Genomic DNA, 72,089 nt, shown 5'->3' with positions numbered 1-72,089 from the left:
GCTATTACATTATCATCATTTTATTGAGAAACTGGCTTCTAACTATGAATTGATCTGGGTAAATTGTGTAACAACTTAATACATTGATTATGCTTCAACTTCTATGTAAATTTAAAATACATTTTAGCATTCTACTTCAGTGACATATAACTACATAGAATAATACTATCATATGTTGTAATTATACAACTTTTAAGCAATAGTCTTTATAAGTGATCAACAGATTAAATTACATTACAGATTTCCTTCTAATATCTAGTTTAATATTCTGATACATAAGATTATTATCTATGATTCTATTTTATAATATATCAACATAATTATTTGATGGGAATCACTCTCTTGGATAGAGATAGTGGGACCTCTCCCACAAAACCCGAGACAACATTTCCTACAACACTCCTCTTCTAGGGTGTCGGGTATCAGGAAAAAGCGATGGCTGAGTTGGTGGATATCCTTAACCAGATGCATTTGGCACCATAGAAATAGGATTGTCTTCTCAAATGAGAAGTTCAATGCCAACAAACTGATGGAGGAAGCTATATTCCTTTGCTGGGCATTGTTTAGAAATCTGGAAAAAAGGATTTGAATTACCTTTCCATTACTGGTCCAGCAATATAAGGGCTGCCTTTTGTATGTAGGGGGGAAATATGCTATAGGTATAGGGTAACTACATACCAAGATTACTGTCAGTTGTTTGGTAGATTAATTCTTGATAACTACTTGTATTAGGCTACCACACTTCTGCATTTCTTGGTGCTGATGTGTATTTTGTACAGTACCTCTTGTACTGATGTTTATATCTAATATATTAGTATTTTTGCTGATAAAAAAAACATAATTATTTGATACAAAATTCCTGTACATGTGCATTTTATTAATAGAATATTACAGAGAGGCCATAGCCATTCATCACATGGCTGCAAGCAGATTGGATAATTTAAAATCAATTTTCATGTTTACCAGTTAGTTACCATTAAATAGAAGTTATGCAGTAATGAACTTCATGCAGGTTGCTCTTCTGAATGGCATTACCATGGGTGGTGGGGCTGGAATTTCAATCCCTGGGACATTTCGAGTTGCAACAGACAAAACTGTATGTATCTATAATATTTCATAAATATGTTATGTACATGATAAACAAACCTCTTTCTGAATCCAGCATTGTTCTCATTTTTTGACAATTTTGATGGTGTGAGATAAGATTTTTATTCTTGTATTTTTAGTTTACAGAAATCAAAGCTATATATAACCTTCATACCCTAGAGATGGATTTTAGACATAGGTTTTGTTTCAAGGATTAGGATTTAGACCTAATCTAGAGGAAACCCAATATAAGCCAAAAATATGTTTCCTCTCTTTTCTTACCTTTAAGTTAGATATAATTAAAACTAATATGGATTAGGCTAGACATAATATTCAGGGTGTCACATGAACAATTAGTAAATTTGAGTTTGGAATGATAAATAGGCAACGAGTTGTATGTCTGTTAAAATGCTACCCTCCTACTTAAACATGTGCTTTCTTTGTGCCATCCCTACAATGTAAAAGTCTTTATCAACATATTTCTTCTTTTTTGGAACTTGGATATATGGCATATTTGTTCTTGTATTCTCCTAATTTGTGTGCTAATCACCATGCTTATCTATTTTCCTACAGCTGCAGACATAGAATGTTTTTGCTATGTCATTTGTACCCTGTATAAATCATGTGATAATTTTAAATTTATAGAAGTTTGTCTTCATTTTGGCTCATGTGTGCGTAGAAACACTTGGTTGCATATGCTTATTTTCATTATAACTTATCCCCATTTTGCAGATTTTTGCTACCCCTGAAGTTCTTATTGGATTCCACCCTGATGCTGCAGCATCTTTTTACCTTTCACATTTACCTGGTCAATTAGGTATGATCATGTGTAGATGTCTCATCTACTTTTAGTTACTTAAAACCTCTCTACTTGGATTGGTAGGTTCTAAATAATTCCATTTATCAGATATAATCCTGAAGATAATTTAATGTTGTACTTGTGCACTGGTATTTTGAACTCAGTGGGGGAGGGATAGTAGAAAGTTCTGACAATTAGATAAGCCCTGTTTGTTAGAATGTGTTTTTTTGAAACAATGTGGTTCTCTTGGTCAAATTTAAGCTCCTCTTTAATAAACTTTGTTTATATGACAGTCTTCTAGGTACAATTTAGTAGAATAAGAATTGTTGAGAAATATAATTCCAATGATTGTAGAGATATTTTCTCTTTGTAACTGTTACTTCATCCCAGATTTGATGGTTTTCAGCATTGCAAAGGGTAACTAGGTCCACTGTTGGTGATTCATGATAGTCAATGGCTCATCTAAACCAGGATAATTATTTTAGTTCTTAATAAAAATTTCAGTGGTATTGAGCTTAAGTTAAAGTTCTCATGCCTATCAATTCTCTGCAAGTCTTGACAGAAGATTTTGGAATCTAGATTCTTCTGGCTTGCTCTATTGTAACTCCCTCTGTGAAATCTTTCACTCATTCCCTTAACCATCAAAGATTCCTTCTGGACAAACTTATCTAGCAATGTGTGTTGCATGCAATTTAAGTTCAGAAATGGTGCAGATCTTTTCTATGTTGCTAGTAGGCACCTTTTTGTGGAGCTATATATTTGGGATTTTTTACTTGAGAAGTTTTTTAGTTCAGCTTGATGGTTTGTCAAGATTGGAAGAGGCCAAATTTACTCAGCAACATGCTTTCTTTGTCATTCTTTGGTGCATTTGTCTGGAGCTGATGCATGCTTATTTAAAGGCGTCTCATTGGTCCATCCATCAACATTGAGATTCTACTTTTTGATATTTGAATTTGGAATCCTAAGCGATACAAAATCAAATAAGAACGCTAGTTTTCTGAGGGCTAATTGTTATTTTTACTCCTATTGACATCAAATGTTATACACCAACGCTTTTGTGTACCCTTATCTATTTCATCAAGTATATACAATAAAAATAATTGATTGATGAAGAAATTGTTAAATAGGTACATCATCCTATTTTTTCAACAAAAATGGTTGAAGGAAATTCATGGGTTCAAATCTAATCATCAACTGGAAATATGATTGATGAACTTCCTCTATCTAGTCTTTCTTTGTTTCATAGGTCATTATTCTATGCAGGAGAATACTTGGCTCTGACTGGGGAAAAGCTCAACGGAGTAGAGATGGTTGCTTGTGGGCTTGCTACACACTATTCATCAAGTGCAGTTTAGTTCCGCTAAACACTGCTTGCTTGTTTTATTTTAATTTTAATAGACTTTTCAGACTATAACATTCAAAATCACTGCTTGTCTTGTCCTGTTCCTATAGAGGCTTCCTTTAATCGAAGAACAACTGGGGAAATTGGTTACTGATGACCCGTCTGTCATTGAAACTACTTTAGAACAGTATGGTGAGATTGTACATCTAGACAGCAGTAGCGTACTACAAAGGTTTGACCTATCTTACATTCTGTCTAAGGGTAGTCTATTTATTTTTTGGATAAAGAAAAAATAGTTCAAAAAACAGAGAGAGACTGAGAGAGAAGGGCAAGGAACTACTGTTTTTGTAAACAAAGAAAAGAGAAACTGAAAAATACATCTCAGAATAGCCTTCATTCCCTCTACAAATTAAACCAACAAAGTTTCTCCTAAAAATGACCATTAGCTGAAGGCCTACAAGAAGATAAGAAAATAGTCTGATGAAAAATAAGTTGTTGGGATGCTTAATATTTATTTTCCTTGTCTCTCATATTTTGGCTTATAATATAAGATAACCTTTATTTCTACTTTTTCATTTTCTTCAGGATTGAAGTTCTAGATAAATGCTTTTGCCATGACACAGTTGAAGAGATTGTTGATGCGATGGTGAGATACATATTTTTCTTTATATTTCAGAGTCTTTTATTCAACACAATTCTGTATTATGAATTTCAATTGTTCTTCACATGGGTAAATTGTAATTTATTCAAAATTTAACCAAGAGGAAAGCATTCCCTGTTAAGTGTTCTTATTGATGTGGGGGAAACCTTTATATCCTATCGAGACAGTTGTTTTCTGCTCTTTATTAGAGTCCAATAAGTAGAGGTTTTGAGGTTAGATCCAAGTAGAAGATCCTTAAGGCTGCTCTTCTGTTCACAGGTAAGTCTGACGCAGCTAGATAGCTGATGTCTTCACTACAGCTCTTAGTTGTAATCTGATTAACTATATTTGTGCTAGTTGGACATAGGTAACATCTATGTCCCAAATTGAGAATTGTCAGAAAGCGACAAAAATTAAGTATTAGTGGGATGACATGTATGGGATGGGTTGGTGTTTAACTTGTGTGATTTCGAATTTAAGTTGACAAGCAGGGCCTTCCAATATGACCTGTTTACCAGATGCCTAAATGGATAAGTGCCCCCTAATTGTGCATTTGTTATGTTAGAGAAAATTAAGAATGGGAATAGCCAACTCAACATTGTTAATCTCCATGTGTCTATTTATTTAGTCTGAAATAGAGACCAATACATGAAAGATAGGCACAGCGTAATGACCCACAATTACATAGTAACTTTTTTCTAACATGTTAGTTGAGTACTACAAGAAAATAAAAATAAAAAAATTCTTTGCAATACCAAGCTTGTTGAGGGATTTGACAAGTTAACAAAAATCTATTTTCATTTTTTTGTAGGGGGAAGCAAATTTCTTCTTCTCTTCCCAAGGCTCCACCCTTCCTTTTTCTGGTTCCTTTCCCAGATTTGTTTCGAAAGGAGAGGCATTGAAATAAAATATTGCTTAGGATGTTTATTTGTACCTATTTACTGTTTTCTTATCTATATATCAATGGCATTTTGAAAATATATTTTGGCATCTCTTGCATGCCCTTTTTGCTTTTTGTGTTGTTGCTTGGCATTTTGGTGAATACTTTAGTTCTTCTATTATTCTTATTATTCTCAAATTCCATTAGGAAAATGCGGCAAGTGAAACAAATGATGCATGGTGCATTTCTACCCTAAATAAACTCAAAGAAGCTTCTCCATTGAGCTTGAAGGTTGCTTTGAGATCTGTGAGTTCCTTTTGCATGTCTAAAGTCCAAACAATTCCTAATTTCTTTGCTCTTATAAGAAATCACATTTATAATGTAATTCATCTAATTGGTGCAGATACGGGAAGGTAGATTTCAGACACTTGATCAATGCTTGTTGCGTGAGTACCGTATGACTTTACAAGCAATTCATAGGCAGATATCTGGGGACTTTTGTGAGGTATAAGTATTGTGAATCTCTCCAAACTGAAACAAACTTATTATGTCTAAACACAAGTTGATTTGAATTCATTTTAGGGAGTGAGGGCACGCGTGGTGGACAAGGACTTTGCACCAAAGGTACTGATTGTTTGCATTATCTTCTTATTGCAAATTTGCAATGATACTTTTGTCAAATTGCCAGCATGTCATCTGTCAATGATTGATGACTATCATATTACAATTTTCTCAGATTTAAAATTCATTTGATTAATGCAATTTCTTCAATTCACAGAAATGTGTATATGCTATAAATCTGTATTTGAAATCCAAATTTTTACACAATTGTCAACCAAATATATGCAGTGGGATCCTCCAACCTTGGAAAAGGTGTCTCAAGATATGGTGGATCACTACTTCTTACCTCTGAGTGAATCTGAACCTGATCTAGAGCTGCCCACAAACAATCGTGAAGCATTTTTGTAGATTCCCTTGGACAACTAGTGTGTTTGTTAAACTGTTCAATTTCCGCCAAACGTGAATCCATCAAATTTCTACGGTCACGGTTAATTTCTCGAAACGTGTGTAACAGTTGTTGAAACGGTTAAACTAAGACACACACACACTAAATATACACCTTTAGTATTTTGTCAGGGCAATGGTCAAGCTTGTACCCATTCCTAAATCTCGAATTCGGTGCCTCTCCAGTAACTAGAAGCACCTGGTGGACCCCACAAGAGTGTTGTGTCTTTCTTTTTCCTATTGGTGGCTTCTAGTAAATGAAGAAGATCTTAATTCCTAACTCTCATAGTAGCTTCTAGTGGTTTTTTTTTTTTTTATAGGTAGGAATCAAAGATAGTATTTAAGGATTTATAACAATCATATATCCTGTTCAATTGACTAAATTAGATTTTTTGGTGCTTCCGGTGGTTTCCAACAATAGTGTGTAGCTTGTACCACCTTTGGATTATGAAAAAACTTTCTTTACTCTTTGGCAGAAGGAATAACAACACTTTAACAATTCTAAATGTATGTTTTCCAGAAATTTTGGAGTTGATGTGTCTTGATTCAAATAATATATTTTCATAATTTTAATTTCAAAAGCCTTTTCTCTTTACTTTATACTTGTTTGATAAAATAGAATATTTATTATTGATAACAAAATATATTAATATTCTTTTAAATTTTTATTTTAGGTTGGCAAAAGAATTTATTCATGTAAAATCCAAATCCATCTAATTAAAATAGAATAGGCTTAGTGCATTCAAGTCCAAGCAGTCTTCTGAGAGGGTGTTGTACACCTTCCCATGCTCCACAACCCACTGCTCGAACATGGTCGTTACTTCCTTGTTACTCCTCCTAGTTGCAGTGCCTCCGGAGTTGGTGGTGGCGGAATTGCACCATGCCCGGTGACACGTCACGAATCGGAGAAGCAAAGCCTATCTATGAAGAAGATGAATGCCATCGTTTATGATGAGTTGGGTTGAAATTAGTTTGGATGAAATATATTATATATTTGGATGGTTAACAATTCATCCTCTCTAATTTTCAAATCCAATAAAACATACTTTTTTATTTTTTTTAATATTTTGGTTTCTTTTAAGTTTATTAAAAAAATTGAATCTTTTATTTTTCCCTCCAAAAAATTCTGCCTAAAATTTAAGGGATATTTTTGTAATTTCAAATTCGCAAGAGACACAAATTTCAAAATCAAATTAACAGGAAAATAATAATTATATTTTTAATTTTCATTTATGTATAATTAAAAAATATAAAAGGAAAATAATAACAAATTGATTTGGAACAGTAAATAATTTTTCTTGAATGTATTTCATAATTTTTATTTGTCTCCATGAAAAATTGGTATTGACCCATGAAACAACTTTTTTTAAAACGAATGTAAAAAATTATAAAGATAAAAGAGAAAATTAATTGGTATTAAATTTACCACTTTATTTTCTTAATTTTTTTTATTTGGCAATGAAAAAATTGTATAACATTTTTAAAATATAAAAATGCATAAAAAACAATTATAGTTTATAAGCATGATGCGCTTTAGAATTTTTTTTTCTTCGTAATATTGTATATTTTATGGAAGTTTGTAATTTTTTTTTACAAAATATTACAAATTATTTTTTGTCCCACTAATAAAAGTTTATAGATTTTCCTAAATTTTTTTTCTCAATGTGTCATTATAGGTGTAAAAGTATGTTGTTATCATATTATATTTACTTGAATCAATAAGTCGTTGATCCAAGTGAGAACTTGATTTTCTTAAGTAAAATCTCATATTTGAGTCTTATGTGAATGAAAAAATGTAATTGGAAAGGAGAATTTCACTAAAAGGTGATCAACCAAATTTTTTAATCATAAATGGGATCATATATACATTTCATTAGTTAATATGATCACAAACACATTCCACCAAAAAAGGGATCATATATACATTTCATCCAAAAGATACAAATACAAATGTACGAAACTTAGATCAAGTGCAACATGTAATCAAAATCTAGTCAAGGCTAATCAAAGATTCTTAATGTTTATGTCATCCAATGTTGAAATATCTCTGTCATCAAGGGGTGCCTGCATCATAACAAGATAAAATACCCAATATTACAAACTAAAAAAGAAGAAAATATAATGTAAGTTAAGTGATTGTACCATCAAGACATGGAGCTATCGAAGTCTAGATTTCACATGGTTCATAATCCTAAAGTTTTCATAACATATTAACATATGGTTATAACAAGGAAGTTATATATATATATATATATATATATATATATATATATATATATATATATATATATACACCTTAGATGTTTGACTTTGTGATTGACCTCTAGTTAGAGCTTTTTTCTTCTTCTTTAATTGTAACTCGGGCCAACTTTTGAGATGTTTTTGGTTGTGCCTCTTTATGCTAGGTCGTTGCTTGAACCCCTTAGATTTTGTATCATCATTGATCACTAATGCAATGACACCATCCTTGTTCTTGTCAGTGCATTGTGCTTGTAAACGAAGCTCTTTTATTTTCTTGCACACAACATCTATACTTTCCTCTACCAGTTGGCAATATTCTTTAGAAGGAGATACATCAGATGTCACCTAATCAATTTAGATGCCAAATGTCGATACCTCCTTGTGCTAGAAAGTCTAGGATCCTTTTCAACCTCTCTTCCCCTAAAATCATATATAATGCCACTACAACCTTCTCTTGTCACCTCTTAAGAATGTATTTTTCGGGAACAACCTTTATGTCATTTGCTTCAAATACTTTCAATGCATGAGAACAAAATATGCCAATTTTCTCAATTTTTTTACAACTACAACATATTGAGATTGAAGCACGATCAAATAAAACTTTTCAGAATCTTTCATAGTTGATCCTTGTGATGATATATTCAAACAAAGGGAGTGATTCATTTCTTTGTGAAATGCAAGAGGCTAAGAATAATGCGAACTCTTGTTGGAATAAATCAAACACAGTGTGTGTGCATACTTTCCCCATTTGTTTCAATATTGGAGACATTTCATATCCCAACTTTACTAGCTTATGACGAGAGTCATACTCACAAACTAGCTCATTGTAACGCTTCTCCTCAACAACTCATTCAAAGTGACAAAAGGATTTCTTTATATTAACATCTGACTTCATACAAGCTTTGAAATGAGAATTTAAGCTCTCACTAAGTTGAGTACTTCGCATCCCAAGTTGAATGCTTCCTTCATGTAACAAGAAGCCCATTTTGCTTTCTCACTAAGTTGAGTACTTCGCATCCCAAGTTGAATGCTTCCTTCATGTAACAAGAAGCCCATTTTGCTTTTAGGACAAATTGAATTAATCTAGTTATTTTCTTGAATATTGTAGTTTGCAATCAACTTGGTCCAAGCCTCCTCAAACTCAACCTCAGTGTCAAATTCATACATGCATTTCTTGAAATCTCTTAGAAAATGGCTTCCTCTTTTCATCAAATTGCTGAGGTGTTTAATTCCGTTTTGCATCAAGTGCCATGTACATAAACCATGATGTGTCTTAGACATTACTTCAACAAGTGCCTTAGTCATTGCTTGGTCTTGATCAATGAAAATAGTCTAAGGCTTTTTAAGACTATGTGCTTCGAAGAATGTCTTAAATAACCATTTGAAAGATTCAGCCGTTTCATCATATAATAAAGTTGCACCAAAGATTATTGAACTCCTATAATGATTAAATCTTGAAAACAAAGCAAGTGGCCTATTTGCTCGATTGGTACCATAAGTAGCATCCAAAGAGACAACATTACCAAAATACCCATAATCCAACACCATTTTTGCATCTGCCCAAAATACATTTGTGATTTGTTCGTCGATGTCCATATGGTATGCATGAAAAAAAATGAAGGATTCTTTAATAATTGTTGCTAAAAATATTGCATTAGACAACCAACTTGCCTATACACCATATTTCTTTGTCTTTTTGCTTTTAGATAATTCTTTGCATCTAACCGAGTAATCCAATATCAGCTTTATGCCCCGCATGTGTTCTCATAAGTTGAAATGATGCCTTCTAGCATAATCCAATATCAGCTTTATGCCCCGCATGTGTTCTCATAACTTGTGTGATTTTACGATATGAAGCAAACATGTGTGTTGTCTTCGAAAGTTGTAATGGGTGGTTATGCTTTTCTGCAAACTCATGGATTATATATTTTCCATTCTTCCCCAATGACAAACCAATTCTTACAGAGCAATTAGTTTTGGTCTCAGCTCTGTGCTTGGTAGCTTGTCCATTTCTTTTATTTAGCTTTCTAATCCCTTCCTTGTAACAAACATATCTACAAGAGGTTATAACACCATCTTCCTTTCGCTTGTTTTTGAATTGCTTTCTAACTCCAAAATCTACTTTCTCACCATATTTACTCCAAAGTTCCCATGCTTCTTCTACATCTTCAAACTCTAAATCACTTTTTGGCTTCCAATCACCATTTTCTTTTGTCATGTTTAGTATCCTAATTCAAAAGGGAAAAAATACACCCAACATTTTATTAATAATAAGTTATTAATTTGATCCTTGTTTTTATAAGGCATTGTCATATTAATAATTAATAAGATTAATAATGTCCAATAAAATGCACAAACTTAAAATAATACCTCTCGTAAAAATCTTGACTTTCTTTTGACGTGTCGTAGTCACCATTCCACCACCTTTGTTTTAGATGATCATCAGTTTATCATGATATAAATGGTGAAAAAGAAGAAGCAAAATATCCATGAGGTGGGAGATAGAGAAGCAACTCAATAAACCATGTGTGTCCTTCAATTTCTTAGCTTGGAAACTAGAGTAATATAACAAGAAAGAAGTTGCAAAAGGAAGCAACCTATCAGTTCCAAGAGTGATGCGTTTAATGTGAGTTAAAAAATATGCAAAGTAAAACTGTAAAAGTAAAATAATAAATTTTGTTAAAATTCATCCTAAACATTAATTTTAATCCAACTGTTGTTATTATTTATTTAAATTGAAATTCTACGTAATTTTATAAATTGAGAAGTCTGTTCCAATCTTAGTTGAACCTCTTTGTTAAAATAGAAAACCCTTGAACCTCCCCGTGCCACATTTTTATTTATATTTATTTTTACTTTTTTCCCTTTTTAAATTAGTACTGTTACGTTGTTTTTTTTTTTTTGAGTTCTTTACAACGCACTTTCTAATTTTAATGAATTTCTTTTAACATATTATTTTCTGATGATTGGAATTTATTCAAAATTATAAATAACGAGTGGAGACTAGCTAGCTAAAAAAATAAAACTACACAGTTTTAAGATTTGTAATAAATTTCAATTAATAACATAAATATATTCAAAAGAGCATTAACATAATTTTGCTTACTTTATTTTTAAATCATTCCATGGATATAGAAAAAAGGAGAAACAAAAGTAATCAGGTTTTTTTTGGAACGAAAGAACTATTTTTAATTTCAAGTGTTTTGTATTTAATAATTTTTATTTGCTCAAAATATAAAAATGTAATCTTATTTTTTGTAACTGAGATGCATTACTAGTCACAGATTATTAGATAAATAAAGAATATTGAGATAATCTTATTGTTGACAACTCTTTACAAGATTTTACCTTTTTAATTTTCAATTTTTTAGTTATTTAGTTATTATCATTAATATAAAAAAAGAAAGCCAAAACTAAATAACATAATATATTTTAAAATAAACTGTCCATAGTTAAAAAGAATTTTGTTACAATTTATTTATTGCAATTCTAAACTATAATTTACATATTTAAAATATTTTTTTATTATAATTATAGTCATTATATAATTTATATAATAAAAAAAATATTTATTATGAATTTTATATAAAAAAAATACTTTTGATGACAAACGAATCATCCAAATTCAAATCAAGCGTTACAACCTTTAAAGCACGTTCTCTAAGATTGTTAAGTAATCAAGAAAATTCTTACACATGTTCATCTTCATGAAGAGTCTGCGGGTCAATGTTTTTTCACATGCAATGCTATACATCAACATCTTTTGGAATACTAGCTAGCAATTGGCTAGATTTCCACTACATTATCATCCTTAGTCAAATTTCTTGCAACATGCTTTAGATGGAAGGATCAACGAACATGAATGTCATTATATATATATATATATATATATATATATCCTAAAGATAATAAATTTGTGCATGTTTACTCTAGGAAAATGGTTGCTTACAATAATTTCTTAGTGAATTATAAAAAATAATTATTTACTAAAATCAAACCAAAATCAATTATCTTAAAGATATTTTATATTTAATTCCAATTAATTCAAATTCAAACACATAGATTTAGGTGAGTTGCTTATAATAGTTTTGTGATACTTGTAATATCACATAGATTTAAGCATTATAAATAAAAATTCACCCAAATGCTAAATTTTTTGAAATAAGTGCTTAACAAAATTTTGTGGATCTACACTTGACCCTACATATTAATACTTTTTACCTTTTTATCTAAAAAAATAGAATTTTACTTGTATTATAATTAAAATTAAAATAATAAATTTGTTATTTTATTTATGTATATAAATTCAAAACAAAATAATATTTTTAATTAAAATAATGAGAAATAAATAAAAAGAAATAAACAAACAATCATAATCCTTTTAATTATTTTAAATCATCATAATATTTAATAAAATAATAATTTTTAGAAAATTATTTTTAATCATCAAAAGATTTGGTAAAATAATAATTTTAAAATAATAATTCCCGCAAAATAAAATTGACGGAGTGTTTGGATGAGGTAATTTAAAATTCTAAAGAATTTAAAATTCTAAGAATTTCAAATACTTCAATTTAAATTCTTTCATTTTTAAAATTCTGTGTTTGAATATAAAAAATTAAAATTCTTCATTTTCAAAATTTTGTGTTTGCATAAAGAAATTGAATTTCTTCATTTTCAAAATTTCTTATTTTGATAAAATAGTCAAATTCATTCTTTTTTAAAAAAAATTATATTTGAATAAAACAATTTTTTAATAAAATAATTATTTTTTCATTAATAAATTCTATGTACTATTTGTCAAGTATGGTATTCCAATAAATATGTACCATTTTAATCTATTTCAATTAAAAATATATTAATTCAATTATTTAAATTATTATTTCATTTACAACCCATTATAAAGCTCTATAAGCTATAAGACATAACTATTTAGTAGATAAAATGACATTAGATGTGATCTTAGAACTATCACAACATAAAAATATACAAATCAAAATTTACAAGGCTTTTTGACAATAAAATCTGATGTATGAATGTATCATTTCACCTTGGAATGCTATTTAGAAGCCTACAAATAAAACTTATTTTTTGCCAAAGTCACTGACCAATAATGCAATTACACAAAAAAATCTTGGCCTGAAGCAAAATCTAGTCACAAAATATGTCCAACTTCCAAAATAATTTCAAATTCTCTAATTGCCTTTGCTTTAGCACAATAGTTCCTTCACATCTTTGCTGCAGAAGAAAACATCATGTTAAGTGCTACCGAACAAATCATATTTTTTAAAACATAATTTGTTATATAAAATGAGAGATATAAATGTAAAACATCAATATACTTGCCATGATATCAAATGTACCTGTAATTTGGCATCAAGGCATAAAAGACGAGATGTAATCCTCCTTCTCACCCAATGGAAGAGCTTTTATAATCTCAAACTTAATGGGATTTCCTGTCAACCAATCAATTGCTCTATGTCGAAGTGCACCATTAAAATTAGGTATATTATCTAGCTCATTCACCACTTCATGTACCACTTCTTGAGCTTCTTTTATCTCCATCTTCTTAGCCATTTCAACAAATTTTTTCAATGACTTGGCTACTTCTTTCATTGAGAAAATCATCTCTTCTTTCTCTCCACTCTTACTTGGACGAATGTTTTTCCTTGTGGCGGAACTTGATCCCTTTAAGTCAATACTTACACTGTGAATTGCTTCCTCTTCATTTGCTTCTTTGCTCATGATATCATCTGCATCTAATGCATTTTCTGCTCCGAGTCCAGTAGCTCTATCCTTTGCACATAGGTCTACAATATCATCCCAATTAGGAATGACTTTGAATCGAAATTGTTTGGTCTCTTCATGTGACTTGAAAAAAAATAGAAACATGTTAATAACAACACAAATAATAAGTACAATTGAATAATAAATATAATTAAAAGATGATTGACTACCTTAACATATTCATTCCATGAAATTTCATTTTCAACAGTAATCATGTACATTGTGCTATCCCAATCAAATCCACTTTGACTAAGAATGTCACTCACAATTCCATACCATGTTCTCTAAAGCTTAAAACAGTTCTTAACATTATCTGCCATGAGGTGAACTCCAAAACGCTTGGACAAAATTTGAGCTGCAATACTGTATGCTACTATTTTCCAATTTCCATCACCTTTATTGCCCAAATTTCTTTGATCTCTAAGCACATTAACTAGCACACGTTCCATTTCCAAGTTCCATGCGAAGTAACTTCTTGTGTCCTCACTAGACATTTTTCTTTTTCCACTTGACTTGTTCTTCACATTGTTTGATTCTATTTCTCTAGACAAAAAAAAATAATCTCACATATATAATTACATATATATAAAGGTGAGACATGTCAAATTAGCATTCTACGAAAGTATAAAATTAATTACACATAAAAAGAAAACAAAATCCAAAGTATTATGAAATACAAAATCCAAAGTATGACACATACATGAGTATAGAGTCAATTACACATAAGAAACAAAATCCAAATCCACTAAAAGCATCTCCCTAATCAAAGTTTCTTCTTATTTGATAGGTGGCAAACATATTCATTGCTAAAGTATCACGAAATTTTGTCAATTCCTCGGTTGCTTGGATAGTTGTGACTTCATCTTCGATATTATTTGTGACTCTTTCCATTTGTTGATTGATTAACTCATTGTCAACAATAGATAAAAGTTCAAAGTCTTGGGCTTCCAAAATTGGATCACTTTGTTGTTCATCTCTTATGAAATTATGTAGCATGAAACAAACATTAATAATTCTTATTTGTGTTTTTATATCAAAAAAAGAAGGAGTTCTTAATATACTCCATCTTTTCTTCAATATCCCAAATGACCTTTCAATAACATTCCTTGCACTTGCATGAGGAAGATTAAATAACTCCTTGTAATTTTGAGGGGTGTTTCCGATCCACTCATTAAGATGATATCTAGCCCCTCGATAAGGTGCTAAAAATCCATGGCCATTTGTATACCCTGCATCCACAAGAAAATATTTACCTACAATGGTTTAAAAAAAGTATTATATATAAAAAATATGCATATTTTTTTTTATATGTTAAATAAAGTTTCATCATTTCATGATATTACCATTTGAAATATGGAGAAAATTTTGACGACGCAAAGCATCTCGCAGTACTCAAGAATCTCTTGCTGACCCTTCCCATCCAGGCAACACATATATAAACCTTAAATCTGGACCGTAAACTCCTAAAACATTTGTAAAGATATCACCTTTTCTATTACGATATCTAGGCCTATCTTCTACAACAATTGTTACTAGAATATGTATCCCATCAAGTGCTCAAATCGAATTCTAAAAACATTTCAAAATAAAAAATAAGTTGTAATCACTTAAAGTACCTTATAATTACTAACAAATGACAAACTTACCTTAAACCATCTCCATTTGTTTTCCACCGAGCCCTCTAGATTATAGTCATGGAACTTCAAATATTCTTCGCTTGCTTTCATTATAGCTCACAAGACATTCTTGAATTGCCTATTTATTGTTTCCATGGATCTACAATAACTAAAGTGCATAACTCTATACTTTAGGTTATGAGCAAGGATATGCAAAAACATTGCCACAACTTTAGCTATATGAACATTTCTTGTTTTTACCAATTTCCCTTTCTCTTGTAAAATTCTACAAAGCTTAAAAAATGTCTTTTTACTGACCCTTAATTGTTCAATGCAATCAGTTTTTGTTCCCCTGTATAGACGATTGAGGAAACTATGTCTTTCTAATTCCAAATTTTTGGTAGGTTCCTTAAATAAGTACTTGTCATGATACCAAGTCATTGCACCCAAAAGCATAGTAGCAACACTAACAATAATGAAAAATGCTTGTTCAAGTTCTTCTTCCTCCTTTTCATCTCTTCTATGTTTTCTTGAAGCAATCGAAGCATCAACTATACTTCTTTCCATTTCTTGACTATCCACACTATATAACTAAAAGAAAAGTAATATAATAACAAAGGATGTCATTAACTTTAATAAATTGTTCACAAAAGCTCTTTGACAAAGGAAGAAAAAAAGAAAATAACAAATAGTATATATAATGCATAGAATTATGGGTAAAGTTTTCTTTCTCTTAACTGTGAGGCACAACAGAATTATTTACAATTATATAGATTAGATATATAGTTCTATTTCTCACAATAATTAAAAATTCTCACTTATAAATGTTTAAATTTGTATTGAAATCCTAGTGCAACAACATGTTTATTATACATTTAAATATTCAAGTACCATGATTTACAATATATGACCTGATAGCCTAAAATGGGTGCATGATATATAATGGACATGATTCATGTAACAACTAGAAGGAATACTCGTGAACATAGTAATAAGTTGGAGAATATGTGCTGGCGTATATGGCATCTAACTCGCAAAAAGAAACAGGTCAGTGTCCTTCTCACCACCTGAATAAGTTCTCTACTATCAACTCTCTTAATTAAGCCTGAGAAATTGTTATATATTATATGGTTCAAAACTATCACATGTGCATGTCTATGACACTGACTAATTTTTCATTTTAATTTAAGATTAAGAATTGAATAAACTTGATTGTGTGTATATATATATATATATATACACACACATATATGTCACAAATAAATTGGCCCAGGATCATGTGCATGTGATTCAGACCATGTAATAATTTCTTCTTAATCACTCATTTTATTCCTATTTTGTATAGTGCAAATGCTAATACTAACACCTAGACAAATCAAACTCCAAAAGCATTTTTTTAAAGTGTATATATATATATATATATATATATATATAGTATTCTTTTATGAAGTCATTTTTATTTTCATTCCTATTTTGTATACCTAGCTAGATGCTTTTTAGACCCTCTCCCACTCCCACACAAGTCTCTATGTCCCACATAATCATAAACTAAAGAGCTTAGCCTGCACTATAAAAGCAAAACCTCAACAGTTGTATGACAAACCTTTTTCCAGAATCATAAAACTCTTTTCATGTTACCATGTTTTCTTGTAAGTGCTTATAGAGAGAAGTTTATTCAAACAATGCAATAGTGGCAATCACATCTCCTTTCTTTTGTTGAGTATTCTGTTATCAAATGATTACCTTCTTCTAAATAATACTTTGTTTCCTTTGCCCCTCATAACTTGCAAGAATAAAAAATAAATAACTTTGAACTTTGTGAATGAGGCAGGTCAAGGCACAACTAGAGACAGTGCAGAAGGCCTGCGATATTTTGAGGAAACAACTTGCTCTGCCTGCTGAATCTTAGCTTACCCTAGACACCAAATTTTCAGCAATTGGTGCTGATTCCCTTGACACGGTAAGATACTAATTATCCTAAAAATTTGTTAGTTTTAATTCAAATGCTAATTATCATAAGCCTTTGTACCTTGTGATATAAGCTAAGATCTATCATTGACTCAAATCACTTGTCCTATGCCTTGTCCCTCTAATTGAAAAAGTTTAAAGTCTAATAATAATTATTATCTTATTGCCACAATATATGAATGAATATGATTTTTTCTTCGATAAATATTAGTTTGTTAATTTTGTTAAAAATGTCAGTTGAGAGATTTAAACCCGCGATGATCTATCTCCTTCCTTCTCCTATCACTTAACCAAATTTACATTTTCATATGAATGAATATGATGTTGTGATGAAGTATTTAAATCTTAGAGCTTAATTTTTATACAATGTTAAATTTGTCCGTGAAAAATTATCATGATTCCAATAAATTTCTATATAATATTTAAACAAAATGTTAAATTTAGAATGAAAATTTAATAAAATCTCAATTATACCACACATGAAAATTGACTAAAATTATATAATAATTTCTCATATACATGGCAATAAAGTAAATACCCAACTAAACCAATGTGTGGTACTTGGTGTAGGTAACGAAGCTTCAAGGCTCAATCAATACTAGCGTAGTATCCAGGATTCACTTACCAAGTCCCCATCACATGGGGCAAATATTTCAACCGCACCTAGTTTTGATCTCCTTTTCACTTTAACCCAACACCACCCATGGTTTTGCCAACCACATTTTAAAATCACCCAACTCTAACATCCTAAGTAGCCACATATTTAAGGATCCTCATCCACCCCACAACCTCAAGTCAAACGAAACCAAACTAAACCAATTGGACCTTTCTTGATTCCTAATCTCTTTCTCTTTCTCTCTCTCTCTCTCTTTCTCTCTCTCATACACCATGAGTGCATCAACCAAAGCTTGGATAGTGGCATCAAGCATAGGCGCAGTGGAGGCCTTGAAAGACCAATTAGGTGTATGCAGATGGAACTATGCCTTAAGGTCACTACAACAACGTGCAAAGAACAACATCAGATCTTATAGCCAAGCTAGGAAATTATCCTCTGCTGCGGTTTCCAATAGAATACTCAACAAAAGAAAGGAGATGTGATAAAAAATTGTGCTTTCTTTTTACTTATTTATTGAAGGATTTTGGATTGTATATGCTATTATTTGATGCAATGTATCTGTTACTTTCCCAATGTTTTTTTTAGTTTGTGTTTTGAATATAGAATAGTTTTGGCAATTGATAATTAACCCTGTTTCCATAAACTTGTGTCTATGACAATATATTTATGTATTGTTGTAGTCTAATTTTATCTTCTGTTAAAAACAAGAAAATGTCAAATAATAAGACAGAGTAAGCTTAATGTGTTTTGTAAATGAGTGTTTCGTCTTCAAAGAATTGCTTGTGGATTAATGTTGAAGAATGAAGAAAAGGCTACATAAATATAGACACATGACTATTGCAATTGTTTTTGTAAATAAATATTTAAATTCTTATGTTAACAGATCTATAATGATCCTTATGTTAAATACCAACAAAAAAGTGTTCATCAGGGCAGAGAAAACCTATTCAACATTTTGAAAAGTTTAAACTCAAGCAAAAGTGTTATAGGTCATAAAATTAGTTTGAGCATTATCCTTATTCTTTTACACCCTGATGTACATTAGCTTTGAGTTTGACCAATCTTAGTATACACACAAATTGCATATCAATAATGAAATCAAACAAACTCAAATCCAAATGCAACATAGTTTGGTAGAAATGCAACCTACAAACCCTAAATTATAGACACGAAATGCAAATTAATGAAACCAAATAGTAAAAACAAGATTGAAACAAAGATGAACAAGAAAAAAATCCTATAATACTTAGATGAGAGAGCGAGAGAGACTAACTTTCGAGAGACAGACAAGCTATGTTTCAGAGAAGAAGTTAGAGTCCTTCAAAAGAGAGATTGAGCATTGTTGCAAGAGAGAGATTGAGCGCTCTTACATAGAGAGATCCGAGAGTGAAATGAGGGAGAAATCACCCTTGAGAGAGAGAGAGAGAAGAGTGAGAGAACGCGTTGATTGTGTCCTAAGTTCACAAAAAGAATTTCAAATTTTTAATTTTTGAAAGAATTTGAAATCCTAATATTTAAGTTAATTAAAATATCTTAAAATACTAAAATTTCAATTTCTTTTCAAATTTTTTGTCTAAACACCTTATTTAACTGAAGAATAATCAAAATACTTTAAAAAATTGAATTACCCTATTAAATTTCTCTATCCAAATAGAGTGTACAAGAAATTTACCTGTGGATTTTTTTTGCATAAAAAATCTCAGCAAATACTTGTGGATTTGTTTTTGCAAAAAATTCACAATAAATACTTGCAGATTTTTTCTCGCATAAAAAACCACAGCAAATACCTGCGGATTTGATTTCGCAGATACATCCGCAGCAAATTACCGAATTTCTGGTAGGTTGCATCATTACGGTGAACATAATTTATTTTTGAGGGCGTATGTCTGGCCTCTTCTTCAGTCGCACGTGCAATGGCCAATCTTGTTCCAGCCTTCACATTTGTAATAGCAGCTTCTATAGGGTAATTACTTAATTAATTAATGCCTAAATTAAGCTCAACTAAAAATAATGCATGCAACCGTCAAAATTGAAATGAGAAAATAGGTGATTTTATTGTACAAATAATATAAAATTATTTTATATTTTCATGTAATTATAAATTATATATCATATATATAGTATAAAAGAATTTTAGATCAGAATATGACTATTAAACTCAATTAAATCACATATGAGTTTGTTGGTTGTGAAATTGATTAGGATGGAGATAGTGGATATTAGAAGCTTCAGATCTATAGCCAAGATAGTAGGAACAGTGATGCCCGTAAGTGGAGCAACATCCATAGCATTGTTGAAGGGTCAAAAGCTTCTAAATACAGAAACAATTTGACCATCAAAAACCATTGTGGGCTCTGGAGGAGATAACTGGTTGCTGGATTGTCTCTCTCTCATTGGATCCACAATTGTCTGGTCACTTTGGCTCATTTTGCATAGACTTTAGCCTCTGGTTTAAATATATTTTTTGTTTTTTAATTTTTACAAAATATAATTTTTTTATTTTTAAAGTGCTTTAAATTGTGTTTTTTTTACTGTTTAAACACTTTTTTTATTGTTTAAAGCTCTACTTAAAGTACTTTAAGAACGAATAATCATATTTTATAAAAACTACAACAATTTTATTTTTACAAAAAAATAATAAAAAAACACTAAATTACAAGAAAAAATATATTTAATTTAATCATTTTGCAAATTGCAATCAATGATTGAAGGATATCGTTGATTCATTTTGTACAGTTGTAATTAAAGCCACATGAAACTGGGAGCAAGTTATATATATATATATATAATACACTGTGTAATAAATTAATATCAAAATTAAAAAATAGAATTCACATAAAAAATCATGTATATATTTACAAGATAAAAATATTCACAATAAACAATAAAATAATGACAATTCATATGTCGATACTATACATCATCCTTTATTTATTTTTAAAATAATTTAGAATAAATTTTTTTATAAAATTCTCACCAATTCATCAATTTTAACACTGCTTAGTTTATTTATTTATTTATTGGATTGTTGAAACCAGTCTCTCAATTACTATGAATATATACACCTATTTTTTTCTTTTATTTATTTTTATCTCATTTTCTTTTTACATATTTTTTTATCTTTTCTCATCGCATTACTTATTAAATTTGTTACTTTTCTTCTCTCTTACTTTTTTTTCTTCTACCCCATACACCCCAAAATGTAATGTACTTCCCCCATTTCCCTTCATAATATACTGATTAAGGCATACTTAATAAGTGATTAGTGGTATAAAGTATAAACTTTTCATACAATCTCTATCTCTTAGTCAGTCTCCGGCCTCTAAAAGCCACCCTGATCACTTGTCCTTCTCAGGTTGGATGTGCTTTATGGCAACATTACAATCCGCAATGGTGACACTATTTGTGGAACAAGACCTAAATGCATGGAAGATTCGGACTCTACTTGAATTAATTGGTTGTTTCTTTATATTCAGTAAGTGGATGCATGATTGATTTTCCATCAGAGACAGAACACTTACCAATATAATTTTTTTCCTGGGTACGATAAGTTACTGTCTCTAGTCTAAATTTTTTTTAGATAAAGTGAGAATCAAATACGATTTTTTCCTTAAATAAATCATTTTTACTCATATATTACACCACTAAGTCAATATAATTATATATATTATTAGTGGCATGGCCTAATTAATTAATCCATATTACAATTAGTTAATAAAATAATGTTTGTATACATAGGGAGTTATGGGTTCTGCACTATTATTCTTTCTCCAAGCATGGTGCTTTTCACGTAGAGGTCCTCTTTTCTCTGCAATGTTGAATCCACTTTTCACAGTAATTGCCACCGTATTGGCTGCCATATTACTTCACGAGGAAATATACGTTGGAAGGTAATGTAATGTTAAATAATCTGAACATAATCGAGAGTACGTATTAAGAAATTAATTAAGATCCTGTTTATTTTGAGATTTTTTTTTATATTTTCACTTTAGTTGTAAAAATATCATAATATTTTGACTTTATTTAATTTCTTGTCTTCAAAAGTTTGTACAAGAAATAGTGAAAATAATTTTTTTTATTGTTTTCTATTTTTATTTTCTGTTTTCATTATTTCCTATGCAAACTTTTGAAAATAGAAAAAAATAGAAAATAGAAAATGTGGGATCGGTGTGGTAGTAAATTGTAACGTGATGCTTTCGTAATTTATTATATGATGATAGCTTGCTAGGTGCAATTGGAGTGATCATTGGCTTGTATGTTGTGCTGTGGGGTAAAGCTGAAGAAGTTGTGGTGAAAGTAAAGGAAGATCCAAAATCAATGGTTAATTCCACAGAGGATGTGAACATGCATTTTGATAAATCAATCTGATGAATAAGCATGTTGTAAATCTGATTTGGAAGAACCCCTTTTATCTTCCGAAACTCCTTCACATCATTAAAAGTAGTAGTTTTTGCAATAGAATTGAATTTTTCAATATATAGCCTTTTACGTATAACTCATTAAATAATACTTCATATATCAGTCGCCACACGTTGTTCTATATATGATTATCCATAGCGATCGAGCAGCTTCAATAATAATAAATGAATGTCAACTATATATATAAAAAACGAATGTCAAGAAGATAGTTTTCGTATTCTGTAGATCATATATGGGATGTATATCTCTGTGTTTCCATGGCATTTTTCTACTTGCACGTTTTGATTCAATAATAATATGACATAGATCCTCAAATATTCGAAACGATGATAATGTCAACCAGACTATATATGTGATCTCTAAGAATATTTTTATCTAATATTTAATAAAAATATTGTTAAAACTTTTGATAACATTTAAAAAGTATATCGTCAAATATAAATAAATATTACTAATATATTTGTGTGATATTTTATCATTATGTATAATTTATATTAATAACATTTATTTATATATTTTTTTAAATGTTATTAAAAGTTTTAATAATATTTTATTAAGTGTTAAAAAAAACATGATTAAAAATCACATGTGTAATAGTGAGAGATAATACCTGACTCTCATCATAATAATGAAAATACATACCTAATTTTTTTAAATATAGCGGAAAGTTAATGCATGACTATATTTAAGGGAAACAATTTTCTCTTGAAGTATAATAAATAAGAAAATTTCTATGAAAATATAATTTTTTGAAGTAATTATAAAATTATATTTTTTTAAAATTTTATGCTATTTCAGTTCGGTTGGCATGATTAGATTCTAGTTTGGATACAAAAAAATAATCAAATTCGTTTTTTTCTTCTTTTAGGTTTGCTTTTCATCTTTCGATCAGCTATTTTTTTTTTCATTCAGTTTTGCCGATAGAAAAATTGTTCCCTGAATCCTGGTAAACAAATGTTTCTCGAATATTACTTTTTTACTTTGTTTTGTTACACTTTAAATAAAACAGAAACAAAGAGTGAATTAATTATATATAATTTATTTTTTGTGTACACTGAACTATATATACGGAATATGCGCGAGAAGTGAATTATTAGCCTATCTATTTTTTAATAAAAATTAATGTAAAAACCATATGATGAAATAATGTTAAATATTTAATTAATAAAGTTCTTTAGAGTAACGAAGCTTTATCTGTAACCACCTTTTGTTTTTGTTTTGTGAAGCTATCTATAACAACCTTAGCTTCATTTTATATATATATGTGCATATGATATGACGAGAACGGGGAATAAAAATATCCCCAGTAGCTAATTGTTTCACATCTACAAGTTGGCTATATATACAAACCCCTCACATGTAATTGAATCATATGTACCACTACAACCTTCTCCATATATAATGCATGGCATTTTCTGGATTAATTAGCTTCTTCTAATTTGAACAAGCTAATTAAGATATGGGATGGTTAAAGTCCTACCTGCCAGTAATGGCCATGTTGTTTAATCAGTCCATTTATGCAGGAATTAGTCTCAGCACAAGAGTTGCTTTCTTACAAGGAATGAGCCCAAGGGTGTTTGTAGTGTATCGTCATGCTTTTGCAACCATTGTGATTGCTCCAATAGCTTATTTCTCAGGGTAATTAATCAACTCTTCTCTTCATCTTTCTTTGTTTTTCACTCTGATCTCTACCCTTCAATTCCCTCTCATGCTTAAATATATATGTACTAATTGTTCCTTTCCCTTGACGTGCAGGAGAAATTCTGGCTCCTATTACTTAAATTTAAAGAGTTTTTCCTGGATATTCTTGACCTCATTAATTGGGTTTGTTTCCATTCTCAAGTTATATATATATTACGTGTGCATGCCACGCATGTATACGTAATTATCTATATATATGTACATGAATTTTTTGTTCTAGATTGATTGAGTAAATTAAACGTGTTTCAGTTAATGGTATAAAATTGTCAATTGTTGTTTTTTACTCTGACTTTTATAACTCTCACTTTTCATCTCTATATTTTTTAAATACTCAAACTTTCACCCTTTGTTGTTAGATAAGTGTACAGTAATTTAACAGAATTAGACTGGGAGATGAAAAGTTTAAGCATATAAAAAATAATATTCTAGAGAACAAAAGTTATCTCTAGTGAGAAATATTAATGATCTAAACAAATGAAAGATGAAAAAAATAAGAATTTTACAAGTCTGACAAGAATAAAAGATTGATAATTTTACAATGACCAAAAACACCATTAACTACATGTGTGTTTTAATTAAGGATGTGAGATTAATTAGTCTTAATTTGGTGATGCAGGATCACGTTGAATCAAAATTTATTTTTTGAGGGTCTATATCTGGCCTCTTCTTCAGTCGCAAGTGCAATGGCAAATCTTGTTCCAGCTGTAACATTTATAATAGCAGCTTGTGCAGGGTAATTAGTGCCTAAAACTCAACTCAACATCTTTGTGAATCCACAAATAGAGAATTGTAACTAGCTAGAACGCAATAATGCATGCATATATATTCTAATGTGTTTCTTTTCACTCTTGAAACTTTGATTAATTAGAATGGAGAAAGTGAATATTCGAAGCACGAGATCTTTAGCCAAGATAATAGGAACAGTTATATGTGTGAGTGGGGCAGTTTCCATGGCTTTGTTGAAGGGTCCAAAGCTACTAAATGCTGAAATTCTGCCATCAAAATCCATCATGGCCTCAGGAGGCGATCATTGGTTACTGGGTTGTCTATTTCTCACTGGATGCTGTTGTGCTTGGTCAGTCTGGCTCATTTTGATGGCAAATTTTTTTTCCTTGTTAATTTTTAATTTTTTTATCAATAAATATTAATTTGTTAATTTTTATTAATAAAAAGAATCGACTCCACAATCTTTCTTGCTTTCCTTCTTTTTAACCAACTTTATCTCCTTTCAATTTTCTTGTAGTGTTATTCACACTTTGAAGTTTGAAGGGTCAGCTATATATTAATTAAAGGAGTTATAATCATTAGTTGAAAAATCAATAATTGAGATTTTAAGAATCATATAATTTGTTATACACATGTGTAAATTTATTTAATTATTAATGTGATATGATTGACATATAAGATTATATTGTCAACGACCATATATATATATAGAGAGAGAGTAGCATGAGTTAAGTGGTACTATAAAATTTTCATATAATATTATTCCTTTATCTTTTCTTCAGGTTCCAGCCTCTACAAGCCACCCTGATCACTTATCCTTCTCAGCGTGGATGTGTTTCATGGCAACATTACAATCAACATTAGTGACACTATTGCTCGAGCCAGACCCACATGCATGGAAGATTAATTCTCTACTTGAATTTGGTTGCACCTTATATTCAGTACGTAGATGCATGATTAATTTCCCATAATATGAGAGACAAAACTTATATATATGTATATATATAAAATGCATCAATATATAGTGGCCAAATTAAATTATTAATTCATATTGCAACTGTATATAATTAATAATTAATAATATATGTATGCAGGGAGTTATAGGATCTGCAGTATTATTATTTATCCAAGCATGGTGCATTTCGCTAAGAGGTCCTCTCTTCTGTGCAATGTTCAATCCTCTTTTCACAGTCATTGTGACTATATTGGCTGCTTTATTACTTCACGAGGAGATATACTCTGGAAGGTAAGGCTGAATGACTTAGCTTGCACACACTTAACTTGAGTTTCAAGAAACTAAAATCATATGCGACAATACATTCAGAAAATAAAACAAAGAATATTATAACTATTGATTTAAAAAAATAATAGTTTTTTCTTAATTATATGTAAATAATTTTTATATTATCATTTAATCACAGATCTTTATGTATGGTAAGTTTTTTTATATTTTTATACTAATTAATGATTGGTTCATGACTATGTAATTTTTTTATGATAACAAAATATAGAAATTAAACTCTTATTTTTTTTATATATAATTATATCTCTTTTTTAAAATGAATTTCTTATTTTATTGGAATCAAATTCATACTATATTCCAATTATTAGGAATGAAAGAAATGGAAGATAGATGAAAAGTAATTTTAGGATTCATTCAATTCATTCATTGATCAAAGTATTACAAAGTTGATGTATTTATACAAAGATAGAAAATAACTAACTTGAGTAACCAACATTAACTTACTCAAATAACTTCTAGTAACCATAACTTGAATAATCAACTAATTTACTCAAATAATTTTTAATAACTAACTAAATTAATTTTATGTCTAATACCAATTAATTGATGCTACTGTTCAATCTATGTTAGCTTGATAGGCTCAACTGGAGTGATCATTGGCTTATATGTGGTGCATTGGGGTAAAGCTGAAAAAGTTTCTGAGGTGAATGTGAAATTGACCGATCCAAAATCGATGGTTAATTCAACAGAGGATGTGAAAATATTGATTAACGGTTCTTCTTCTGTAAAAGCATGTTGTAAAACCAATAATTTAGAAGAACCCCTTCTATCTGCTGATTCTCCTTCACATCGTTAAAGGAGTTTTGTTGCAACAATTCTTTTTACTATAGCTTCTTGAGTATATTATGGACGAAGTTATACTTCTTCACATCTACTATTTTTATACATATGAAAGCTGATACATGAATTCTTTTGACTCTATCTAAACTTACTATTATCACTTATGTAAGTAAATATTACAAATTCTTATTCTTCTTCTTTTTTATTTTTTTTTACAGATTCTTACTCTTTAGTTGTTGAATGTCATTTTAATTTCTTTGTGACAACTCTTAACATTATACACTTAATACTTTATAACAATAATAATTATTATTGTTCTAAATCTACTAGGCTACGTAGGACAATATCTGACATATTTTTTTGTTGAAGTCAATAATATTCCTTTATTAATTATGTCCAGAACAACTGTCAAACATTTCATGTGAATGTACCAAAAATATATAGAAACAAATAAAATTCATGTGATGCTTATATTTGGAGTTAATGATTAAATGTAAAATTTACATTATCAATAAATTAAAAATAAATTCTAGTGTGCCTTATTGGGTGATTATTATTGAAATTAACAAATTTACAGTATATAATGATTTATAATCGGATAATTATATAATTCTTTTACATTGAATACTTTTTCATTTATATTTTAATCATTGGAATTAAAGGTTGTTGACGATTCCTTATTCTGTATATATAGAAGAAACTTCCTTGCAAATTAAATATAGTTAGGTCCTCAACCATTGATTTGTTAACAAACATAGATTTTTTTTTTTTAGAAATTTAAAAATAACATATATGTTACTCAAATTTGAAACATTCTATTTACTGGTCAACATACAAGTGTTATAAACTAATAAAGTATATAAGTATGACATGCTGAAACAATAAATCATTTATTAAATTAATAAATCTGAGATTCAGAAAATTAATTAGCTTGAACAGATGATCAGATTCAGAACAAGCCAACGAGGATTTAACATGAACGACAACGAGGAACAGATTGCAAATCCGTTCCATGTCAACGGGGATTAATTTAATTATTAAAAAAAATTATAAATTAATTTGTCTCTAAAACAAAAATAATGATATTTATTTTCTTAATATATACAAGTACTATATTTAATAGTTTTTTAATTATATTGTTAATTTCTGCCTTGTGGTTATAATGGTAGGCAAATACATAAATTTTCACTTCAGCATAACAAAGAAAAATGATCCTAAAACAGTCTCATTTGCCTTTATTTTAGTCATTTATTATTACACACAATTAACAAAATGAACTTACAACAATAAATAAATAAATAACGTTAATTTACAGAATAAAAAACATATTTAATCTGGACAAAAATCACCATGTCACAAAAAAATGATACCAAATAATTTAAGACAACATTGAAAGGAGGGAGAAAATTATTGTTGGCGTTAATTCCTTAGATGAAATAAGTACGTAGATTAATCTGGTGGGAGAGGGAGAGCGCATCACAAAGAAATCATAGGTTTACATATTTAGGTTTGAAGAAAGGTTTCTCACACAAAAGAAAAAAGTTTTTTAGCCTTTTTATGTTTAAATGTAGTGGTTAATTAAGACTGTTTATAAGAGGGATTAAAGTAATGTTTAAAAATAGAGGGAATGTGACTATAATTTCTTTAAATATTAGGGAAGTATGCCTAATTTATTCTAAAAAGAAATTAAATAGATAGAAAAAATGGGAAAGAGAAGCCATCCAAAAAGTGAAAATAATATGTGAATGAGTAGGAAAATGAATAAAAAATAGTAGAAATGAGTGAGAAAAATAATTAAAATTAATGAAATATACCATACAAATATGTGGAAAAGGTATCGTAAACTTTTTTTCATAAAGAGAAAATTGTTGTTATTCTCTCACTCTTTTCTCTTTTATTAAGGATATTTATAAATGTTATTTTTTTGTACTTTCTACACAGTCAAATAATAAAGAAAGAAAACAATTTTATTTCTTTTCATTTTATTATTAATTAAAAGTTTCCTTTCTTTCAACAAAACCAAATAATAATTTTCATTTCTTTCTTTCAAAGTTCAACTACTTAAAAAATCATTTCTTTTTCTATTTATTTATTTTCTTTTCTTTATATTTTTTTCACTTTCTTTCCTAAAACAAAATACCACCAAAGATCTACGGTTTGCTTATCCTTTTAAAAAAATAATTTATCATACATTTCATGATTTTCTGTGTAAGACAACTTCCATATGTCAAATAATAATAATAAAAAGAAACAAAATTAATCAACACAAGACAAAGAAAATGGAGAACCAACAAATAGTTAGTTTGACTGAACTTATCTTCTTAAATAAGATCTTATAAATAAAAAAAATATGATTAAAAAAAGAAAACTTCACTAAAAGTAATCATCCAGATTTTTCAACAAAAATTATTTATCAGTACATTGCATTCCTCCTATTTCTTTTTTAATTGTCCATTATACCCTTTTATCTTATAAATACACCCCCTTGAAACCCTTTTTCTTTTCTGGAAATATCTTTCTGGAAAGACATAACTCAAATATTAAAAAATAAACACTTATCTTACGTTTCCATTTTTATTAGTTTTATTTTCATACATTAGTGATCTTTAAATCTTATATAAAATCTTGTTTTTATTATTTTTTAAAACTTGTTTAAAATAATTAGTGTATTGAGTGCACTCAACAAAGTTGTTCCCTCGTTGAGAATACTCCCGACTCCAGATCAATATCATTGATGTCGCCTTTAAAGTTTAAAGTGCCTAAAGTCAGAGAAGAGGTATTTTGGCAGACTTTATTCCACAAACTAATAATGGCTAATTAAAATGAACTTCTGCATGGATCAATGTGAAAATACACGTAGAGACAAATAGTTACACTTTATTTGTTCAAGTTTATGCATACTTGTTTACTGATCAAATCAAAATGAAAGAATGCGAAGTAATTTGCTCACTTGACTCAAGGATAACTCCTAATGTCTATAAATGTTTATTTTTGAACTAATAAATATGAGACATAAGATAAATATTTATTTTTTAATATCAGAAATATATTTTTGAACTAATATATATCTATTCTAGAAATGTATATATTATTCTGGAAAGACATTTCTGGAAAAGAAAAAGGTATTCCAAGGAGTGTCTCTTAAAGAAAAAATGGTATAATGGGTAATTTCAATATAAAAAGGAGAAATGGGGTGTACTTAACAAAAATAGGGTGCACCTAACACAAATAAGTGTAAATAGCAATTGCCTTGAGTTATTGGACAAACAACACAACGACGGTGAAAACTGAATGAAAAGTCACAGAAACGACGTCGTCTCGCGCGTCACCACACCACGACCTTTCCTCTTACCGCGTAAGAAAGGAAACGAACGAACCAATACAACGCTTCATTCCCTCATTCTCAATTCAAATCAGTTTCCTCAAAATCGCACCGACTTTGCTTCGCATCACAATTCGAAAGGTATAATCCCACAACACATGCTTCCGGTTTTCGTTTTAGTTTTCTTTACTTTTACAATGTTTGCGTTTGTTTTGTATTCATGAGCTTAATTTTTCGCGTTTGGCAGAAACTGGTTTCGATGGTGCGAGCTCCGGATCCGCAGCATCGGGAATCGAACACGCCCTTAGTTGTGAGTCACGTATTTGCCAACTTTTATATTTTATTTTATCGTATATATACGAAATTGATATCTGCTGCACGAAAACTAGGAGCTACATGCTTGATGAATTTTGTATTGGAAATAGTTTTTATTTGCTTAATTTAGTTTTTTGTTAATAAATATTACTAGGTAAAATGATTTTCCTACCGTGTATACATTAGAGTTTTAATCAGAAGTTTATTTGAAGTTTGGAAATGTGATCATTGGGTGAATCTGGTGTGCAACATTTATAAGATACACCTGCGATGTGTTCACTTGTGGTGATAGCTGCTTCTAATCAATCATGGTTAGTTATGACTAAACAAAACTAATTATGAGATATATGCCGATTTACATTAATTATACGTGTGTTTGGATCCACATCACATGATTATGTATGTCTGTTAAAGCGGAAGCAACCAATACTAGCTTTTGTGTTTTATAATGAATTTAATTAATGTGAGTTTGATGTGAAACACGAAGATGAGATGCTGATACAAACATGCTATATGAAATTTGCTGAATTAGGTTAATCACAGCAAGTGAATAGTGACAAAATTTTGATGCTCAAACCTGATCTCTATAAAACTAAACGTTTTGGTATTCAGTTGTTCACATGCCTTGATTAAACAGAACATTGTCCTTTAGACAGATGTATCAAGTGTAAGCGGCTAGACCTCATGGTAAGAACTATTTATAGAAATAAAAAACTAAATTAATGTACACCAGTGCCCGAAGGCTCCTTGTTATATGAAGGTACGGGGGAGGATCATTGTATGTAGCCTTACCCTTGCATATGCAAAGAGGTTGTTTTCGGTTTCAACCTAATGACCAACCAGTCACCAAGACACAACTTTACTGCTGTGCCAAGGCATTTTATACAAATATAGGTATAAAAAAATACTTAGTAAATACATTCATAAATGAATGGTAATGGTTGGGATTGGTGCATTTATGCATATCATACATGCATGGTGAGAACTATCCTCGAAGGATTTGCAATTCCTTCTTATATACTACTGTGGAATCACTTTTCTCTAAATGAAAAGAATGGCCATTAACAAGGCAATGTATATTCCCTTTCTTATTTTTAAACCAAACTTGGAAATTGGAATATCTCATTTCCATTCCTATTTCATTCCCTTAAACCATTTTGGTATATTGATAGTAGAAGGTTATATTAGCTTGCATGGTTCATGTGGTACATGCTTAATGATACAATATAATGGAATTATAATGCACTTGATGTACTTAAAAATCTCTTTGGAAAGGGGAGAAAGAATGGAAAATAATCTCTCAGCTTATTTTGGAAAGCAAAGATGTTTCCATTATACAGAGTCAATTTGTTACTCTTTATGGTTGGCATAAAAGGCTTTAAAATATGGGGAAAATGGGCTTAATCCAATCCAGCCTTTCACAAAATTGAGTTTTATGTTGGTATCTGTTAAAGATATGATTTTATCTTTATGTAAATATGGAAATAGGGAAACATTAGGGATTACATTAGAGATTACTTTCCTTAATTGTATCATTGTTCCTGATTATAAATAATGATACAACAATTTCAGCACTTACAAGACAGTGATAATTGAAATAAAATGATTGTTCAAGATGAACCAATTTTTAAGGATGATATAAGTAGAAATAACCGAGATAAAGCTACTTGCAAGCAGAGATAGCCCTCTGTCGAGCGAATGAAATAATGGAAGTGCATGGAAAGAAATAACAACTGAAATTCTGCAGACACACCAAATATCCCACCCCTCCCAAAATCTCTCTACCTTAGTCAATTCTTTCCTACCTCTCCTCATTCATTCTTTCCCCTTTTCTCCTTATTCTTAACCAATTCCCCACATTCTCCTCCTTTTCCGTCACTTTGTGCCATGCATGCAAGGTTGTTACAACTTACAACCCTTTACAATCCAAATTTCTCTTCTGCATCTTACACACATTGTTCTCACAGTATTAGTTATATGAGGGTTCCTGTAAGCAGCTCCTTCACTATTCACTAATCCATTCACAAAATTGCAATCATGTTGATTCCTCATCAGATATCAATTTATTAAATCAGAGTTGGATTCGTTTTTTCTGCCTGATCTTCTGGGCCTATGCTGTTAATTCTGTCATAATATTTATTCCTTGCATTTGGCCTAAATTGGTTTTGACGGTGCAAGCTTGAAGCCCACAGAATGGGGAATCAAGCACCCCATTGGTGGTAAATCAGGTATTTGTGATTTCTTTCATAATTTATCGGAACAAAGTTTTATGTCTTTGGAGTGAAAGTTGAGCATTGGCCATGCTCAGTTCATTCCTTGCTTTCCAATAAACTGGATTTGATATCATAAAAAGTGTATTTTTGTGGGTGTCCAAGGGTGGTGAAGTTAAAATTCTAATAGCTAGGTGAATAAATAGTGAAATAATTTATGTTAGAAAATTAATGTGCGTGCAAGTGTTAGTTATTGAACAAATAATTGGGTTCTGGAAGCTAAGTTTAAAAAACAGGAGAAAGATGCTTTATTACCAAAGGTATCTTCGTATTAATGGAGGATCACACTGAGGAATCGGAAATTGTTCTGTATTGTAGCAAAAATGCTTCTTGTAAGTAATAGTAAGGATCTGTGTTAAAAAAAACTTAGGGATGAGATAACTGTACACTGAGGAATATTTATGAGTGTACATTTCATGTTGCCTCTATTTTGCACTGACAGTCCATTCCTTTTTTCCTACCTCCTCCCTACCAAAAAGGGAAGGTGAGAAAAAGCCTTTTAGGTGAGGTCAAGCATCTTTAACTTGTGATCTGTTTTTTCTACTTAAAGACTTGGCTTCTTGAGTCCTGCATTTAATTATTTCTACAGAGGGGGATTTGTTGAATATGGATCTCGCTGTTAATGTTAGTTTGGTTCAAATGCGTAATTACTATTTTGTTATTGCATTTAGTTGTACTTTTTTTACTAGTAGCTGCACCTTCCTTTTATGACTGTCTTGATGATTAAAGCAATACTAGATAATTATTTTATTATTATTATTTTTTTTTACAAAAAATCAAATTAAGTTTATCTTTTTTCAGGTACAGGGAGAGGGTTTGACAAATGATGGGCTTATTCCTCAGATATTTTCATCTATGCCAGCTCTCAATGAAGCTGCTTCTTATCTTGCACAAACAACATCATACATAACTGGATGTTTCTCTGATTATTCAGGCAAGCTTCTTTTTTTGTTTATATAGTTCTTCAGAGTTCAGAGGTGTAATTTAAGTAGATTCTTCTTTTAGAAGTTTAAGGAATTATGCAACCAGTCATAAGTTTCCATAAACAAAAAGGAAATAATGAAGCTGAGTTATTTTGTGGCATATCAAAATAATAATGTGGTTTATCTTTGAGAAAAAAATATATGGAGGTTAAATTAAAAATATTATGTGGCTCTTAATGAAGCTCTTCTTCTTTTAATTGAATAAAAATAGAAATGATGCACTTAAATTTTAAGTTACCTCAACTGTTGCATTTATACATGGATGTTGAAAATTGAAGAACCTAATTCGATTGCTTTGGAGTTATGGTCAACTTTTGGGAAGCAACAACATACCTTTCAAAGGATAGACGAAGCTACAAAGTATGCAATTATTATGTTAGAAGTTTATTGTGCTCCTGTGAAACCTTGTAGAAACCCAACTATAATAAAATCCTTGTTAAATATATGGCCTTTACTTTTTATGTGGATTTCACTTGAGAATTTTTGTAGGTCTAATTTGATTCTGGAAATCTGCTTTTGTCTAGGTATTGTAGGACTTGGGATTCTTTTTAATATGCTGCTGTACTACTTCATGAAATTTCATCTACACTTAATTTTGAATTTGCATATGACTTTATTCCTTATACAGTTCTCTGAGGTATTACGTTTCCTCATGTTATCTTATTTGATTGATTCCAAAACTTGTGCATTTGATTTATAATAACTTAGTTTCATGTCTGTTTTGCAAATTGTTCTTAAAGCTTTTGATAATTTTTCAGTGGAACATTCCCCCAGACATTTTGAAGCTTCTGAAACTCATGCACTAGAGCTTGTGGATTTTCCTTCTGGTGACACTGATGCATCTTCATCTACTGAAATTGAGCATATTCCTTCAAACAGAATCCATTTAACCAGTGTTGAATCATCAAATGCCTCAACTTCTGCACCTCCACATATGCATGACGAAATCACTAGGAGTTCTGGTTCCAGTGCACTTATTGAATCAAATCGTACTGGACAAAGTCGCATTTCCATTTTCCAAAGGTATTGTTTATCAACTCAATCTAAATGTGATTTTTTCTGATAAGCTGATAAGCCCTTAAAAATACACCCCCCCCCCCCAAAAGAAAAATAAAAATTATGAAGCTGAATTCTTATGATTTGCCGTTGTTGAATTAAGGTACAGTTATTTTAATTTTCAATTTGTATTTTTGCGAGTATTTCATAAAATAATTTCCATTACAATAATAATATATGTATTTGGGAAAAAGTATGTGAAGGTGTCGCTATACATTTTTTTCTCTTTATTTCCTTTTCCTTTTTTAAGGGGTTTATTTTTTTTGCATGAACAAAAATGTTTTATAAAAAAAAGTTACAGGAAAGGCTTATTAACAAAAGTTACATTAAGTGCTGCTAGGAAACATTTTGTGGCTGCATTAGAAAGGTGTAGGATAGGAAACATTGTTGCTTGGTGGTGAAGTTATTATACATATTGGGAAAAAATCAAAGTCCCACATTGACTAGAGATAAGGTCAAGATAGAGTATATAAGTGAGGTGCAACTCTCACTCTATGAGTTAGATTTTGGGGTTGAGTTAAGCCCAAAATCCACATTCTAAGAATACAGACTATGGTATTGTGAACTGTAAGCTTACAAATTTAGACTTTTAAGGAAATTGACTGGTTCTCCATATATCATTTCCTCTTTGTTGGGTGCATCTCTGGCTAAACTGTAAACTGTTTAAACGCATGAACACCAAGAGAAATGAATTTGAGAAACCTTCATGAAAAATCTATGGTATCTCTTATTTGTTTCTGGTAGATTACTGTTACCTGTAAAAAAACATTATATCCTCTCTTTCTAAAGTATCCATATTCAGTTTTTATTCTTCCATTTTTGAGTTTTTATTTGTTTATTTTTTGCTGTTTTTTCCAAGTTGTTTCCTTTCCAGGAATCATAGATAAAACAAAAATTTGATTGTAGGATACTATATTCTCAACGAGTAAATTTGTCAACTGTTTTTACCAATTTGCAAGTTCTTTCTCAATTAGTTAGAATGAAATTAGCCATACTAGGTACCATACATATTATCATTACTGGAGAAGTTGATTGTTGAAATGACAATTGTTTAGTTTCCAAAACTTCAGATGAGAACAAATGGTGTGAGCAAATTTTATTGTTCTTTTTTTTAAAAAAAAAATCAAAAATATTTTTAAAAACAGTATTCAAAGAGGCTCCAAAATGGTTCTTTTCTGTTCTAAATATTTTAAAATGTATCGTAAATCAATTAATCAAATATTGTGCCCAAATGATTGAAAGATATGGTTTAAGCTCTGCCACTGTGCTTACTGTTAAGGCCACCTTAAGATTAAACGCTTCTGTTTTCCTTGTCGTACATGTCATTGGAATTTTTAATGTTGGTTTCTTCACCTTTACTAGAATTCTTTTATTTTTAAATTTTGTCATGGAACCATCTAAACTACGAATTGTAAAGCCCTATTGGCAATTAACATAGGGGTGGTAAACTGTGTTTTTATTACTTCAGCCTAATTGATCGTGCTCGAAGGACCGTGCGAGGATCTGCAGATGATATAGGATGGCTTCAATGTGATCCTGGAATGCCTCCGGTTGAAGATGGAACAGAGAGGTTCCTGGAAATTCTGGACAACATCAAGTAAGTATCCTAGTATTTTATTTTTCTCAATTTTCTCTTTATAATTGTTTTGTTAACTCAGGTTTTTTCTTACCTTGTCAGGCATGGTGTTCACAAGTTACCAAATTCGGTGGTTTATTTGTTAATTCCAGGTAAAGTGACTGACTATGTATATGATCAGGTTAATCATGACTAACTCTACTTCCAATCCCTCACATGCAGCTGGAAGGACAAATGTTTATTAGCACCTGGTCTATAGGATGTAAATAGTAAAAATTCCAAAGTTCGTTGTTGCAACATATTTTGTGTGCTATTAACTATCATGCCTTTTACAATGGCAGGTCTTTTCAGTAATCATGGTCCACTTTACTTTGTCAGTACAAAAGTCAGTTTTTCAAAAATGGGTTTGGCCTGTCATATCGCGAAGATTCATAGTGAGGTATATTATAATAGTCATTGTAGTAGTAATATAATAAATAAAAGTACTAAATGATGATAATAATAGTAGTTCATATGAAAAATTCTAACACTAATTTTTGTGTAGATCATCTTGGTGTTCTTGTTTTTATGTTCTATTACTGAATTTTGAGTAATTATTAATCAGGCGTCAGTTGAGAAAAATGCCAGAGAGCTAAAAGAGTACATTGAGGAAATTTATTGGGGTTCAAATAAACGTGTTATGCTTCTTGGACATAGCAAAGGAGGAGTAGATGCAGCAGCTGCTTTATCTTTGTATTGGTCTGATTTGAAAGATAAAGTTGCTGGGTTGGCATTAGCACAAAGTCCCTATGGTGGAACTCCTATAGCTTCAGATCTTCTGCGAGAAGGACAGCTTGGTGATTATGTAAATTTACGGAAACTTACAGAGATTCTCATCTGTAAAGTAATTAAGGTATGTTAAGTTATTTTGTTGTCAACTCTTGGTTCCTTCTTTTTTATACTTGAAATGTTTATTTTCTTTGATATCCTTCTCTGATATGGCTTTTCCTTCTTGCAGCTGACTATTAGTGAAAATGGACTTGCATTCATGTTTATATTTTGTTTTTTTTGTTTTTTCTGTAGAAGCTTTGTCCATATGTTCTGTTGCTTGTAATCTGCATTTGCTGAGCTAGATATACAGTACAAATTTCATGTCGCTGGATGGAATACCTATTTGTTTAGCTGATTGTTTCAGTCCCATCAGTGTGGTTGGACATATTGTGCTAAACAATGTTTGTCTTATACCTTATATATCACTAAAAGAAGTATACATATTGTAGAGTTTGTTTTCACATGTATAGCCCGTGTGATCATATAAAAGCATTAAAGCAAAATACTGAACAATAAAGAAAAAAGAAATATCAATGTAGCAAAGCTTCCCAACCTCATGCGCTTTATTACCAAATTGAAGTCTTATACTTAATCAGCTTTGCCAAAGAAAAAAATCCTTGAAGATACGAGAGATGCTCCAACCATATGCATTAAAGTGAAGCATAGATTGCACAATAACACAAAATTAAGGGAATAGGAATAGGCTAAAATTGAATGGCCATTTTTAGTCCAGATACCAGAGTTTGATTGTTTTGGGTATGTAACATGGAAGCAATGAAAATGGAATAACAGTTTTTCTAAGTGACATAAGGATCCCTTGTGAGGAAAAAAATACTTCTTTTTCGTATATATCTTGTATGATTATGAAAATGTATATCTTACCACTTAAAGTAAACATGAATTTTGCATAGTTGAGAAGATGGATCAGCTCCAGGGAAATGCTTGTTTCCTCCCATGGCTTATTTACATAGTTTAGAAAATGGCTTTAGCTCTTCTAGGGGTGATTGTCCGTTTTGTCCAATCTAGCTGACTAAAGGATTTGGACTCTAGATTCCTCTTGTCTATTCATACAGGTTGTATTTTCAATTTCTCAACCTTTCTACAAACTGGGATTACTTTGTTCTTACTATTTCAGAAATCTAAGGATACAGCCAACACTGTTTAAACTAGTTACCACTAACCTACATATTTCAAAATTTATGCAATCAAAATTGCATGGTGTCATTATATGATTCTACTATTTGATTTAGTAACTTGATGATTAAGTTTGTTCTATTTAATGTTTGCTTTGTAAGCTACATAATTATGTTATATCTTCTTACTCGAGGACATTTTTGTTTAGTTCCTGTTAATGTCCGGACATTATTTAACTTACCATTACTTGCTAAAACTTATCATCTATTATTATGAAGGGAGACATGCGAGCCTTAGAAGACTTGACATATGAAAGGAGGAGAGAGTTTTTGAAAGAGCATCATCTGCCAAAAGAAGTCCCAATTGTTTCCTTTCGGACTGAAGCTGGCATTTCCCCTGCTGTTTTAGCCACATTATCTCACGTTGCACATGCTGAACTACCCCTGGTTGCTCCAGCCGGTGAGTCTAGAAAACTTCCTGTGGTGATGCCCCTTGGTGCTGCTATGGCTGCTTGTGCACAGTTGCTGCAGGTGAGGTATGGAGAGAAAAGTGACGGGCTTGTCACATGCCGAGATGCAGAAGTTCCCGGATCCGTTGTGGTGCGACCTAAACGAAAATTGGACCATGCATGGATGGTTTATTCATCACTAAATGATGACCTTTCTGAAGGAGATGCATTTCAGGTCTGTGAGGCTCTCTTAACTCTACTTGTGGAAATCGGGCAGAAAAAGATGCATGAGCTTGCAATGAAAGATGAATGAAGCATTCCTAATTTCTGTTGTACCTGTACATATTTTTCTTTTTCTCTCGAAAACTATATATTCAATTTATTTTTTACAGTCTAGATAAAAAAGTTGAAGGTCATATGTGTAAGAATATACATTCATATATGTAGCTGTAGAGCGAACATAGCTGTAGAACAACATATTCAAGCAAAAGTTTCGTATGATTTAGGTAAGAAATTGATGATGCAATGCAGTTCTTGGTCTTTTTGCCTACTTAAAAAAAAATACAGCAAATGGGATGGAAATGGAATCAGGTCATGCAATGTGTAAAATAACGCCGAATATTATAAAATGTAGTTAAGTTCATATAATAATCTCCTTGAAATTACTGAAGGGAACTTTTGTTGGCACTTGGCACTAAGTTTTTCCTATGTAAAAAAAGATTATTTCATTCCTTTTGGACTATAGTAGACTCAATAGTCATCATTCTAAGAGCTTAGTCAATTTTTTTTTTGAATTTTTGGATCATATTTTGTGTGTTGTCACATAGGATTTGAGAAATTTTCTCAATTTTTGCTTTAGTGATAGAATACAATTTGAGTTTTTGAATTTTACTTGTACAGAAAAAAACTTTATGATTAAAAAATAATATTTTTTTATAAAAAATAGGAGTTCTTGAAAGTTTTTTTCCTTAGAACCAACCTCCAATATAAATAACACTCTTGAATAAAAATAATGGTAGATCAAATGAACAGGAATTTTTGAACTCATGAACCTAGCTCAAAAATCCCTACTATAAATACTCTAAATATATCCTTTCATGAAAATACTAGTGACAATTTTATTTTTTTTTATAAAAAGAAAATTCGTGGAATATCTTCTTTAGGACCATAAATATGCTACTCTTTTAAACACTATACTTTGTTGAAATATATGACATCAACGTAATCTTTACTCCTTATACGCAGAAGTCTTGTGTACATAACTTTGAAACAACCATGATTTAATAGGCAAGTAAAAAGTAAAACTTATAAGAGTTAATGCATCTAGAATTAGTTTATTTAAAAGATAATAATCATGCTTTTTCAAGTTTCTTAATCTGAAGTCATCATGCTCTTTCACCTGTCGTTAAAGTATTCATTAATTTTTTAAAATGAATGTAAGAGGTGTTTACATTTAGTATTATTTTATGAAATTTTTCAACGAAAAAAAAGTATACACCGATTTCAATTAATTCTTTTGGAATTTAGTTTTAACCGAAAGTGAAATATTATCTAGATAAATACTAAAATAATCTGGGATAGGGCATTAAATTAAGTCTAAAGTACATATTTGAGCAACACTAAGTTTTTTTATAAAAAAAATAATATTATTTTTAAAAAATAAATTGATCTGAATAAATATTTTTTTTAAAACAAATTAAACTAAATACACATTAATCTTGTACTTGCCTCTTGATAAAACGAATGTTAAACACTTGTTAGGGAGCATTCTAGGGTGGACAAATTGATTAGGTTATCCACCGGTGGACAACAATTCTTCTTGTGATGAGTAGCATAAAGTACACTTGAAATGTCCATAATATCCCCATTGAATATCAGTGATTTGTTTTCTTTTCTCCTTTTCACTCACTCACTCTTTACCAATGACCAAAGAACAACAACCTACCCAAGCCTTCCATGGCGAGAAATGCGACGAAGCAGGTGGTGGCGTGTCGCGGCGGTGCATGCCAAGAACTTCACTGAAACATATTTTGGGATTTTTAATCTTTTTTTCTGTTAATCTGTTGGTGTTGTTGGATTTGGTTGAATTAAAATGTGTTCAATGTTAGATTTAAAGCTCTTTAAATATAACACTTATCAAGGGCAAAATGGTTAATTCGCGCAAGAGCAGATTCATGAAACACTATTCACAAATCAATTGAGAATCCGTACAAGTTTTACGTACTACTAGGGCCAATTTATTCCAAATGCCGTAGAGTAATGCAACTGAATTGATCAGAACAGAATCCTAGGTGGGTCGTTAAATGGGGAAAACCATAGATGCCACGTTTCAAAAACTTTTAAACTTCTTTAATCATATTGTAAATTAAAATTACTTAATCCAAAAACATATAATTACCCATTAAACTTTCGAAAGTTCCAAAGTATCGCTAGTTTTAAAACCTGGAAGGTTCCATTTGGACCATAGACCAAATGAAAAAAGTATGTGTAATGTGTAACATATTGAGTGAAAATTTAATTATACACTCCTCTTACCTTTGGGTAACAAATGAACCCTGAATTGAGAACCGATGAATGAACCCATAGTTTCAAAATTCAAGTCAAACTAGTTTGATTTGTTACTTAATGAAATCATTAATTTTAGTTAATACTCCGTAGATAATAAAGCAATTACGTAACATTTATGCAAAACATTCAGGATGTAATAATATTTTATATTGTAAATTAAAATTTTCATTATTAAAAATGAGAGAAATCTTTATGTTCAGTGTCCTTTTTATGTAGTAAAATCAGAAATGTCTTCATTTTATAACACATCTTATGAACTTTTATGTTAAGTTAAAATAATATTTTTTAATTAGTTATCAAATAAAATTAATTAATAATAAACTTATCCAATCAATATCCAATAAAAAATATTTATACATCATCATAAAATATACATTTTTAATAATTAAATTCATTTTCAAAAATATAAAAGCAGGAAAAATTTAAACGTCTAATAGCTTTTATTGTAATTTATATTTCTATCGTTAAAGATAATTTATTCATAAATATTTTTTAAATTTATATATTTATTGTTTATTTTATATATGTACATATCTGTATAATGCACGCAATATCTGTTAGTTAAATGGTCATTCATTGATGTATATGTGAAAGAGCTTAATAATCGTACAAATAAAATCTAATAGGAAAAAACATAATAATTTATTGACTTATTATTTAAATTAATTTATCTAAAAAGTATTGAAATTAGGATATGCTCTATCAAGTACTTTTTTTATTCCACTAATCTAAACTTTTGCAAGCTAAATGAATATATATCATTCTAGCTATTGGTTCCACAACAAAATCAGTAAAAGCTTGGACTTTGATAGAAGTTTCCTTCTATGAAATTAAGAGTGTATTTGGCAAAGTATTTTATTTTATTTTTTATTTTTTTATTAGCTGAAAAATTTATTTGATTATTTGATAAACAAAATTTTTAATCATTTTTAGCATTTTTTAAAACGTTAGTTGAAGTAATATTTTTTTTTAATGTGAGCTTCTAGATTTTAGTTTTTTATATTTATTTTCTTTTTATTCTTGAATATTTATTAGATTTTCTTTTTAATCTTTTTTATTTAAGGTAGAATTTTATTATTTATATCCTTTATGTAATTTTATATTTTTTAGTTATCTCAATAAATAATTTTATCAAATATTTATAATTTAATGAGATATTTTTTAACTTTTAATTAACTTTTAGCAATCAGCTAACTTTTGAATTTTTAATTAATTTTTTATCTTGTTTTTTCAAAGATAACCTAATTCAATTCAATGAAAACCAAACCATGGTATTAAGTGATCTTGACAATATCTTTTGGTTACAAAATAATCATGACCTGAATATTTCAAATTAGACAGGTAGCTGTCTGATGAACATGTTGTCCGACAGAAAAAAATATTAAGTTTAGAACTTAAAATCTTCCGTTAATTAATACTAATAAGTAGTCTTCTTGATAAAAAAAAAATCTTCGAAGAAAAGAAATTAAACTTAAAGAAACAACGTTCTTTCGATGTTTTGAATATATATATATATATATATATATATATATATATATATATATATATATATATATATATATATATATATATAATTTATTTCATATACTTTGATTAAAAAAACGTATTCATGAACCGATCTAAATTCTAATAAACTATTGAATCAAACTATTGGAGTAATTTAAAAAAATTTAAAAGTGATTAAATAATCATTGAACAAAATTATTAGAATATTAGAGTTAGAAAATACCCTGAGCTTGTGAGCAAAAGTGTACTGATCAAAGCTTGTAATGAATATGAATTTAAATTAGACACGTGAATAGTATTTGATAATTGATATAGAAACTAGTGTTCACAGATTGATTAAATTTTTTTAAACCATTGAACCGATTTTAAGTAATTGTAAACTAATTAAATCATTATTCAAAGTTGTTAGAATATCAGGGTTAGAACCTTGTGAATGTGAGAAAAAAGCATACTAAAAAAGTTTGTGAAGGAGAACATATAATTAGCTAGAACACATGAACGATATTTTCACAATCTGATCCACTTGCCATTATATATTACAAGGCCAAATTAATAAATATTTAACGCGGAAATTAAAACTCTCCTATAATTAGGGGTGGAAATGAGCCAAGCCAAGCCAAACTTTACTAGGTTTGAGCTCGGTTTGAGTTGAATACATAAGGCTTGAGTTTGACTCATTACCTATCATAGACTTTTTTTAAGGTTCGACTCGGCTTATATAAAAGTCTGGCTTGACCCACGAGCCTATTTAAAAGCTTGCTTAAAGACGCCTTTGATTAATTAATTATTTTAAAATCTAGTGAAATATTAACTAAAAAAACAAACTTATAAAATTTTACATAAGTAATGTACAAATTCAAAAATAATTGATAAACAAAATCATATTGAATTCAAGTCGTTAAAGCACAAAATATATCAAAAGAAAATAAAAAGAGCATAATATTAAAAAATGTATGGATTAGAGATGGTTTACACTTTCAAACAAAAATTATTATTAGTTAAATTAACAATTTTTAATCCAATTTTTGAATATATAATTATATTAAATATTTTTTTAAAAAATATATCTACAATAATTTCATCTTAGTCTACTCAAGCCATATCTTATATACTATTGATCGAGACCGTACCCGAATCAAATAAACATTAAAAATGCAGTTATCTAGGAAGTGATCCTAGGTCGTCTCCCAACGAGTAATGATCAACCAAACGTTCATAATAGATAGTAATAAAACAGTAACGAATTGGGGGGTTGTTTGTTTTTGTAAATTAAACTAAATTTGAATTAGAAAACAATAGAATTAAAACATGTTTCCCCTTTATTCACAAGCAAGTCTCTTATTCTAGATTACGAAAATTTATCCTTAATCAGTTCAATCACTTAATCCAACCCTAAATTAAATTACTAAGCAAAAATTAACATAAAGTTGTCATTATGTGATTAAACAATACATACACCAATTAATCATGAACGAAACTGATCATTAAGCATGAATATAAATTAAGCGCAGAGACAATTAATCAAGCACTAAGCATGCATGGATTAATAGCAACAAATACAAAGTAATTGGTGAAATGGAAAAACTGATATGTATTCAATAGTAATAACAAAACATCAAGGAGAGCTGTGCTTGATCCTCAAGAGAAAACAATGTTGGAGACTTAGCCTTCCATTAATCAGTAGAAATGAAACTGTAGATTGAAGCCGAAACGAAATTGCAGAAAACGAATTTTATTCTACGTGAACAGTGTGCATGAACAGTAATAAAAATTGGAATTCTAAAATCCTAGAATTATTCTCCTCTCTGAAAAAAACTCCATAAACTAAAATCTTGGTGTTGTTATATAGGTCCTCAGTCTCAAAGCTCACAAATCTATTTTAAGTCCAAGCCCATGAACGAAATAAAATAAAATCTGGACAAGATAAGATAAGATTGGATGAAATAAAATCTAGATGGAATAAAATCTGGATAAAATAAAATCTAGATAGAATAAAATCTGGATAAGATAAGATTTGATAAAATAAAGTTATTATTATTATTATTATTATTGTTAGTTAAACAAGCCGGCTTATCAAGCTTAACAAACTTTTTTTATAGTTTGAGCTTGACCTTTGTATCTAAAAAGGCTTTTTAAAAAGCTTGAGCTTGACCTAAACAAGCCGAGCCGAGTCGAGCCAAGCCTTACATTGGCCGAGCCAAAGGCCCTCGATAAGCAGCTCGGCTCATTTCCACCCCTACCTATAATTAAAAAGAAGAAAGTTTCAACAAATAATCCAATGTATCAAGAATAATTACAATATCATATCCACACTATTTTAGAAGTACCACTAGTGTGACAATATTTTCCTACTACAATTATAATATTATAAATCATTAATTAAAAAGTACACTATAACAAAAAAATTTAGTGTATTATGTATATATACACATTACACTCTTGAAATTTCTCTCACACAACTTCTCCATTTTCTCTCACCATGGAAACGCCTAAAAGCCTTTGCTTATTGTTGTATCCAATAAACTAACGAATTTAACCTTATTCGTAGACAATTAAACATTTATTTTCATTACAAAAAAAAATCATTTCATTTCAACCAATAACTAGGTTGAGATACATTCTACTTTTCTTGGCTTTGTAATAAGAGGAAAAAAAAACTTCCCATAAATGTTAAAAATACAAGCAACATATAAAAATAGCCATTTTTTAAATGTAATTTGATTCAGTTTATGTTTTTCAAGTATCACTACCACAAAAAATACAAACCATGACGGTCGAAAAGAACATACAACGACGATGCATGATCGTCTTTGAAGCTAACATCGTTGAAAGTTTTTATGGTTCAAGAAATACCGTCTTAGAAAAACTTACCTTCTAAGGTGGTGTTTGAGTAAGCACCGTTTTCGAAAGCTCACTTTCTAGGACGGTGCTTACGTGAGCATCGTCTTTGAAAGCTCTTTGAAAGCTCGCTTTCTAGGACGGTGCTGACGTAAGCACCATCTTTGAAAGCTCACCGCCTTTGAAAGCCTTCTTTCTAGGACGGTGCTTTCGTCAGCACCGTCTTCGAAAGCTTAATAATAAATAACAAATCAACGTTATATCCTTTGCACCGAAAATATTTTATATTTTTTTCTCGTATCCACATTTACTTGAGATTATTTCTTATTTTCTAATATTTTCTACTTTATTTACTTTGTGTTTTAACAATATGGTCAGCTTCCTTTTACTTAGGATAATTTTGCAACTTATTTATTGATTTAACTATAATTATTGTTGCTTGTTTTCTCTTTTACTTAGGATTATTTGTTAGTTATAGTATTAATATTTGATAGGGGTAGGGATTTTCAAGAAAAAAGAGAAGATAAAGTAAGTTAACAAAAGAGAAGGACATATCAACAAATTTTCATTGTTAAAAAAGAAAGCAACATATAAAAATAGCCACTAAAATTTTTTACTGTAATTGAAAAAAGAAATGAATAGTGTGAAATATGTAAAGGTGGGGGAACATGTCATGTAATGGCTTTAATATACATAGTACTTTAACTAGTCACTAAAATTTTGCATCTCTTAGGTCAAGCACAATGTATCAATATGACAAGAGAAGAAAGGAGAGGAAAAGACAATAATTCCTACTCTCATACCTTATATTTTCCAAGTATGTCATCCATATGCCTAGATTCTTAATAGCACAATATACTTCAAGGCAACATGATAATGTTTTGGATATTTATCAAATATTTTGGCTTTAATGGACCGTATATGCCTAGATAAAGCTAGCACAATATACTTTAAGGTAGCACGAGCAGGAACAAGTGAATTGTGAGCATCCTGGCAGACATCACAGTTCTTAACTTTTAGCCATAACATGAAGCTTAGTAGAACAGAATAATAACAAACTAGAAGTATTGAACCAACTTTCTACATTGCAACCTATATCGTTCAACAAATGAGCAGTGCAAAAGGCCATGCTACTACATCATAAATATTTTTGCATTAAGAGGAAAATGACTAGGGAGAAACCAGGAAGAATCTAGAAATGGCTCACAAAAGAGATCAACCATATCCGTTCCAGGGTCAACCATTACAACATAGTTTGTGAGTAATGCATACAGAAATGCTGAAGCTAGGGTCAAAATCCTATTCCCTAATCCACTAAATGAAATCCACAGAACATATTTACACTCTGAGGACTCAGTAAATTTAGCACCAGACCTAAGTTGTCAGTATACATGAAAATAATAAATTGAAGGAAGCAATTCACATGAAGGATTATTCAACTGAAACTATACCTTAATTAAAATAAACAAAATGGAGAATCTCATTGGAAGCAGATACTCTTAAATGCTTGAATCAACTAATATGCAAAGTAAATACAATAGATTAGGCACAACTACACAACTATTTGATGCAGACATACAAGAATGTAGTAACTAGTACCAACCAAATAATTTGCACAATAGACTTAAATCACAATTAGTTGTGCTGATTTGGGTACTTTTGGTGGCAACAATAGAAAGGTTATAGTCACGTCCCAAAGTATTTAATGCCTAAATGTTATATTTTGATTACTATAAATTTTGAGTGACCTTCAACACACAATTGAAATTAAAAATTGACAAGCATTTATATATATATATATATGATCCATACATAAAAGGCAAGACAGGGGATGCAAAAGAAACAATTAGAAAACCAATATAATTACTACCTCCGCATATGCATTTGGATCAAGACCACTTGATGGTTCAACAGATGTAGGTGGGGATGAAAATCTCACTGCACATGATATTGTAATTGTAGGTAACAATTCAGAAAATAAGACTAAATTAATTGAGAATTAATTACCAACATGACAACCTGAATGCAAGTCATAGTCCGCTTTTCCATTCACAATCAGTTGCTGCTTATATTTTAAAAAAATTACAGCAAACAAAAGTTAAATTTTATTTTATACTGAGACAGTCCCCATCTATGTCTATTTATATCTGACCTTCAAACTTGTTTGACTCATTCGAAGATCTTCTTTCCCTGAGACAGAAACTCCATTAGAAGGTATATTTTGTTGACAACATTGCATAAACAAATATTCAACAAAAACTTTTAAAATAAAATTATGAGTAGTTGTTTAAACCTCCAGCATAAATCTACTAGAATTTTCGACATGATAAGCCATCAAAATTTATCACAAAGCCTCAAACAATTGGATGAAAGTTAAATTCAAGGGAATGATAATTCTAGGAATCCCGTTAGAATAGTTAATAACATGTGCATAATATTTGTCAAAGCTGTTGGTCACCATGAGCCACCTTGTTGGCTCTTAAGGGTTCAAGTAATATATAGGTCTCCGTTATTTTAGTCTATCAAGTAATATATAGGTCTCCGTTATTTTAATTTTTGGACTACTTTTTTTTTCCTTTAAAAAAAAAAGGTCTGGAATTAAAGTAATGGAGACATATTGCATCATAGACTAAAATTAGAGAATATTAAAAAAATAAAATAGGGACAAAATTTTGTTTTAATATGATATAATACTACTATTGTTTAAGAACTCAATTAATGTTGTACCTTTTGCTACATCAACAACAATTTTCAACCTTCGAACCTAACTTAAGGAAGTTTTTTGATTGTTTGTACCTAATGGAAGAGAATTCACATGTTTTACACCAAAAAAAAGAGAACTCACATGTTGATTGCATTATTGGAAGACATCATATGATGATACAAAAGGTTTATAATAGACATAAATAAATTTGTGTCTAACCAAGTAGTACCATAGAGGTGATCAGCCAGGGATCCACCTGGCAAGTACTCATAAACCAATATCTGATGCTTTCTTTCATGACAAAATGCTTCCAAAGACACAAGATTTTGATGCCGGATTTTTTACAAAAGATTAACCTAAGCACAATAATAGTAGATGTTGGAGAAAGAATCAACATGTGAAAACAAGAAGGGATAAAGAGCATTTTATAGCAGAATCATTGTTTCCAGGTTTAGATAAACATGACACACATCTTTCAAAAGTTTAGAGAAGCAAGCATATATTTATCGGTGCTAATAGAGAATTTTGATGAAGGCCGAGCTTTTGGAAAAGTTAAAGCATATTAATTGAACTTAATTTAAGCAAGTACTTTTAATTATTTAACTTCTTTAATTCAATATAAAAAAATGTGAATGATTTCAATATTACTTATAGATTGAGAGCGTATTTTAAGTTGCCAATAGAGGCCATGGTGGGAAAACCACTTTTAATGTCTGAAACAAATCAATAATCTCTACCGTATAAAAACTACATGTGTGGTTGTTAAGTCTGCCACACACTAAGAGAAAGACAAAATTATTTATTTCAAAATGATTAAATTAAAAATTTCGTGACTTGCTCAAATCCAAATCTCAGGAAATAGATTCAGTCTAATCCATAATGAACAGATTAAACAATGCAATTTCTGTTGGGGATATAAATGGCAAGGTATGCCTTCAATTTAACTATGCATGTTATTTGATTTTTTGTTTGTTTCATTTCATTGACCCATTGTTTTCAAAAGAGAAATTAAAAGAAAAGAGCTTAAGGTCCAATCAACCATTTAGGTCTTGTTTTCAACAAAAATAAATTGTTAAACCAAAGTTTCCATAAACCACTACTTTGTATTAATGTTTCTCTTTGATAAAAAAAAAGTCTAACCAAATATTACTTGAGCTATTAAAAAACTATGTCGAGTAATGAATCTGTACACAAACTTACATTTAAATAAGTAATTAGACATGTTTATGGTAATCTCTAATTGGCTTTCACATTACAAAGGCTATAGTTTTAAAATTTTCTTTTGCAGAGTCTTTATTGGGGCTATTCTACCCAAAAAGAAGTGTTGTGATGATTGTGAATTATATTTTCTTTAAACCCATTTGCAATCACAAAGGGACCCTCCATGCATGGTAGATTTGGACAAAGTTACAACATCTAATATTGCTCTTTATTTCAAATTGATTGAAACCCTAAATTTGTTGGGTGACACGAACAAACTTCAAGAATATGTATAGTAGCTTGTTGTAAAGTGGTTTACAAGTTCCATCCTTGTGGTAGACATTACAATGTTGCAGGATCAATATTTGTTTTGCTCACAAAGGCTGATTGATGGTAGAATAAATGTACCACAAATAAAAAATTCAAAATATATAAGTTGTATAGATCAGAAAGCCCAATGAAGAGAATACCAGGAGGTTTACCATTGGAATTTGTAGAACCCTTATTAGAAGAATAGAGGGGACAACCCTATGTGAATTTAGATTGTGATCAACAAATTAACCTCTTAAAATCTGAAGAGGTAGACTAACAAACAAGTTTGAAAAACCTGTTAAAGTATTCAAAACGAAACTCATATCTTATTCATAACCAGAGAAAGTATATATAAAATCTAATGAAATGAAAAAAAATAACCACCTAACTAAGTCATATATGGTTGACACTATCAGAACAAAACTCACAGGGATTTTGTATGTAGCTAATAGCCCCCACAAGTTATACTATGAATATCAACCATGGCTACTTGTTGCCATACTTATGACAACAACTAAAATTGAATCCATGTAAAAGCAAAATTGCCCGACAAAGTGTGATCCAACTAGCGTTCCCATTCATGACCTAGGCTTGTTCCCTGAACACCTCATTTTTAGTCACATGCAACCATACATATCCAAGACTCATGCCATTCTTAAAAAATATTGTCGGAAGAGTGTGTGTGTGCGTGTGCTACACACATGAAATGTGGATTGACATGTCTAGCACACACTTAGATCACTATTTTTCAACAATGTAGTGGCTGATGAATAAGTACATGGTTGCAAGTGACTAAAAAGGAGGTGCTGAGGAAACAAGTCTGGTTATACCAAATAGGAAAGACAATGGTGACTTAACCATATTTCTTGGGCAGTTTGTCTTTGACATACATTGGTTTTTAGTTGCTGAGACTTTGACTTGTTTGATCTAAGGCAGAACTCAGAAGTTGCGCGCTGCCATGGTTGGCTATAGCTAAATGGTTGGGGATATGGATGATGACCGATGAGGGAAGATTAAGATTCTTAAATGAAATAAATTATGAATTGGGGTTCATGCTTTTGCTGAAATAAACCGGAACAAAGAAGTTAACTCAGAAAGGGGAATGTATATAAATTAGGCAATTGAATCTTGGTAGTTGTAGATGATAACTTTTAATTTAAGCTGGTTGGGTAGTGGACTCTGAATTGGGAAAATTTCTCAAAATCAGCTACTGGAATTAGATACAAGGTAGGCTGGGACACAAGAACTTTTTAGCAAAAGTTAATTGTCAAATTTAGTAAATCAATACGTCAATAACTTTTTTATAAAAGTAATTTATTTAAATCAAATGATTAAAAGATACATTCTTATAACATAATTTAACTATACAAAATTTTAAACAATTCTAACCCTTGGTGTCATTTCATGTTATCTGTATATGTGGGGACAAACTTTAAATCAACGATGTAAAAGAAAAAAAACTTCTTGTATAATAAGTTAAAACTAATTTATACCACATAGTTTTTCATTAAAAAAAATTCTTATTTAACTTAATCCCCTTTTTTGGCAAACTTGGGGTTAAAACACTTCAAGAGAAGCAACTTTATTAATAAGCACGTGAAAAACAAATACGAACAACTTCAACGATATCAAAGGTAGAAAAAAATGAAGGTAACCAATCAATAATTCAGCCCTGTCCCTCAATGAAAAACCCAAATTTGGCAAGCACATCAGCAACTTGTTTTGCTTCTCTATAGACATCATACCAATGGAATTGGCCACCTATGTCAGTAAACTCATTAATATTACCACTTACGGAATTATTTGAGAATCACTAATCATAGTCATTCTTTGACAACCTTATCAATTGAAATGAATGTATAGACCCTTGGTTATTGTTTGACAACCATATCAATTGAAGATCCTACTACCAAACTAATTTAGGCCAACATATTATACATGATAAAAGTAACATATAAATTTCTTCCTCCTTGAAAGGTCTTTCCAGCCAACCTGCCATATCAAGAGCAATGATGTAAATATCCCCATGGATACCAACATTCTCCGGCCCCAATATTTTTATTAAGCTCTTCCTCCATCTCTTGAAACACATTCTAACAAATAACTTTGAATTAGCATCCCCATTCCTAGGCCAGTGAAGCTTTTTTTTTTTGTGTGTGTTTAACTTGTTTCTTCCTAACCAAAACTTCTAACCAACTCTCAGTTTATGTCTTCTAACACCATGGTTCTCAAAATACATATTTAACCAACTCCACTGAAAAATGATAATCAAGTAAATGAAGATGAAGCAATCCAATGAGTAACAACAATTACTTTTAATAACATGTGCCAATTAACCTTAAATGGCATCAACAATTTTTGTGACTAGCTTTAATGGTATTAAAGAGGCTAAATTTATGGCAATGTCAAATCTATGCCACTATTTGGTGCACTTACCTGGACTCTCATATGCAAATGAATTTCTACATCTTATAAATTTCCTATTTTATAAAAAATAATATAACAAATAACTTATTGCTTTCCCAGCAGGACCATTAGTAGGAACATCTAAGACAACCACTGCACTAACTCCCAGCTGGTCCACAAATTGATCAGGAGCAAACTTAATCCCTAAAATATGTCTTGTAATCTTCCCAAACTTCACCAACTGGTCAACAATACCATTTACCTGAATATATAAAACAACAAGAATATTAGCAATTTTATTAACATTTTAAAGGATATGAAAATCAAGTTTGTGTTTCAATGGAAAGTTGTTTCTTCAAGACATATAGTTTAAAAACATGTGAAAGTAAAAACTCACAATGTCCACAAGAATACAAAATCCAACACCAGAGGATGCACGGGATGGGGAATATATGCTTATATTTATCCCAATGAGCTTTCCAGAACTATCTAAGAGAAACCATCCACTGTTGTAATAGAACTTAGTTCTCACTGAAGTCCACTGTTGAGGACCTATATATCATTCCAACATTTTCCTTCACAATACTAATATCATCATTAATTTGAAAAATAATATTAAGTCACGTGTCGACTAAACCATTCCTCTTCCGAAATTGATGAATAAGCTACATGTTCTCAAACCTAACCAAGGTACATTTCCCTAAACCTAAACAACAACCAAATACTTACTTACCTGTAAGGCAGAACACTTTGCGATGGTGACGAAAGGCATGACTGAGGAGTGGAGAGAGGATGGTGAGGGCATGGTGGAGACTGGGTGACAGAGAAAAACAACAGAGGTGAGGGACGAACGAGGTACATAGGTAGGGATAAAGGGACACAATGACAATTTTGTATTTCGAGACGTTTAAAATGACGACGATTATCACTAAAAAACCGTTGTTGTCTTTTTATAATTATTTACAAAATTGCCACCAACATACATTCTAAGACGATTCCTTATAACCGTCTTAGAATGTGTGACATAAAAAAAATTAACTTCCTTTATTATAAAAATGTCATCGCGTCACATTCTAAGACGATTTCGAATAACCGTCTTCAAATGTGTGTCGTAAAATCGTCATTTTTAAGTAGTGTGACAACATAAAAATCTAATTATTTACTAATGTATTGGACCTTATTGATAGGCATACCCACTAATACTTCTAATCTAGAAGAGACTAGTCTTTCCACTAGATATAGATAAAGATACATACATATATGGATTTGTGAGGTGCTTCAAAGTACCAACTAAGATTTAGCTTATAAGTTCTAATTTACTGGTATACACAACACAATGCATATTAATTAGCAACTCATTAACAATATTTATCCATTTCTCAACTATATAACTAAGATTATGTTAATGCTAAAAATCATTTTAAAAGTAAATTGAAAATCATTTAATAATTTAATTTTTTATTTAAATTTAGAAATCATTTTAAATTTAAAAAAACTATTTGGTAATATAAAGTAGAATCTTGGCATTTAAAATAGTAAAAGAAGGACAAGTTCATAAATTTTGTTTCCTTTAAAGCTCTTTGTTTTATTTTTTTCATTAATAAAATATTGTTGTTTAGAATTTTCGTAAATGTTTCTAATTTAATACAATTTCTTTTAGATAACTAACACAATTCTTCGTTTGAGAATGAATTAACAAAACCTCAAAATTGCCTGAATTAAATACTACCTAAGAATAATTCACAAGTCAAGGTCAGTAATTAATAACTTGCTAGTCAATCCTTTAACAAGCTAAAAATAACTTCCTTCCTTTAACATTGTTTCTTCATGCATGCTTCGTAAATTATTTCAAGAATAAGCTTTATTATATATATATTATAAATAAAAACTCTTAAAATATTCATTTATATATATATAATGCAATTACATATTTAAGGTTTAAATTCGTGACCAATAATAAAATTAAAACAACTTCATATATATATATATATATATCAATTGATCTACCCATTCAATTGATACAAATCGTTGTATTCAGGTGCTTTTAGAGCATATATCAGCACTTCTCTATCCCGAAGTCTCTCTCTCTTGACTAGCATTAATTAAAGAAAGAAACTTAATAGCATCAAAAGCATACAAGTATTTCTTTTATCATTTGACAAAAGCATCAAATGCATTTCTTTCCAACGTGAAAGAGAAAATGAAACTGACTCTTGTCCTACTTTTCCACACCAAAGTCATTATTCCAAGTGACCTTTGGTCTTCAGATTTAGAATCCTTAATTTTACTAAATAGTTGTTAATTAATCAATGTCTAATCTCAATCTCCACAACTGATTTCGTAACCATTTTATAGGGTTTCTAATTAACCATTCCAGTATCTTTCATGTGTTCTGCTCCTGCACTTAATTGCTAATTAATTAGTCTCAATCTACCATATACATTGTACAAATCTTGGGTTGCACTTATATTAAGCTTCACAAACTTTTTCCATTGTAAACAAAATATTCTACTCCTTTATTGGGAATCGTAGTATATGCACAAATCTCTTCAATATGAATCACGTGGTCATCGTATTTTGACTCAATAATTAAAAGATTTTATTCTCTTTTATATTTCTTCTTTGATCCTTCTCTCGCCTTTCTTGACTAACAAATCAATACGTATGTTCAACAGTAAAATAAATTGAAATTGATGGAAAGCAATTTAGTACTCCTAATTCCTAAAGGACACTTCCAAATTTGTGCAAAACTTCATCGTATCTAGTCTTAAATTTTCACGCACATTTTTCAAATTTTTAATACATTATTAAAAAAATTAAAAAATTTCGACGATCATTTCTAATTTCACACATATTTTACAATTTTGTCCTAACAAATCTAGGTGCACGCAATAGACGGGGATGGAACATAACATCACATGCACAATTTGTTGGTGTTACGCTGATATTGAACATTTTCTGTGCTTGGCCTGATCACTTGCGCATATCTGTACATAACAATGACTAAGATTCGCATACAATATGTGCCTGCCAATTAATATTAGCAATTGGCTGAGATGCTGAAAGTTACCATATAATTAGCAGATATAAGATAGTACTGATTTAAAGAATAAAAAAGAAGGATTAATCGTGTTTTTAGTTCTTGAAAAAAATTAGTCATTTTTAGTTTTAGTTTCTGACTTTTAAAATTAGTAGTTTTGATCCTTGTATTTTAAAAATATTTAAACTTTGGTCTCAAAGATGTTTCTAATGGAAGTACACATAATTTTTTTTGCATAACATAGCAATCATATGACATTTTGTGTTGCAAGGATACTTGACATTCACATGGCTATCACTTGGCAGTTGTTGCCTGCATGCATCATATTTTAAAAATGTTTTTTTCCCTAAAAATACCATTTTGCTTTGAATTTTTAATCTTATTTTACTCAATTTTTTAATGAATTTTTAATCTTATTTTACTCAAAAATGTTTTATTCCTTAATGAATTTTTAATCTTATTTTACTCAATTTTTTAAAATCTTTAATATCAATCCTCTCCATCTACTTCCACCTTTTCCTCACTAACAACATCGCACTCACATAATATTGTTCAAACTACTATTTGGAATCAATGACGAAGGAGACACTAGAACCACATGATTAGCTCTAACAACAAATGAGCAACACAAATTCAAATTAGACATCGAAACCTCTATTGCATTTAAAAGGATGAATATGAAAACAACTTATAAAAATGACCTAGAACTACACTTCCGGCCTATACCTCCTCTATCCTACCTATCCAACAATCCCTATCTTTAATTGCCACAATCTGATTATGGAACCTATGAGAATGAAGACATGCATATAAAAGATGAATTTGCATCTCCTTTCTTATAACCATTTCACCTTTACCTTATAAGCAAAGAGACTCTATTATCTAGGATCCATCATTATCATCTTACTTGTCCCAATGAGGAAGATAAACATCTAATTTACACTTATATGATATTTAACCTTTTCATAAACAATCACATAAGTGAATTTAATACCACACTTTAATCTAAAATCTCAAGAATCATTTTTATGAGTTTTTTTTTCACTTATATGATATTCAACCTTTTCATTTCTATACGATGTGAGACTTCTCTTTACATTGTACTCTAACAAAACCTTTTTTTAACACACTCTTTAATATCAGTTAAAATTTATTAAAAATTATAAAATCATAAGTTCATTAAATAAGAGATGAGACCCACACAAATATTATAATTTGCATATATTTCAATCAATCATAAAAAATATATTTAATAATGTGTCGGTAATATTTCTCTTTTCTTAATAGAAATTATAGTTACATAATACTAATTAAACATATTAGGCGCTCTTTAAGTGTTTTCTCCATAGAAATTGTTGAGGTTGTTATTATTATTAAAGTTTAATTTATATGTACTCTTGGTATAAAATTATTCAAACATCATATCTAATAAGATTTAACTACTTTACCACATTATCGTATTTATTAATGTGATGCAATGATAAAATCATTTTTTATTAATGTTTGTATAAAAATATTTTACACTAATAATGTTTATAAATTAAACTCCTAGTGTTTTAATTATTTGTTGAAGACTCTTAATGATAGCACCAACAGCCATCTGGAAGAAGATGATCCCATAGTACCGCGAGAAGCCAGACCACGAAGGAACTGCACACGACCTAAGCACCTAGAAAGCTACGGCGTATGCATGGTAATAGTAGAAAGCTACAGCGTATGCATGGTAATAGAAGCTTCTAGGACATTAGTTAGTTACGAGTCGTTAATCAGTTACAACCACCATAACTGTAAATGGCTTACCGTTAGCGTAACGGGACTTGTATAAAGCTTGATACATGCATGAATAAAACTCAGAGAAGAATCTTTCCCTTAGCAAATTAGTTAGTTTCCTTAAGGAGGGTCCTTGACCTCGAACCAAGGCGCTTACCCCATCCTCTTGCTCCTATCATTTGGTCCGACCTGCTACCATGGCGGAACACGGTACTCGCCGCACCACCACCGACCTCCTTGAAGAAGCCATTGCCACCCTTTCAGAGAAACACTCAGACTTAGCCAACAAATTCGAAGCTATGTGCAAGCGTCTTTCTCGCATGAACCCGACACCGCCTCCACCCCCTCCTCTTCACCAGCCACAGCATCCACCAGTTAAGCTAGAAGTACCTCGTTTTGACGGACATGATCCATTAGGATGGATCTTCAAGATTTCGCAATTTTTCGATTACCAAGGAACACCAGATGAAGAACGCATCACAGTGACATCTTTCTATCTCGATGGGCCTGCGTTAAGCTGGTTCCAATGGATGTATAGGAACGACTTCATCACGTCGTGGCCAGCGTTACTCCAAGCCATCGAAACCCGCTTTGCACCTTCCTTCTATGATGATCCTCTAGGAGCGTTGTTCAAGCTAGTACAGCGAGGCACGATCGCTGATTACCTCACCGAATTTGAGAGGTTAGAAAACCGGATTGTAGGATTGTCTCCTCCAGTTCTTCTAAGCTGCTTTATTTCTGGGTTGAACCCAGAAATTCGTCGAGAAGTACAAGCCTTCCAGCCTATATCGGTACCTCAGACCACTGCACTTGCTCGTCTTCAAGAAGACAAATTGAACGATCGCCGCAAACACTCGAAACCAACCTACACAAACCACCAATCCTCTTCCTTAAACACCCCTACCTATCCACCAACCTAGCCAAATCATCCCAAACAACCCTTCATCCAAAGAACACAAGAGGATATGGCTCTCAGACGTGAAAGGCTTGTGCTATAACTGTGAAGAAAAATGGAACCCTTCCCATCGTTGCAAAGGAAGAGTTTTGTTCTTCATCGCAAATGCTGATGACCCTCCTTCCTCGGAGACACCCATACCTGATTCTTCTTCCCACCTGGAGTCCACATCCCCCGCGAACCCAGACAACTTTCACTCTACCTTTGACCCAGCACCATTACAACCACAGGTTAGCCTTCACGCCATGGCCGGTGTACCTGCTACGGATACCTTCCGTCTTTACGGCATGATCAACAACACGCGTATCACCATACTAGTGGATAGCGAAAGCACTCAGAACTTTGTGCAACCACGTGTTGCCAAGTTCTTGAATCTCCGCATGCATGATACGACTCCACTCTGTGTTATGGTAGGGAATGGTTCAGTTCTAGATTGCCGGCAACTATGTCCCGATACCAGTGTGCTCATTCAAAATCACACCTTCGTTGTGACCTTGCGTGTTTTGCCGCTAAGTGGAGCAGATGCAGTGCTTGGAGTCGAATGGTTACGCACGCTTGGCCCGATCATGACAGACTATTCCTCGTTCACCATGCAGTTCACTCACTCCGGTCAACACGTCACTCTTCACGCTGACGTTCTAGTCGACGAGAACCCAGCCTCTGCCCACCAGATCAAGCGCATGATCACCACAAACGCCACATCAGGTCTCTTCCACTTATCCCCTCTGCCCATCACCCAACCCGAACCCGCCCTAGACCCGCCTCACCCCATCCCCGCCATTAACGAACTCCTGATCAAATATCACTCTCTGTTCCAGCAACCCTCGACCCTACCACCTCCCCGCCAACATGATCACTACATTAACCTCATCCCATCCTCCAAACCCGTCAACGTTCGTCCCTACAGGTATCCTCATTTCCAGAAAACGGAAATTGAGAAACAGGTAACAGCATTACTGGATTCCGGTCTCATTCAACCTAGCCGAAGTCCATTTTCGTCTCCAGTACTTTTAGTGAAGAAGAAAGACGGAACATGGTGTATGTGCATAGACTATCGCGCGCTTAATTCGATCACTGTACAAGATCGCTTCCCTCTTCCCGCAATCGAAGAACTTCTCGACGAACTAGGAAGCGCCTCCTGGTTTTCAAAACTCGATCTGAGACAAGGATTTCATCAGATCTTGATGGCGGAGAAGATATACCGAAAACAGCTTTTCGCACACATCATGGACACTATGAATATCGTGTCATGCCTTTCAGTCTTTGTAACACGCCGTCAACGTTTCAGGCAGCCATGAGCGCCGCCCTGGCTCCTTTCTTGCGAAAGTTTACGGCAGTTTTCTTTGATGATATACTCATCTATAGTGCAACCTTGGCTGATCATCTGCAACATCTAGAGTGTGTTTTCTTTTCTTTGTCTCAAGCTTAGTACTATCTAAAGCGTTCCAAATGTGTTTTTGGGCAAATACAACTAGACTAATTAGGTCATGTAGTCTCGGGTAGCGGCGTACAACCAGACCCTTCAAAGGTCCAAGCTATTATCAATTGGCCTCAACCTCGTTCTCCTCGCGAGCTTCAAGCTTTTCTCGACCTCACAAGCTTTTATCGGAAGATCATTAGAGGTTACGTGGCTATTGCAGCACCGTTAACCAAGTTGCTCTGCAAGGATGCCTTCAAATGGGTCCACGAGTCTCAGACTGCATTCGAACAACTAAAAGGCGCAGTCATGGCAGCTCTGGTCTTGGCTCTTCCTAATTTCACGCTACCCTTCGTCGTCGAAACAGATGCGTCTAGTCACGCCATGGGAGCCATTCTCCATCAACAAGGTCACCCTATCGCATTCTTCAGTAAACCCTTCTGCTCTCGACTGCAAATGGCGTCCACATATGTCCGTGAACTGCATGCAATCGTGGCCGCCGTCTGCAAGTGGCGGCAGTACTTGTTAGGCCACAAGTTCACGATTTACACAGATCACTGCAGCCTCCGCGAGCTTATGTCTCAGGTGGTCCAGACCCCGAGCAACAATTTTATTTGGCTAAGTTACTTGGCTTTGATTATGATATTCAGTATAAGGCAGGAGCCTCAAATGTCATTGCTGACTCTCTCTCACGCATGGAACCTCCAACGCAGACACACTACTTTCTTCTTTCCATGCCTCACCCAGACTTCATGACTAAGTTGAAGGAGTCTCTCATAGCAAGCCCCGAGTTTCGACAGCAGCGTGATAAACTCCAAGCTCGACCCCGCGAATTCCCAGATTTTTCCCTCTCCGATGAGTTCATCCTTTACAAGGGTGCCATCTAGATTAGCCCTAGAAATCCGCTCATCCCAGCTCTGCTACACGAATACCACTCCACTCCCCTCAGTGGTCACTTCGGAATAAAGAAAACCCTGCATCGTCTCCGTTCGAATTTTCAATGGACTAGCATGCTTGAAGACGTCAAGTCCTTCATCCGGAGTTGCACAACTTTCCAGCAAGTTAAACACGTTACACGCAAGAGTGCTGGGCTACTACAACCCATAGCGATACCCACCGGAATCTGGGAGGATCTCTCCATGGATTTCGTAACTCATCTTCCCAGCTCTCACGGGTTCACAACCATCCTAGTGGTTGTCGATAGATTCTCGAAGGGGGTTCATCTCGGTGCCTTGCCTACCCACTATACAGCTTACAAGGTAGCTAACCTGTTCCTTGAGATCGTATGCAAACACCATGGGTTTCCCAGAAGCATTATTTCCGACAGGGACCCCATCTTCATCAGTTCCTTCTGGCGAGAGCTATTCAAATTAAGCGGGACTTCACTGCGCATGAGTACGGCGTATCACCCGCAGACGGACGACCAAATGGAGGTGATGAACCGCACTCTCAAATAATACTTGTGTTCATTTGTTCACCAGCGGCCAACCGAGTGGCAAAGGTTCCTAGCGTTAGCTGAGTGGTCCTACAACACTTCGCAACATTCGAGTGGCAAAGGTTCCTAGCGTTAGCTGAGTTGTGTTTGGCAAAACTCCTCCTTCGTTTCCAGACTATCTTAAGGGAACCTCGAGTAATGACGCAGTTGACACGATGCTTTGCACATGGAACGCAATCCATGAAATCCTTCGAAAGAAACTTGCCAAGGCCCATTAAAACATGAAGCACTTTGCTGACAAATCACGTCGTGATGTTGAGTATGAGGTTGGTCAGCTAGTTTACGTGCGTCTACGGCCCCATCGACAACTTTCTGTACGAGATCAGTCCACAAGCAAACTCACCAAACGATATTTCAGACCCTTCCAAATTCTGGAGCGCATTGGCAACGTTGCATACCGCTTAAAGCTCCCAGACGGGTCGAGAATACACCCAGTATTCCATTGTTCCATGTTGCGCCCCCATCATGGCCCCTTCAAACTGCCAACCTCGTCACTTCCTCCTCACGCTCTCGACAACCAACCTATATTGAGACCCTTAGTGATTCTGGATTCACGCCTAGATACTTCCACTACCCCGCCAACCCGTTTTGTATTAGTGCAGTGGGAGGGTCTCGCGCCAAAAGACTCCACATGGGAGAAGTGGGATGATCTTTGTCACTCACATCACCTTGAGGACAATGTGATTTTCCCAGGGGGCGATAATGATAGCACCAGCAGCCATCTGGAAGAAGATGATCCCGTAGTACCGCGAGAAGCCAGACCACGAAGGATTTGCACACGACCTAAGCACGTAGAAAGCTACGTATAAAGCGTATGCATGGTAATAGTAGAAAGCTACAGCGTATGCATGGTAATAGAAGCTTCTAGGAATTAGTTAGTTACGAGTGGTTAATCAGTTACAACCACCATAACTGTAAATGGCTTACCGTTAGCGTAACGGGACTTGTATAAAGCTTGATACATGCATGAATAAAACTCAGAGAAGAATCTTTTCCTTAACAAATTAGTTAGTTTCCTTAAGGAGGATCCTTGACCTCGAACTAAGGCGCTTACCTCATCCTCTTGCTCCTATCACTCAATAATAGTAATAATGTTAAATTTAGTGAAAGAGCATAATGCACAAGTCAACAGAATGGGGGATGGAAAAAATCGAAGCGCTATCACACCCCCTTTAAAGCTATGTATTAATTCGATGGAAAATTAATAAAAGTTTAAATTTTGATGGCAACGTGAATAATAACAATTTAACTAAATTTTCTGATTTATGATATGCAGACGTTTTCATGAACACCTCTCCCTCATCACACGTAGAAGCATGTCTTAGACGTTATAAAATTCGATGTGTCTAGTGTTAAGGTAACCAATCACACCAAACATGAAGATGCCTTCTGTTGTGTGCGTGTTACTCTCATGTACTGAATAATAGCACGAATAATAAAACTTGAAGCCAAGTGTTGTCTGTCTTTCTGGACTAAATATTTCCAATATAAAATTTGTTGATTTCAGCAAGTAATCTGTAATGAACAGGTTAATATTCTAGCCATACTGTTTACTTGCTTTTTAAATAGTGTGCTCAATATATAAGCTTCTTTTTAAATAGTTCGAATATTAAAAATTTATATATTTGGTATAAGACAGTTATCATATAATCAACAATGTTATAATTGCTTAGTTTCATCTTTAAATATTCGTCATAATCACAAGAGAAAAATCGTAATAATTCTTACCGATAGCCTGACTCCACATAGACATCATCATTTTCCTTCAGTTTTTGTCGCTTTCAGGAATTTCAAGTTTATTTCTAATTTGGGTGGCAATCTTTCATATTTTATGTAATATGGAAGCTAATAAAGTATGTTGATTAGCATTGTTGTTTGTGTATGCAGAATTTATATGTGATGAAGTTAATAAAGCTGGAAATTATAATCATTGTACTTTGAATCCTTAACCGATGGTGACATGCATGTATAAAATATAATTGGCCAATAGCAAAACATGTCGTGTTCAATTATTTATATTGTATAGTGTGACAAGAGAGAAATAGTACACGATAGTAGTGAGGTGTCTTTCCTTTCCCTTCTTTTTTCTCACTACTCTTCCTTCAATTATTTTATTATATAGTTCTTTCTCTCACTCTTTTCTCATAGTGAGGTCATTTAGCACTTTCCATTTAGTGGTTTTGAATGATTCTAATAGGAAACAATGGCCTTTGGATCTGCTAATTTACACTATCTTCATATATTCTTTCTTTGCTTAGATGATGCTGTCTCCTTCTTTGGTTTCATACGTGTGTATATATACAGAATGAAAATAAGTTGAATTTCTTATGATTAATCATGATGCAAAAAGTGACGCTTAGAGCAAAAATTTATTCGATCTGGATCCTTCTGGGTACTAATTTGTATCAGCACAACATCATGTTTGATAGATTAATTTATAAACTAATTGGTAAAGGCATGATTACTATATGATGCATTTAATCTTATTGGGATATGCCTTTTTTTAATGCAATTTTGATTTAGCTGATAAAAAAATCTTATTGGTATGTCTTTCCAGCCAAAATATTAAAAAGAAAAAGAAAAGCAAGATAGAAAGAATGGAAGAGTTTTGGTTGCGTAGCTTTATTTAAAAAGAGCTACAAGGCGTCAAATACATCAACAATCCTTTGTAAAAGACGATCTGAATTATTTGACACGTTTTTGAAAAACTAGTTTGGTTTCTAAAAGTTATATATATGTACATTAGCACAAATTAACTTTTACTGTATTTAAATAGTATTTGAATTTTGAATGAAATATGTTAATTTATAGTACGAAACTAAAATAAATTAAAAATATATTAAACTTGAAATATATTCCTAGACTAGTAGGTTTAGGGCAAAGGATAAAAATCAGATATTAAATAAGTTGACATAAAATGTACGCAAAATTTAAACCACAATAATATATTAAATACATAGTACACAAGTTATGTGGAAAGCATTGTTTTACATTTCTTTTATTGGATGGTTACTAGTTACTACAGTACTAAACAACTGATCAATCATATGAATAAACTAATATGTGGTCTTAGAATCTGTGGATTCTTTCATATAAATTAAATATTTCAAAAAAATGTTTTAATTTAAAACAAGTTAACAACTATATGTGGTGTTGTTCCTGTGTTTTTTTTAACATAACATCCAAACTAAACTTTGAAATTAGCCCCAATCCCAATCTGTAAATAATTACTTTATTTGCATAAAAATAAAAAAATCACAAGTCAAACATGATTTTTCATTTTTTTATGAAAAAAATTATACACTAAAAGTATAATTTTTTTTACACAATCATTCTTTTGCACTTACCATTTGCACTTACCATATAATATAAATTTGTTAACTTTTAAGATAATTATTTTAAAATAATTTAAACAATAATTTATGATTAGATAATAATATAAAATTATTTTACAGTGCATAGACATTAAACTCTTTTTTTTTATTTGATGAATGGAGATAGAAGACTAATTTAATATCTTAATCTTAATAATAATAATAATAATAATAATAATAATAATAATAATAATAATAATAATAATAATAATAATAATAATAATAAAACTTATTTGGTAATCTTTTAAATGATAAAATTGGTAACTTACAAAAATATGTAAAGTTTGACGTCGACCTGTTTGATTCTATTTTTATTTTTTTTTGAAAAATTTAATTTGAAAGAGCATATGCTTGTACCATTAAATTAATTATATAGAACGGATAAAAAAATTAATAATATGCTTTAACACTATGACATGCCCATAATCATTACATATTCATATATATCAAATGTACACATACTTCTCTAGTAGTATACAAAATGGATAGAATCATGCTTGCGCAATAAATGCTCTAATAATTGAACTATAGATATTAGAAGAAAAAAGAGGCTTTATCTTACTGGAGAAAAAAAAAGGCTAATCACTATATAAAAGTTCCTATTTTCTTTTTCAGATCAATGAAATAAATAAAAAAATAAAAAAAAATTAAAAGGTATAAAGAGAGAGGATGTCATTTATCTGTTACTACAAATTATTATTTAAAACGAGAAAAAATAATTAAAAGGTATATTTTTTTAATCTATCTCGTACTCATTATTTTGTTGAATTGGTATCTAATACTACCTAACACAGAAAACAATTTGGCATATTTGACTATAATAAATGAGAATGATTTTGTTTGTTTATCATTGAGATAAATCTCTAAAGATTTGTGAAACTTATTTTTTCTAGGATTTTGAAACTCAAATGTTAGGTATTCTTTTTTCTTTTCTTTTTTTGAATTAAAAGAGTTAGGTGTTCCTTTTTTTAGGGAAAAAGTTAGGTATTCTTGAAGTACGCAAGATTTGTATACAATTAATAATTAATGTGTGTTGTTGTGAAAATTTGACAAAAAAAAAAACCTCTTTTCTTACTAAAATAACTATCGTCTTAGGCTTATTTTACATCAATAAAATAACAATAAATAAATAAAAAAGAATAATAATATTATAAAATTAATTTCATATCATCATTAATTCATTTATAAATTTTATTATTTATTATTAATGTTATAAGAAATACAAGTGAAAATAATAATTAATATTATATTAAAAAAATTAAAATTAAAAGTAACTTGAAATATTTTTTTTCTGTTATGACCATTATAATGAGACGGATGGACTAATAATTAAAGGATATAAGAGTTTTTAGGTTTTGAAGGATATAAAATGAATCATGGGTAAACTAAATTATGTAGTACTCATTTGTTTTCTTTATTTGTCCTTTTTTTAAATAAAATGATTTTATTTACTATCCATTTAAACGTTTAAAATATTTTGTTTTTTATTATTCCCTTTTTATACTTAATTATTGCATATTTTATATACTAATTATAAATTAAATAAAAAATTAGTGGAATTCATATTAGGATTTTTTAAAGAATTATTATTAACCAGGATATTAATTATTTCTGTTATATTTTAAATGGACAAAATAGGAAGTATTATATACGAATTTAATTCTATGACTGTTTTGTACCCTTTTTTTCTCATACATGAAAATTTGTTTATGCAACAATAAAAAGAAAAGTACTCCAGAGCCTAGGGGTATATTAAAGCATGTGACTTAACTAATCGCGTTAAACTTTTGTAACTTCTACGGTTGAGGTTATTTGTTTATTAACTCTCTTTTTTTAACCGTAAAAAAAAAAAAAAAAAAAAAAAAAAAAAAAAAAAAAACTCCTTACCATCAAACCTGTGGTTTGAAACAAAACAACAAAAAATCATTTTTTATAACCAAAACACGAACAATCAAATGGCTTGTCACACTCAGGGGGTATAGCTTGATTGAATATGGTATATGAGTCTTATAAAAAAAAATTGTTGTTTGGATAAACATGATGCCATTTTTTTTTTCAAAACAAAAAGTTTTATTTTTGTCTAAATGCCATTTGATTTTTCGAGACTGGTAGAATAAGCACAACATTATGCTGCATTAGTGTACCGGATAATAATTTAAAATAAAAATTTCCATTAGTAAGTTATGGTAAAGAAAATGATCATTACTACAAAAATAATATTTTACACCACCGGTTGTTTAATAACTTATTAAGAAAAAATTTAGGGTGAAAATTTTGATATTTAGTAGAAACTAGCATTGGAACCTGTACAATGCACAATTTTTTAATAAATGAAAGAGTGAGAAAAAAATAGTAAAATAAAATATTTAAATTTTTAAAAACAAAAATAAAATACATTAAAAAATAAAAATATTACAAATTGTGTGAACATTGACACGTGACGATGATTAAACAGTTTTTATATAGATAAATAATATTCTCAATACAAGAAATATCATGAAAATATGAGGACCAGTAGAAGATGTAGATATACTTGCAAGATTAGTCTGTTTTCTTATTACGAACTCAACAAATTTTTTGAAGTGTGTTAGCAAGAAACTCTACACTCTTGAGTAATGATACCAAGTTCAGAAACATCCTTTCTTGGGGAACATCAATATCGTTGGTCAAAAAGAAAGACGGAAACATTAGACTGTGTCGACCACAATAGTGGATTCATAATTTTTTTTAGTAGGGATAAAAAATAGTCAAATACTTTCTCACACCAAAAGTTATATAAATTTGATTAAAAATGGTAATAAAAAAATAAACAGTAAAATTTAAAAGGATAAAATAGATAAAATTATTATCAAATTATTTTCTCTTTTATCTTTTAAAACTATTTATATTCATATATATTATTAAAAAAAATTATCTTGTCGGAGAAACATCTATTTTTTATGGGGACAAAAAAATATTTATTCAATATATTCAAGTAAAAAAAAATTAATATTATAGGAATAATTATCCCCATTATCCTCCATGGAAATCTGTCATCAGTCGACAATTATTATCAATTCAACAAGATCATCATCAAGAATAAGTATCCGGTCTTGTAGTTAGAGTTTAGGATTGAATATAAAATGCTATCAATCACTAATATAGAATTTAACTCAAAGATATTACACTATGTTAAGGACGACAATGGATAGAGTCTTGATAAAATATTATAGTATTTGTCCATATATATGCATTTTAAAAAAAATCTCCTAACCTCCCTTATACATATATGTGTGGATAGCCCTATTTCATTTGGTAATTAATAGTGAAACCCCATTTCATTGGTGTGTTCTATTACTAGATTGGCTATATTTAAGTCTTTGGAGTGAGGATTTGTGCTTGTGGGCTAGGGTCAAATATTGCAAATTGACCACTAGATGTTATCTCCGATCAAAGTTTTAGAAAGTAATTTTTTTTTTTAAAGAAAGATTTTCTTAGACTGTTTTTTAAAGAATCGTTCTAGAATCTTCAATTTTTTTAAAATGAAAAGAAACATTCTAAAATGATTTCTATGCAAATTGATGTGGAAGTCGAGTTTCTAAGACGGTTTAAAAACTGTCGTGAAAAGTATTGACTTTTTACATGACAACGATTATGAAGATAATTGAAAACTATCATAAAAAATATCAAATAATCAATGTAGAAAATATTTTTTGTAATAGTGACATGATCACACAGGGATGCTTATGTGGTGCATCTTTCTTTAGCAAATTTTTTTCTACATATCTCATCAAGAAAAATAAATAATATATTTATATATATTATTATTTTAATCCTTAAACTTTTTTAAAACTAGTCAATATCTCTTGATTTTTTTTTAATTTCGTCTTTACTATTAGTCCATGTTAAGAGATTAAAAGTAATGCATGGACTTTGAAAAAAAAGTTTACAAACTAAAACTAGTAAAAAAAATCATGGATTAAAAATAAAAATCCTAAAAAGTGCATGGAATAAAAAAAATAGTAAACTCTATTAAAAATAAAATAAAAATTCATTTAAAATTTATTCTTTTAGGTGATTAAAATTACTTAATAATATATGTAATACTTTTTAACTAATTTCTCTAGGGTCCTTCTTGGTGCAATTTTTAATTATGTGTCACACTAATTGATTAGATAAGAAAAGCTAATGACACTTTCTTTGACACATTTTTTTAAAGGAGTGTGTTAGAGATTATATTTTTAACCACTATTTGTTAGAGATTATATTTTGTTCCAACTTAATTAGAGATTTTAGGAGTTGAGTTTAAATTATGAATACATAATTGTGTTAAATATCTAAAAGAAATTTTTTATCATTCATAATTATGGACTCAACCGTGGTTGCTTATAGGAATATTAGAGAATACATAAAAAAGAGTCTATTTTTAATTAGATAGGCGCATTACTATTACGAAAAGTTAAAAGACAGATAGTGATTCTGTTTAACCGCTTTGAGAGGGGTACCTAATTCAACTTCATTACAATATGTCAGACAAAATCGAAGAGAAGACCAGCGTTTAACAAAACCTTATAAACAATATAACAATAATTAAAATAAAAAGTAAAGTACTAACTGAGAGATTTTGTTAAGGCGTATTAAAAAAAATAACAAGGTATAAAATAATGTTAAACACTCTAATTTCTTGGTATGAAAAGAAAATCTCATTCTAGTTGATTAAGATTATTATGGATTAATGCAACTGATATTTAAGATTTTAAACTTGAAATTATCCCGTTTCAATTTATCCACATACTTGATTGAATAAACTCCCTATATTAGTCAAACAAAACTATAAATTAGAAATGATTTGTCTAACACACACTCAAAATTTGCTCCCTCTGTTGAGAAGTTTACTGCGAAATTAAAGGAAAGGATATGTTCCAATTCTTTCAAATCATAAATACCTTTCATATATAGTAGAAGAGAAACTTTGTCTGATATGGTATGCACTCCTAATTGAATACGTAATTTACTAGATCATGGAATAGTCTTTGCTCACCTAAACCTTTATTCAACAAAACAGAAAAAATAAATATAAAATAAAACTATATTGGACAAAATATATTAGCAATAGACAGCACCCATTTACAGATAAAAATGTAAAGTCTTCTTCAACTGGTTATTCTCTTTGCATAATGCAGTTGCAGTGACTAAACAAAGAAGAAAAACTCAGCATGTTGCTCTCTTACCTTTTATTTTTATTTAACTCTGTATTTTACTTGAAAAAAAGAAAAGAAAAAAACAAGGCTCTAAAATTCTAATAGTTCTCCCAAAAAAATGATTCCTCAAGCCTAAAGCCACTATCAACTGCACACAAATGCCAAGAAGAAAAAGAGCAAAGTCCATTGTTTCCATCAGGGAAAAGATCTGGAAGATCAAACAAAGTGTCATCATCATTGGTAGAGTGAGAACTTGAAGGCTCTTGAGTGTTGTCCATTGAGAGAGTTGAAGATGTTTCTTGTTCTGCTTGGTTTTGTTCTTGTTCTTGTTCTTCAGTTATTTGACAATGCTTAACCACCTCAAAGGCAGTGTTTGCAGCTTTTGATGCTGCAGCTTGAATGTCCTTAGGAGATGTGCTAGCAGGCCTTGGAAGTTCTTGAGCCAATTCAGGGAAATTGAGGTATGCTGAATGGCCCTTGATGGCTAAGGCAGCCACATCATGTGCTCTAGCTGCCATTTCTGCTGTAGGGTATGTTCCAAGCCATATTCTTGATTTCTTTCTCGGCTCGCGAATTTCGGACACCCATTTGCCCCAATTCCTCATCCTTACACCCCTATAAGTAGGGTGGTGATTCTGGTTGCTATTGTCTCTCTGCCTCTTCTTGCACTCTTTTGAGTCCTTTTTATTTTCTAATGAGGTTTGAGAAATGGTTGAGTCATTTTGAGGGGTTTTGGTGTGTTCTTTGGTGCATGAATCTTTGTTTGAGGTTGGAGATGTTGATGATGATGATGAGGAGGAGGAGGAGGAGGAGGATGTGCTAGAAGTGTTGGTGTCAAAGAAGATTGAAGGAGTAGAAGTGGCAAAGGAATTGAAGTCAGCATCACTTTCCATATTGATACGTTTTCTCATGGTTGAGAATTTGATTAGTGTGGTATAGAAAGAATGAGTGGGTGGGTGCATAAAAATAAATAGACCCTGCTATGCTAGGCTTGGGAATTATGATTCCCTTAAAAAGAAAAAGGATTTGTGTAAAGAGGAAAGAAAAAGAGAAAAAAAAGAAATAATTAAAAGAAAATTAAAGGAGGAAAAGGAATATATATAGAAAGCATGGGTTCCATAAGGCACAGTTGTGCTACATTCAGCTAATGTGTTTTTCCATGTGGGGGGATTGCATAATTTTGATCAGCTTAATTTAATAGACTAATGTTGTTTGTTACTTACCTCTGGTCTTTTCTAGTGTCTACATTATATTGTGTTGATAACTATCCATTCTCTTCTATATTTACGTGTTTGCACAGTTCTGTTCTCTTTTTAAGAACAACTCCTTAGGGCTCCTTCAGTAAGTGGTAGGCCCTTAGTTTCAATACCCTGATTTTTTCATCAATGCTTCATAATGACCCTTCATTCTAATTTATCTATAACTATGGCCATTGATTTGTGGGTGGCCAGCTAGATCCTTAGATAGAGCACAACAAACCCCATAAATTATTTAATGTTATTATCTCAATCCTCAACCTTTTATAGAACTTATGTGTTGGTCTTTCTTTGTACTTGGTGATGATGTGTATAAACTTCAACTATAGTTTTATACAATTTTTTAACTTAGTAGACAGTATCAATGCCCCCTTAAAATTAAATTTTTAAATCAGCTTGTTAGTATGTCCTCTCAACTTGACCCCAATTATATGTCTTCACCTGATCTGGCCCTCTGTTATAGATTGTTCCATTTCCAATGTTGTTATTAATGTATAAACAATTTTTTCCAGTTGTGATCACTTGGCACAACCAATCGAATCAGGACTATTGTCTCACAATCGCTGGTGGAAATTAATTCAATTACATATGAATTTTTTTAATAACAATTTTTTGTGCAATTCACCACTTGAGCCTGCCCACGTGGGTTTTGGTATCGAAGGAAGAAGACAAATGACGCAACACACATAAATAGAACTATTCCAATTTCATTTTCCCTATAAAACAAATAATGTTAATATTCACACAAAATAGTAACATGTATCATGTTTTATATTGATAACTGGCAATTGTTGTGCATTTATTTAACTATTGCTTGAGGCCTATATTGTCATAACAAAGGTTGAGACATGAATTTACTTTAGCACAAAAAACATGGCTGACGTACACATGGTGCACATGCTTGTGGGCCAGTGTTGGCTCAAATGCCCAATTTTTCTGGCCGAAGGGTCAACTATATACGCAAACCGTTTTGTCCAATTTATTTATTTTTTAAAAAAAAATTCTTCAATCTTTGTGTTGAAATTCAAAATCTGTGCCAACCCATTGTGAGCATTTGTGTCGTGTGCGTCAAAAAATTGTAAGAAGATACGAAGTTTAATTGTATAAAGCAACAAATGTCTTGTTGGAGATATTTTTATACACACAGGGCTAGGTGCACTGAAAACGAAAAGAGATAAGAAGAATTTTAACGAAGCACCAGAAGTCAAGTAACTAGGAAACAGCTTTGACAATTCAAGTTAATGG

At 31.0% G+C, this 72,089-nt stretch overlaps 6 protein-coding genes and 1 pseudogene across 7 annotated transcripts in view; 6 read left to right on the top strand and 1 right to left on the bottom strand.

Annotated features, from left to right (window-relative positions):
* The window catches only part of LOC114406555 (3-hydroxyisobutyryl-CoA hydrolase-like protein 1, mitochondrial), an 8,699-nt gene extending 2,529 nt beyond the window's left edge, over positions 1–6,170 (top strand). The window contains exons 6-15 of one of the 2 annotated variants that reach the window (XM_028369289.1): positions 1,013–1,096; positions 1,819–1,903; positions 3,149–3,234; positions 3,338–3,459; positions 3,813–3,873; positions 4,679–4,762; positions 4,955–5,053; positions 5,151–5,252; positions 5,330–5,371; positions 5,597–6,170. In XM_028369289.1, coding sequence (XP_028225090.1) covers positions 1,013–1,096; positions 1,819–1,903; positions 3,149–3,234; positions 3,338–3,459; positions 3,813–3,873; positions 4,679–4,762; positions 4,955–5,053; positions 5,151–5,252; positions 5,330–5,371; positions 5,597–5,716 — 885 coding nt within the window. In that variant the 3' untranslated portion in view covers positions 5,717–6,170. The remainder of the gene's footprint in view (positions 1–1,012; positions 1,097–1,818; positions 1,904–3,148; positions 3,235–3,337; positions 3,460–3,812; positions 3,874–4,678; positions 4,763–4,954; positions 5,054–5,150; positions 5,253–5,329; positions 5,372–5,596) is intronic. The other variant, XM_028369290.1, reaches the window with a different exon arrangement.
* A 7,552-nt stretch (positions 6,171–13,722) lies between these two features.
* Positions 13,723–22,348, top strand: LOC114405196 (annotated as a pseudogene).
* A 1,438-nt stretch (positions 22,349–23,786) lies between these two features.
* LOC114405500 (WAT1-related protein At4g30420-like) lies at positions 23,787–27,064 on the top strand. Its single transcript, XM_028367999.1, has 7 exons — positions 23,787–24,037; positions 24,155–24,223; positions 24,717–24,833; positions 24,969–25,197; positions 25,609–25,767; positions 25,921–26,072; positions 26,700–27,064. Exons 1-7 carry the CDS (start codon positions 23,859–23,861, stop codon positions 26,923–26,925), a joined length of 1,131 nt encoding a protein of 376 aa, XP_028223800.1. The 5' UTR covers positions 23,787–23,858; the 3' UTR covers positions 26,926–27,064.
* Positions 27,065–30,206: 3,142 nt separating this feature from the next.
* LOC114406554 lies at positions 30,207–39,365 on the top strand. Its single transcript, XM_028369288.1, has 9 exons — positions 30,207–30,372; positions 30,479–30,541; positions 33,618–33,750; positions 34,558–34,822; positions 36,324–36,452; positions 36,534–36,583; positions 36,773–36,870; positions 37,036–37,323; positions 38,654–39,365. The coding sequence occupies exons 2-9, from the start codon at positions 30,491–30,493 to the stop codon at positions 39,134–39,136; spliced, it is 1,497 nt and encodes a 498-aa protein (XP_028225089.1). The 5' UTR covers positions 30,207–30,372; positions 30,479–30,490; the 3' UTR covers positions 39,137–39,365.
* A 17,999-nt stretch (positions 39,366–57,364) lies between these two features.
* LOC114405195 lies at positions 57,365–59,420 on the top strand. The gene is made up of 2 exons (XM_028367830.1): positions 57,365–57,983; positions 58,174–59,420. Exons 1-2 carry the CDS (start codon positions 57,365–57,367, stop codon positions 59,418–59,420), a joined length of 1,866 nt encoding a protein of 621 aa, XP_028223631.1.
* A 1,835-nt stretch (positions 59,421–61,255) lies between these two features.
* LOC114405194 lies at positions 61,256–61,843 on the top strand. The gene has a single exon (XM_028367829.1). The coding sequence runs from the start codon at positions 61,256–61,258 to the stop codon at positions 61,841–61,843; it is 588 nt and encodes a 195-aa protein (XP_028223630.1).
* Positions 61,844–69,397: 7,554 nt separating this feature from the next.
* LOC114406552 (ethylene-responsive transcription factor ERF039-like) lies at positions 69,398–70,789 on the bottom strand. The gene has a single exon (XM_028369287.1). It carries the CDS (start codon positions 70,548–70,550, stop codon positions 69,687–69,689), a length of 864 nt encoding a protein of 287 aa, XP_028225088.1. The 5' UTR covers positions 70,551–70,789; the 3' UTR covers positions 69,398–69,686.
* Positions 70,790–72,089: the final 1,300 nt, after the last annotated feature.

This window comes from Glycine soja, chromosome 3 (assembly GCF_004193775.1).
Source record: "Glycine soja cultivar W05 chromosome 3, ASM419377v2, whole genome shotgun sequence".
NCBI lineage: Eukaryota > Viridiplantae > Streptophyta > Magnoliopsida > Fabales > Fabaceae > Glycine > Glycine soja.
This window is presented reverse-complemented; position numbering and strand designations above follow the sequence as displayed.

Excerpts from the sequence above, each read along its gene's own strand:
- LOC114405500 (XM_028367999.1), top strand. The coding sequence starts at position 23,859 with ATGGGATGGTTAAAGTCCTACCTGCCAGTAATGGCCATGTTGTTTAAT. Across the intron at positions 24,224-24,716 it reads TTCTTGACCTCATTAATTGG|GATCACGTTGAATCAAAATT; the intron begins GTTTGTTTCCAT and ends TTGGTGATGCAG. Across the intron at positions 25,198-25,608 it reads CAGTCTGGCTCATTTTGATG|GTTCCAGCCTCTACAAGCCA; the intron begins GCAAATTTTTTT and ends TCTTTTCTTCAG.
- LOC114406554 (XM_028369288.1), top strand. The coding sequence starts at position 30,491 with ATGGTGCGAGCTCCGGATCCGCAGCATCGGGAATCGAACACGCCCTTA. Across the intron at positions 33,751-34,557 it reads ATGTTTCTCTGATTATTCAG|TGGAACATTCCCCCAGACAT; the intron begins GCAAGCTTCTTT and ends ATAATTTTTCAG. Across the intron at positions 34,823-36,323 it reads CGCATTTCCATTTTCCAAAG|CCTAATTGATCGTGCTCGAA; the intron begins GTATTGTTTATC and ends TTATTACTTCAG.
- LOC114405195 (XM_028367830.1), top strand. The coding sequence starts at position 57,365 with ATGGCGGAACACGGTACTCGCCGCACCACCACCGACCTCCTTGAAGAA. Across the intron at positions 57,984-58,173 it reads TCAGACCACTGCACTTGCTC|AAAAATGGAACCCTTCCCAT; the intron begins GTCTTCAAGAAG and ends ATAACTGTGAAG.
- LOC114405194 (XM_028367829.1), top strand. The coding sequence starts at position 61,256 with ATGAAGCACTTTGCTGACAAATCACGTCGTGATGTTGAGTATGAGGTT.
- LOC114406552 (XM_028369287.1), bottom strand. The coding sequence starts at position 70,550 with ATGCACCCACCCACTCATTCTTTCTATACCACACTAATCAAATTCTCA.